Raw genomic sequence first — 72,089 nt, forward strand, 5'->3', positions numbered from 1 at the left:
TTTGTCTCCAGGTTCTGGAAGGAGTTCTGTCGACAGATCGGGGCTCTACGAGTCTGTCGTCAGGTTTTCACCTCAGACCAATGGGCAGTCCGAGCGGGCAAACCAGGTTCTGGAACAAGCTCTCCGCTGCCTGACGTCCCATAATCCGAGTTCTTGGAGCCAACAGTTATCCTGGATTGAATATACCCATAACTCCTTGCCAGTGGCGGCCACAGGTATGTCTCCATTCCAGTGCTCCATTGGTTTTCAACCTCCTATGTTCCCCTCACAGGAACCCGATGCTGCTGTTCCGTCTGCCTTAGCCTTCGTCCGCAGGTGTCGCCGCACCTGGAGGAGGGCTGAGGAAACCTTGGCTCGGGTTTCCAGACGAACCAAAAGCAGCGGCTGACCGTCACCGTATTCTGCTCCCCGCTACGTATGTGGTCAGAGAGTATGGCTGTCTACCAAGGACCTTCCTCTCTGGGTGGCTTCTCGCAAGTTAGCCCCCAGGTTCATGGGGCCATATCAGATCACCAAGGTATTGAGTCCGGTGGCGGTAAAGCTCAAGTTACCTCCCATACTTGGTCGGGTACACCCAGTCTTTCATGTTTCTCGGGTCAAGCCTGTGTTTCATTTTCGCCTTAACCCATCTGCTACTAACCCTCCCCTCCCCCTCCCCATCTAGTGGATGGTTCCCCAGCCTTCACTGTCAGGAGGTTGCTGGATGGGCCAGGGGGCGCTCCTGGGGAGGGGGGTAATGTCACGCCCCCGGGCTGATCTGTCTGTTTTTCCCCATAGTGTGTGTTGTTTACACTTACCATGTGCTTCTGTGTCACCGTGGTGCCCGTCTCCGCCCTCTTGTTTCATTATTATCTTGTTATTGGTCACCATCACCTGCTCTGCATTATGATAATCACTCCTTCTCTATTTAGTCTCCTCATGTGTGCTGTCTGTTGTCAGATCATCGAGTTGTTCTCGTCCATGTCCCAACTTTATCCACATCTCTTGTTTAGCCTACACAGAGATCGTGCCCGTTTTGTTTTCATCCTCTAGTTTTGTTTTTTTTCCCACTTCCTCCTGCTTTCAGGCAGCGCTACTCTCCAGCCTTCCGTGTTAGAGCTCACCGATCGCTGTCACTCCTCTTCTTCGCCGGCCACAGCGCGCCACCAGTTCCCCGCCTCAACAGCGCCCCCGCCTCCCTGTCAGTTTATCCGGGCATTGCATCAGAGGATTTCCAAGTGGAACTCGTCCAAGGAGGCCTTTTTGGATCTGCTCCAGACTGCCCTGTTCCTGGATACGTTTTTTGTTATTCTCGTTTTTAATTTTTTTTCTGTCCTTTTGGAATTAAGCCATCTAATAAACTGACCTTTATGAGCACCTGCAACTGAGTCCCAGTCTCGCCCCTTGACAGATGTAGTCAACTAATGTGAATTCTAACATTTTCACAGTGTTTAAACTCACATTTCCTCCCCGCTTCCAACCCCTTTGTGTGTTTGTGAGCCTATGCTTTCAAGACTAAAAGCTAATAAGACTAGAGAAATGCAGCAGTTCTCTGGGGGAATTTTAATGATTGGTCGGGGTGATATTCAGCCCTTCAAAAGATCCCACAGAATGATAGGTAAACTGCTCATCTATTGATCTACGATATCTGGTCCTATTCTGAGAAATGGAATGCCAAAACTATTTTATTGAAGAAATAGCATGGAAAGTGGTGATTTCTGTGAAAGAGTCTATGGGTACATGTGCGAGCACTGAGGGGACAAAAAATTGGAATTTGTCATTTATATCCTGTTTGACATATTTATTTTGCTGAGATATGCTGCAAAAGTCTTTGAAATAAATAGATTAAATAATAAATAGATAAGATTGATCAGGTGTACATATCGCGAAATGATACGTGGCCATAAACATGTAGGTTATAGTGGACCATAGGGGTGTGATCTCAAAAACTCCGACCTGGTGGCAAGGTCCAACAAAAATTCAAGTTCCTCTAACGAGAAGCTTGGTGCCCTTTTTTTTGTTTTACATTGCTTCCCCACCTTATTATGTATCTAACTCTCTCTCTCTCTGTTCATTGTAGATAGGTTGCTTTTTATTTAAAACATTAACCAATGACAATCAATACCATATTAAACAGAAGTAGGCTAACTACAGCTGCTTGCCAATCAATTCTGATTGTAAAGTACCTTGCCATGAATATAAAAGTTTATTACATAATTTTTTAGAAGTCGTTAAACCCATGTCAAGAAGTGGCACAAGTGGCACAACGGAATAAGGAGGGTGGATGATTAGTGAGGGATAACCGGTACATCTAACCGTCACAACAGATCGTGTGAACATATTACTGACCATTTGATAATTTAATTTATAGTCTATATTTTACTGATAACATAAACTATGTTAAATTAATTAATTTGAGGGATTTTTCATTTGCATAAAACGTGTTGTCTTTCATAACACCGTAGTGCACCTTCGTGTGAAGTGGAAAATCAATTCCTGAGCAATCGATGCCAACTAATTCAGCACCTTCATTTTGGACAGCGCCTTTGTAATGTAGAACGTAAGAGGCAGCATGTTTAGAAACTTCCTAAGGGACACTTCAGGGAACACACTTAGGAAAATAAACAACTTTGGTAAGATATATCTTTCGAGTCTTCCTAGTGCACTAAGAGTGAGTGTTATCAGGGAACCTTTTAACATACTCATTTTACTTATGCATTTATGTATTTATTATTTTAATTATTTTTGCAAGTTAACTTTCAATTTAATCTTTTTTTTTTAATGGTTTCTAGCAATCAACATAATTTGTAACTGACATGTCAGATGGGTGATAAGGTGAAGGGGTTGAAAAATATTATTTCTAAAATGGAGAGTGCTATTCTAGAGACATAAAAACAATAAAAAGTAAGAATAGGCAAAGAAAAATGGATACATGTTAATCCCTGTAACTTTTGCACTGTGAATGTTGTGTTATATATTGCTTGTCATTGTAAATGCTAATAAAAGTGTCTTAAATGATCACACAACAACTTGATGTGATATGCTTATTGTTATTTGAAAAGGGTTCTATATAGAACCTTTTAGAGGTCAGTTTTCTGCATAACAAAAGCATAGTAGACAAACAGTACAGACTATTATTACGATTAAAATCAACAGATTTATGTTCAATAAAGGGATAGTTCACCCAAAAATGAAAAAGGAGACCTCACGAGCAGGCTGTGTTTTGAGGAGAGGCTCATACAGTTCAGACAATTCAGTCATTGTTTAGTTTGATCATTTTGTGTCTTTACACATCAATGTATCGTCATGAGACACAGGGTTTATTATTATTTTGTGTGTGTGTGTGTGTGTGTGTTTTTGTTTGTTTTAGTTTATGTTTTAGCGTGATTTCCATCCACTTACATTATAAGACTGATAAACTGCAACAATTTGTTTTAAAAATGTCTGTTTGTGTTCTACTGAAGAAATAAAGTACACTCAAAAAAATATTTAGGCCTTATAAATAAGATTTATGTAATTTGATTGCATATAAATTTTCCATCCATTTGGATTACGTATTTTTAATTTAAACGTATTAATAAACTTAATGTGATAAATATATGTAAGTCCTATTTAAATAAAACAAGTAACAATTAGATTTATGTGATATTTTTCAATTAATCCAATTTATTTTAAATGAATAAGAAATGGGTTTATGTGTTTTTATGTAATAAACCTATTTTACTTAATATGCATCACATTTAAGTAATTTGTATTAATAAACCCAATGTATTTTAAAATCATATTTATAAATTTGTATTTACTTATTCATCACTATTTCCCCTCCCAATCACAATATACAACACAAAAAAGAACGTCCACAGGGTCACTTCATTTCACATTTTTATTTTAGAAATAACAAGCACAAAAGGCAGCAAAAAGAGGAGCTAGCAAGACAGTATGTGCTCACTTATACTGTGTTGTGTGCAACCTCAAAAAAAAAGTACTTTCATTCTTTACCTAACAAACCAAGGTTAATTGCACTACTTATTATTATTGCCACAATCATCCTATAACAAATAAATGCAAAGGATTTTAACAGACTGCAGGCATAGTACTTTTTCCTCAAGAACTGTGCTTAAAAAACTGCAAAACTTGAAGTAGACATAACAATCAGATCAAATCTGATTCAATGACAACACTTGTTAACATTACACAAACATTTTCACAAATCTGTGACATGCAATAATTTGGAAAAATAGGGTGGTGGTTCTAACGAGTAGAAAAAGTGCAAGTCAAGGGGAAAAATGTAAATATCAGCATATCTCTCAATGATTCACTGAAGCATCTTAATTTTCAGTCCCTGAACTTTTGGCGACAGCTTGGTTGTATCCAGTTCCATCAGGATTTTCTGAAATGCTTCAAATGTGCACTTGAGGTCCTTTGGATAGTTTAAGTTAAGGGCATAAATTAGTCCAACTTTGGTCCAGTGGCTGCGATGAAGGATTTTACACTGCATCAGACCCTGTCTGGCACAGAATGATGAGGAGTGCACACGACTTAGAATCTTTTCCCATTGTTCTTCTGGAATATTTTCTCCTATGTCTTCCTCCCACTGAGATTTAATAGATGCAAGTGAGCTTTCACGTAAGGAGCAGATTTCTTCATAAAAATGTGAGATCATACCCTTCATAACATGAATAGGTTTGAGGAAGGAGTCAATGGGAGTAACACTAGGGAGACTAGGAAACTGAGGGTGCGTGTCCCGAACAAAACTACGAACTTGCAAATATCTAAAAAAATTGTGTTTGGGCATTGCACAGTTTTCCCGTAATTGCTGGAAAGACAATAAAAATCCTTAAATGTTATAATACCTAATGCCGACCACTGAGAAAAAGTCCTATCCATTAATGATGGTAAGAAAGCAAAATTTGCTGCTATAGGTGCAGAAATAGAAGAGGGGTTGTATGCCTTTTTAATTAATATTCTTCTGACATTTGATTATTCTAGTTAACTCTATTTTTATATTAACTCATTCATTCGGGTGCTCATGTTGCTAACAAGGATACAACGTAATCTACTAGTCAATAATTACAGAGTAAGACAGAATAGAATCAAAATGTAACAATTTATTAACAGTCAGGTAGATATGTATTTTATATGTAATTACATATCCAATTGAAACACATCAAATCCTATCAATACAAAACATCAAATTCTCAAAGATGAATCTAAAAGTAAAATATGTATACCTGACCTTAGAAAATACATAGTATGAAGTGAAGAGACACACAACACACTACGGGCTTTCTGGCTACAGAAATCGCCCTGATCCTCTTGCTGCAATCATTTAAATACCTCAGACCAAGACAAACATCCACCGAGATGAAGACAGAAACTAACAATTGGAATTTGCATTACCTCAGGTCCCAAGCCTAGGTGGTTTTACAACTCAATGGGAACAGGGGGTAATTTACATGAGCCCCTTTCACACTGCACGTCGGACCCGCAATATTCCCGTAACATTGCCTGGTCGCCTTCTGTGTGAAAGCAACCACGTCCCGGAATTGATTACCGAATCGAACCCGGGTCGGGGACATAGTAACATTGCGGTAATCGATCCGGAACGAGCGCTGTGTGAACAAAAGCCAGATCTAATTCGGTATCGAAGTGATGACGCGCGTTATCGCGCGACTCTTTTACCGGCTGTTTTGAAGGAAGATCAACATTCGCGACGAAAACACATGTGCAAACTGTAATGAAGCAGAGATCAGTTAGTTCCTCACTTTCCGCGCTGACGCAGAGATCGTTTGCTTGCTTCAGTTAAAGTATAACGTGCCAAGCGTTGTCGACTCGCACATTACACGTCACGCGCTGATGTCACGTGTCGTTACGGGATCTTCAAGGGTTGTGTATATGAAAGCACGCACATATACCGGTTCATCACTGTCTGTGTGAAAGTGCCAAATCTAGCGACCAGGGAACAATTACAGGAACACTTTACCGCTGTATTTGCCGGAATGGCAGTGTGAAAGGGGCTATGGAGGGCCCTAGGAAAGGACACTCCCATCACAGTAATCAAGATATCTCCTGACTCTTCAGATCTGTATTATCTTCTAATCTACTTTTGTGAGAGTGAGACCATTGTACCAGTTGCACTGAGACATTTCCAATGATACTAGACATGAGTGTTAGTTCACTTGCATTGACATTTTCATGTAATCATTTTGAGCAGACTGAGTAGAAGGAAGAATGGGTGAAGGGATTTAAAATGAAACAAATGGCCAGAAGGGGAGGAGGTCTCCTGCTCCTCCACTCTGTGGGGTGTCTCGAAGATGCCTGTGTATGTTTGTATTGTCTGTTTCTCAGGAGATCAAAGTATCTCAGGTTCTTTCGTCCTTACACTGCACTTGTGATCGATATGATACATCTTCATTCAAAGCTACGAAATGTTGGCGGTCATATAAGTACGATTTAAACCATGCTAATGCACTTCCACTGATGCCAACAAAGTGTTCAAGTCTATGCAAAAGAATGCTGTGGTCAATTGTGTCAAATGCAGCACTAAGATCCAATAAAACTAATAGAGAGATACACCCACAATCAGATGATAAGAGCAGATCATTTGTAACTCTAAGGAGAGCAGTCTCAGTACTATGATACGGTCTAAATCCTTACTGGAAATCCTCACATATACCATTTTTCTCTAAGAAGGAATATAATTGTGAGGATACCACCTTTTCTAGTATCTTGGACAGAAAAGGGAGATTCAAGATTGGTCTATAATTAACAAGTTCTTTGGGGTCAAGTTGTGGTTTTTTTTATGAGAGGCTTAATAACAGCCAGTTTGAAGGTTTTGGGGACATATCCTAATGACAATGAGGAATTAATAATAGTCAGAAGAGGACCTATGACTTCTGGAAGCACCTCTTTTAGGAGCTTAGATGGTGAAGATGGAAGATGGTAAACAGAAGTGAAGCAAACAAAACATATCCTTTTCCAGTCACCATAAGATTCAAGAGAATGAGGAACATGTGTTTGGTGGCTTTAAGTTGCAAGCCATTTACATCATACATACAGTAGTGGAAACTTCTAGAAAGACAAACTTTGGGCATTCAGTGTCTTTGCTCCATCAGCTCAGATGTGGTTTTAGAAATCATTTCTATGAAATGTTACTACAACTTACAATTAAAACGTTGTGAAAGAGCTCTGCTTTTGCAACACAAACCATCTTTAATTGTGACAGAATTGTAAAGCAAGTAAATATGTTTTGAGTAAAAATAATTAAATAGAAAATAAAATATAATTGTGAATTTTATAGCATTTTAAGAATTAATAATTTCTAGAATGTTTTACTTTTTACTACATTATGCAAACTGTTCTAAATATCTGATATTCAATACAAGTGAATCTTACTTGATAGCACTTGTTATTGTTGAATACCATAAAAAATAATGTCCACTTGTCCCTTCATTTCGTAATAAAATAAAAATCTATGATACTGTAATACACTTCACGGGGGAGAGGGGAAAGGAGACGTGGAAAACACAGGAACTCAAGGAAGACGTTTACAACAGCCGACTAAGAAAATTGGAACAGGGAACACATATATACAGGACTTGATGACGGGGGGAAACAAAAGAAAGACTGACAGATACAGTGAAATGTACTCAGTGTACAATTACAATGAAAGTGAATGGGGCCAATCTATAAATGTTAATACACTCACTGTTTTACTAGTATTACTACAAGATGTGAACAACGTATTTTGACACTTTTTTACCTGAAAAAATAAAATAAAATAAAATAAAATAAATAAAACCTACTAACCTATTCTATATACTGTAGTTATATACAGCTTTCTAAAGTTTCCATGACAATGCCGTAAACGACTGCAAAAAATAGTTCACTTCATGGCTCAAATGGTACACAAGTTGTAACATAATAGCTAGAGCAGTTGCTTTATACAAAATTATGAGCTTCAGATTTTTGCTTCTAAACCCTACAAAAATTGGCACATTCACTTTCATTGTAAGTGCCACACTGTAACATTGATTTTTTTTTTCCAAAGGAAAACAAGGAACAATTTGTATAAAATAAACAATAAATAAATAAACAAATAAAATGCTGTTGATTTATCTAAATTTCTATAAACTATTCAGAGTTGATAAGAGGTTAAACAGTCATTTGGAGCCATTTCCATGTCATGCAGACATTTGGTCAGATAAATGTCTCCACCCCCTTTAAAGTATTTTTATGCAGTGTTTTAATCAGTGAGAACACATTGATTGTCTTCATGATGACCATCATTTCTCTGCTCCTGCTGGCCTCTCTGCTGCCACACCTGACCTTCACTGGTGAGACGGATTGACTAAATTGCATATTGATATATCTGATGAACAAGACAACTAACAGTGCTATCTCTTTCAGCTCATGTGGGTATAGTGAACGGCAGGTAAGCAAAACCCCACTCCAGACCTTATATGGTTTCTATTCAGATTTCTGGTCAACACGACTGCGGTGGATTCCTAATCTCTGATGAGTTTTTCTTGACTGCTGCACATTGCTGGGATGGGTAAGAGTTTTGTTTAGTCTAAACTGGCATTAACTCAACAATGTTAAAGCCATGTCTGACTGACAAAAGGACTGTGGTGCAACCATACAGTGTATCATTTTCATAAATGAATATCATAACTCAATAAATAAAGTTTTTTCAATACACTCTTTCAACAGATATGAGACTCCACATCAGAGTGGAGAACTGCATCCTGCATACAGGCTACAAACCTTTTTAGAATCACATCATGCTTTTGAAGGTAGCATCCTGTAATACATATAGCTGTTAAAAATAAAATCTGATCAGAAACACTAGCGATAAACCACACCAATAGACTCACACTATAAGAATGTAATTTATTGCAACTGCAGAAATTAGTAATTAAAGCAGTTTTAGGATGATTTTAGTTTAAAACGGCTGAAAATCATAAATACAACCTCCAGTAACATGACTTATTAACTTATCACGTTTGACCAATAGATGGCGATGATGTCAAATTGATGTGGTGTGTTCTGTGTAAGCTTACAATGGCACACACACAGTTTGGTGTCAATATTCCAAAGCATTGCAGAGATCATCATACCTAAATTACTTGCTATGATTTGTGAAACCAGTTTTGTCCTGCAACACAAAATCCATCCAGGTCGGGGATAGGTCTCTCACTGTCATTTGTGCTTACGTGCCAAATGACAGTGTAGAGAACTCGGCCTTCCTGGGGTCTCTGGGAGGAGTGCTGGAAAGTACTCAGACTGTGGACTCCTTCATTCTACTGGGGGACTTCAACGCTGATGTGGAAAGTGACAGTGACACCTGGAGGGGTGTGATTGGGAGGAATGGCCCCTCGAGCTAAATCCAAGTGGTGTTCTGTTATTGGACTTCTGTGCAAGTCACAGTTTGTCCATAACGAACACCATATTTAAGCATAAGGATTTCCATCAGTGCACGTTGCACCAGGACACCCTAGGCAGGAAGTCAACGATCGACTTTGTGGTCGTTTCCTCTGACCTCCAGCAGTATGTCTTGGACACTCGGGTAAAGAGAGGGGCGGAGCTGTCAACTGATCAAAACCTGGTGGTGAGTTGGATGCGATGGCGGACCCAGTGGACCAAAACATATTGTGAGAGACTGTTGGGAACGTTTGGCTGAGCCCACTGTCAGATTGACCAGATTCCGATGGAGGCTGGAGACATTGAGTCCAAGTGGACCTTGTTCTCCGCCTCCATTGTCAATGCGGCCACTCTGAGCTTTGGCCGTAAGGTCTCTGGTGTCTGTCGAGGCAGCAATCCCCGAACCCGGTGGTGGACACCGGAAGTAAGGGATGCTGTCAAGGTGAAGGCCAAGCCTTTTTTGTGGAGGCAAAAAAATCAGTTGGCCTCTAAGAGATTCGTTCAAACTGTACGGCGCCTCAGGAAGGGGAAGCAGTGCCCTGCCAACACTGTTTACAGCGTTGGTGGGCAACTGTTGACCTCAACTGGGGATATAGTTGGAAGGTGGAAGGAATACTTAGAGGATCTCCTCAACCCTATCGACATGCCTTCTGTTGAGAAAGCAGAGGCTGAGGGCTAAGAGGTGGACTTGTTCATTTCCCAAGCTGAAGTCACTGTGGTAGTTAAGAAGCTTCTTAGTGGCAAGGTACCAGGGGTGGATGAGATCCTGAGTACCTCATGTTGTGAGGCTGTCTTGGCTGACATGTCTCTGCAGCATCGCGTGACGGTCGGGTTGGAGGGTCATGGGAGTTTGCCCAACCAATCCATATGTGTTTTGTGGATCTGGAGAAGGCATTCATTGGGGGGTGCTCCGGGAGTATGGGGTACAGGGCCCTCTGTTAAGGGCTGTCCGGTCCCTGTATGACTGAAGCAGGAGCTTAGTTTGCATTGACGGCTGTAAGTCAGACTTGTTCCTGGTGCATTTTGGACCCTTTATCACCGATCCTGTTCATTACTTTTATGGACAGGATTTCTAATGCAGCCAGGGGCCGGAGGGTGTCCGGTTTGGGGATGTGATTTCATCTCTGCTTTTTGCAGATGATGTTGTCATGTTGGCTTTATCAGGCCAGGAACTTCAGGATGCACTGGGACGGTTTACAGCCGAGTGTGAAGCAACTGGGATGAGAATTAGCACCTCCAAGTCTGAGGCCATGGTTCTGAGCCGGAAAAGGGTGACATGTCCCCTTCAAGTTGGTGGAGAGCTCCTGCCTCAACTGGAGGAGTTCAAGTATCTTGGAGTCTTGTTCATGAGTGAGGGAAGGATGGAGCGGGAGATTGATTAGTAGATAGGTGCAGCTCCTGCATTGATGCGGTTGATGTACCTGTCTGTCGTGGTAAAGAAGGAGCTGACCTGCAAGGTGAAGCTTTCGATTTACCAGTCAATCTACGTTCCTACTCTCACCTATGGTCATGAGCTGTGGGTCATGACTGAAAGGACAATATCCAGGCGGCCAAAATGAGCTTTCTCCACAGGGTGGCTGGGTGCTCTCTTAGAGATAGGGTGAGGAGCTCTGCCACTCGGGAGGAGCTCAGAGTAGGACTATTGGTTATCAAAAAATGCTTTTTGAACTAGACGTGGGGTAATGTGTCCAAAACCAAGCATGACCACTTTTATGACCACTTCAGTTATAATTAATTACCTCAGACAAATGCAGAGCTGTTGTGCAGGAGAGATGGCTTCATGGCAGAAGCTCTGTTTACTGAAGGGTTTACTGTTCACAGAAGCAGAGCGTGAAGTGTCAGTTTAATGTTAAAGAGAGCGACGTTAGATGAAGCTGCAAATCATTTAATATCAGTCGACTTTTAATAATACATTTTATGATAGAAATGTTAAATGATTTATATTTATATCAAGTGATGAAAATGTTTTTCAAATATGGCCAATTTGAGAAAGAGGGAGAGAGATGTGTAAATTGTATGCATTTCTCTCTGAAAACAATGATTTTGCCCCCTTGATGTTGAGAAATATAATGTAGTGATTCAGTATCGATCAAGCAGCAACCTCTCGCTGTGTCTCGTGAAGCCAACAAGGAAGTGACTAAAACTGCAATTCATAGACTGGTCGCTTGAGACTGGCTGCAAAAGGGAGTCAGTTCCATAGACTCCCCATGTTAAAACACCCAGCTTTACAGCAAAAAAAAAAAAAAAAAACATGTTTACAGCCTGGTTTAAAAAAAAATTCAGACTATATAGCTAATTTTACCCTTCATGACTACTGTGAGGGGGTGATTTTTTTTTTTATATCTCATTCGTTTAAATTGTATTAAGCCTTAAAGTTCTGCATAATGAAGGGTGTGGCCACTACAGTGTCAGGTGGATTGCCGCTGCTTTCACCGCCAGCGCGCTAGGTCGACATGGCTTCAGCAACCAGCCCCTGCATTTTTGCCCATTTTTTATTACCCTGGAGTGATGTGCGGTGACAGACTGCCAAGATGGCAATGGCCTGCTCCATTCACTTTTGGCTTCAAAAACACTCTTCGGAAACCATTGGGTGATGTCAAGGACACTATGTCCTTGTTTTTATACAGTCTATGGTGTCGATTAATAAAAGTTGCATGGCCGCACTGACAAGTTTATGAGCTTCTGAATGTTACTTTTTGCACAGCGCAATCTCAGATCTCTGTGTGTGAGTGGCATGTGTGTTTGTGTGTGTGTGTGTGTGTGTGTGTGTATTGGCCTTGTCACACACACATATATGGCAAACTGTTTATCTGTTATCCAATTTTTTTTGAAAAGTGTAAAGAAATATTCATGAAAAAATATTCAGATACTATTTGCATCAAATATATATATATATATATATATATTTGTAACATTAAAAAATGTGTATGTACCATTTAAATACAATATCGTACAACATTTGGTTTATGAGTCCAACTCTCTAACCATTATTGTAGTATAATGTAGATTATTCCTCACAGCAGATTTTATTTAATGTACATCACTTTCAAAAATATAAACTTTAAGCCTGTCTGTTCATTTTTTTTTTTAAGTCTGTTTAGCAGAAAACACATCAGGCTCACCTAATAATCCTATCCAAATATTTCCCATGAAAGTACAAATGATCAACCAAACTGTACAAATGACCCATCTACAACCCGAATTTCAGAAAAGTTGGGACGTTTTGAAAAATGCAATAAAATCATGAATCTGTGATTTGTTCATTCTCTTTCATTTTTATTTAATTTACAAGTACAAAGAAAATATTTCTGAATTTTGCACTGACCAAATTAAATGTATTTCATAAATATGAGCAAATTTTGATTCTGATGGCTGCAACACACTCCAAAAAAGTTGGGACATTCAGAGCAACACGCATGCATGCTTATCTTACATCTTGTATATTGTGGTTTCACATAATAGTTGATGCAGATGACAAGAAGTAACACAAATAATATCTTCTTACTATCAGTGTTACTTGATACCACAAGCTGAGAAAAAAAAGTCTTATAGGCAGCTTTAAAGTGCGGTTATGTAAGTTTTTGACTCTATTAAAAAAAAAAAAAAAAACATCATAATATGTTTGCAAATATTTATGTAAGAAACATGATAATTCAACATACTTGCTTATCTGAAAACAATGTTACAGTCAGTTATTCTCCTTTGAAAATGTGCGTTCCGGGTCAGAATGTAGGTCTCCGATTTGGTTTGTGAAACCCACCCACTGTCAGTTTACCCAACTATATTTTGGTACACATTTTGGTTGCCAGTTAATAGGAAACACAGGATAATTCATGTCATTCATTGTCAAGTGTTCTCCTTTATGTCGGTGTGGTCAATCTGGCAACCAGCATGTGCGTCAAGTCTGAGGAGCAGGGTGGAAAAAGAACATCTCCAATATTTTGAATTTGGACCACAATATCTAGTTCAATAGTACCTTTAATGTCTCCAACCATCCTTATATTAATACAGTGTTTTGCCAGAGAGAGCTAACTGATTGTCTTCATGATGACCAGGGCCGCTGCTGGCCAAATGTGTGCCCTAAGGAGGATTGTATTGTTGTGCCCCCCTTCCTCAAATATGATGATGGGGGAAAAAAAAACACCTAGTATAGGGGTGAAAATAGAACTTTAATAAAATAAAAAAGTAAATGAATAAATTGTATTATTTACAAATTACAATTGTAGCTCTCGACATTTACCTATGGCTGTAACTTTATTATGACTCTAATTTATTTATAGTCTCAAGCCTAAGGAAATCATGCAAAAGGAAATTAAGCAGTTTTACTATGATAAAACCATGGTTTATTTTTGTAAGGGTTGTGATATGCACATTTCTTTGTTGAAGAAATTATAAAGGCTGTGTCATCTATAGCAACAACAACATCAAAAAATGATTAAGGATGATTTGTGGTGTTATTGTTAAAACCATGGGTAATTTTGTAAGGGAACCTAAAAAAAAAAAAAAAAAAAACTTTCACAGGAATGTGCCTGAAAGTGATAAACGGACCTTGTTTTTACCTAATTGATTTATAATTTATTTTAATATATATTAAAAATGTATGAGGTGTGCATTGTAGCTGACACCTAAATTAACACATTACAGTTGTTTTTATGACTGCAAGTCTTTCTCCTCAAGTGCTATTGAGCTTCAAATTTGCGTTTGAGCCCATGTGAAAAAAGTTGCATAATTTACATATGATTTAAAGTTTATTTTAATAAATATCAAACATTCAATTCAATTGTGCATTATCGCTGTCACCTAGATGAACAATTACAGTTGTTTTTATGACTGTAAGTCATTCTCCTCAAATGCTGCTGACGTTAGAAAAGTGTATACTAATATCACATGTAACTTTAGAGACGGTCCCTAAATTTGAGACTTTCGAACGTCCAACGTCAAGCCAACTTTGTGCCTGTTTTTTTGTTTGTTTTTTTTGACTATCTTTAGCTTTCTTTTCTCTGCGCCGGATTTCTGATGTCATTTACCCGGGCATAGATGTTCATCCATCAATTATGAACATTCAGCCGAAAACATGAGGTGCGAGCGGTCGCGAGCGCGGATGGGAGAATGGCGGGGATGGTGCCCCCTCTGGGAGTTGGTGCCCTCTGCGTGTAGGGAGCGACGGCCCTGATGATGACCATTACCTCTCCGCTCCTGCTGGCCTCTCTAATGCCACACCTGACCTTCACTGCTATAACATTGTGTCACGGCCCCTCCTCTGCATTGCAGGGTGGTTCCCATAGACAGTAAAAGAAATGGACACAGCGACCCCATTGGAACTCAATTGAGACAAATGAAGCCCAGTTTTAGCGTTTTTTAGCACTTCCGTTTCTGACGCGCAGACTCAAACGAAGCTTGACGACGTCAGCAACCTGTCTGCCAGATGTAAATCTTCTAAGTGGCTGTGCGTGTAAACTGCCATCGTTAATCTTGCAGAGACGGCGCGCTTGAGCGGGGAGTTCTTTGTCGTGAGTGAGCAGGAGTAAGTATTCTGATTAATTATTTTGTATAGTATTTTAAAATGTAACGCCAGTACTCCATATTAAGTTAATTGCCTGCGAGCTTCTCCACCTGTCTGTACGGTAATGCGACAGAGAGACGAGTGGTTATGACGCAATCGTTAGCCTATTTTTTACAAAAACTGTTTATATGGGGCCATAATGTAACATAGAAGGTAATGGAGCCCTTTATACATTTTCGTGTATCTTTAGAAATAAATAATGGACAAACAGAGTCTTTAAACGCCTCAGATGTAAAGTTATTCGCTGTCAAAGTGACGCCAAAATGAATGGGAGTCAATGGGAATGCTAACCAAGTGAAGTTCTGCTAAAAGATGGCAGCCCCCACCCGACTTCAACTTCCGGTCGAGTTCCTTGCCCCTTGGTGGTTCCTCCTGCAGGCAGAGGTAGGTCGTTAGTGCTGCCATTATATGAAAAATAATTATGTTCACAAAATAAAGAGAATTAACAAATAACATTCTTGATTTTATGGTATTTCATAAAACACCCCAACTTTTCTGGAATTGGGGTTGTGGATTATGCTTTGGCAGAAAGCGACACGTGTCAGTCACAACTGAAGGTGCCACAACATACTGCAAAATGTTCTGCAATTTTTAGCGGCATATGCCACAATCCAAGCTCAGTCAATAGCGTAATGTTGATCACAACATCATTATTTTCCACTTGTTACAAAAAGAAAATTTGGGGCCTATTTGTAAAGGTTAAAAAACGTGCTGTTTCAATATAACTACAAGACAAATGAATAAAAAAATCAATTTCAATATTCTGACATCCAGAGCAACACACATGCATGCTTACACTTACATCTTGTTAATTGTGGTTTCACAAAATAGTTGATGATGATGAAAAGAAGTAACACAAATTATATCTTCTCACTATCAGTGTTACTTGACACTTCAAGCTGAGAAAAAAAAAAAATTACAGGTCTCCACCCATCCTTATATTCATTAAGTGTTTTGGGAACAGAAGCTTATTGATTGTTTGATTGTGTTCATGATGACCATCATCTCTCTGCTCCTGCTGGCCTCTCTGCTGCCACACCTGACCTTCACTGGTGAGACTCATTATATAACAGCATATTATACTAACTGGTATGCACTGAATAAGCTGATTAATAGTTCTCTCTCTTTCTCAGCTCGTGTGAATGTGGGTATAGTGAACGGCAAAGAAGCAAAACCCCACTCCAGACCTTACATGGTTTCTATTCAATCGAATGGGACACATGTCTGTGGTGGATCCCTCATTTCTGATCACTGGGTCTTGACTGCTGCACATTGTTGGAAAAGGTGAGGGGTTTTTGTCTAGTTACAATCATTTTGACTGGCTTCGTAACTGCAGTGCATTGTATGATAAAACTGAGCATCATGACTTTCTCTTTCAACAGAAATCAGACTCTGACGGTTGTGGTTGGTGCTCATGACTTAAAGAAAATTAAGAATTCAGATCATATTGGAGTGGAGTCCTACATCCAACATAAAAGCTATAGTGTTGATTTTCATTTCAATGACATCATGCTTTTGAAGGTAACAACCTGTGATACATTTAGTTGTTCTCAACTTCACAAATGGCAGTTTAATCAACTGCAGTTCAGGCTTATAAAAGATAATTAAATTAAATATGTTTGTTAATAATGGTTGTTTTTGAATTACAGTTACAGGGAAAAGTCAACATTAACAACAACTATGTTAAATCGATTTCATTACCAAAGAACGGAGAAGATGTTAAGGCAAACACTCTCTGTAGTGTTGCGGGCTGGGGACAACTGAAGATTAAAGGCCAAAAGAGCCATCGTCTAATGGAGGCAAACGTGACTATAATGAATAAAAGTGAATGTCAAGAGAGCTGGCAAATGGAGTTCTCAGACAAACAGATGATGTGCGCACATGGCCATGGTGGATCCTGCCGTGTATGTACTAAAGATGATTCACACACTTCTTACATGAATTTATGAACTGAGTTTCAACTGATACAATGTATGTCATTGACTATTTCTCTTTTCTTAACAGTATGATTCTGGGGGTCCTTTGGTTTGTGGACACACTGCAATTGGTGTCACATCTTTTGGAGATAGTTTACTCTGCAATTCACCTGAGAAACCTAATGTGTATATTAAGATTTCACCATTTATTCCATGGATAAACGACCAAATTAAAATGTGAAGTGAGTTAAGTTCTTGATTTTTTCTGCATGACCTCTTTCAATAAAATTATCACTTGGCAATCATAAAACATGAAGTGTCTTCATTGTCACACACACACACACACACACACAATATTTCATGGGGGGGGGGGGTCAGTGTCAGTGTCATTGATTGGATGAATGCAGCACACGATCAGTTTATTGGTGGGACTGGATTTTCTGGACTTGTTTTCTACTGTTTTTGTTAGCGAGGGAGTTAGTATATTTGTTGTATTTTTATTCTCTTTTGGTAGCTAGTTAGTAGATAGTTAGTTTCCCTTTTTTATCAGGTAGATACATTTGTTGTTTTGGCTCCCTCCCTCTCAAAGACTTTGAAACCTCCTGCATTTGTAAATGAGAGTTAAATTGTTCTTGATTTAAGTTCTATAGTGGGTTTTCTTATTGCATTTTTGGGGATGAGTGTTGATCCTCACTACACACATATAAATTAGGGGTCTAATGATACACCAATGGCATGTTTCGGTTTAGTTTAAGATTTTGGAGCCACGATTCGGTTCGGTCGTTTTGCTGTGGTGGCAGGGTTCATGTCATTTTACCAGCAATCCTAAGGAACAATAGATTCACTTAATTATAACAACAAAAATAACTTTTCTTTTTCTTATTAACTTTGGCTTCACATTTTTAATGCAGTCAGCATACCTGAGTAAACTAAAATTAAATATATTCTAAGTAAAATATATATAAGTATCTTTCATCATTTGATATGGAGACGTTTGATATGATAATCATTACAGCGTGCAGGAGTGCCTGACTCCACTGGAAATAACTTTCCAAACAGTTCAGAGATACCTTTTTTTGCTGGAGGATCATCACTGCAGGACATTTAACTGCTCCTCTGAGACCAATTTTCACGTCATAGTTCAGACGCGGGCCAGGCCTACCAGCTATTTTAGACTTATCCTTACTTTTACATTTTAGACATCCATTAATATGTGATGAAACAAAATTGCCACGCTGGTGGAAACAACGCGAGACCGCGCTACTGTGACTGTGAAGAGTGACTTGACAGTGTTTAGTGTACTGCAGTAGCAGCGCAGCTGAACAGTTCGGCGTTCAAATACACGCAATAGGCTCAAGCTTGCCACAAAGCACCGGCAAAAGTCATTACCATAAATGTGACAGTGGTAAATAGTATGGAGATATTTGAATTATTTACTAATAATCTAGTTTTTCTGAGTCTGTGTCACAAGGATGAAGTTTCCTATCTCACGATTTCCTCATTAGACATGCTGAGAAGATTTTCACAGATTATTATTAAAATGAGAGTTTTTGTTTTAGATTTGTTTTATTTCGTCAAGTAGTAATTTACAGCTTTCTATAGATGTATTTATAATATGAGGTTGTGCCAAAATTATGTCCACATGCTGTCTGTCTATGCTATGTGTCGTCTCAATTTACTCCTGTCATCTGTCTTTGTCGTTTGACTGTGTCATTTTTTCATTTTGTCATTACTGTGCATCGTTTCCCTCTGCTGTTACTATGTGCCGTCTTCCATGTTTATGCTATGCGTCATTGCTACAGTAGGTGGCCAGCCTTTCTGTCGCTTACCGCCGCGCATACCGCCGGCGGCAGTGCCGCGGTGGTAACTGTAATTCAGTCGCGTGTTCAAATCATTCGCGAAACTACCGCCAGGTGGCGCAAAGGGACAGATTGCGAAATGAATGTAATTGTAAAATGAGATAAAAGAAGAAAGTAAAACAACAATAACATTATGATATAACATTGTAACATTTAAAAAAAACTGTTTTTTTTTAAATGTTGGATTTTTAAAATCTTAGACTACAGTCTACTAAACAAAAATTAAAAGAAGACCTTAACACAAAGGATCATATGCATGCTATTTTTATTAAACAGTAAATAAATATAAGGCCTATATATATATATATATATATATATATATAGGCCTTATATTTATTTACTGTTTAATAAAAACAGTATGTCTTCTTTTAATTTTTATATATATATATATATATATATATATATATATATATATATATATATATATATATATATATATATATATAAGCTAAATGTTTTAATTTCATTTTCATTTTGATTCATTCTTGGTTTAAAAAAATCTTCAGGTTCCATATGCAGAGCGAAATGGGAACGGTCCAGCATTTAGCAATAATTAGTATTAGTTATTATTCTTGATTTTTCAAACTACCAGCATTTTTTAATTATGCCTTATGTGTGACCAAAAATTAAGTATTTGTTTCAGCTGATCGTGCTGGTGCCTCGCACACATAATGGAAACAGAAGTTGTTCACCAGACAATCCGCGTGAGCACTTTGACATATTGTTAATTATGATTTTTTTTTTCATCAATACTGAAACGTACACAGCCTATTTACCTCATGAATAATAGCCTAGTTAAGCTTCAAATGGGCAACATCACAAATATGGAAACGTTTGATTTCTCCCGATTGAGCCTATAGCCTATTTTTTTCCTCTCACAAACTTAAAAAAAAAAAAAAAATGCAGCAAACGAAAATAGGTGATTGATCCGTTAAAATGAAACCTATACACGACTCATATATTTTTTTTCCTCTGGCAATCTTTATTTTTTAGAAAACATTCAGCAAATGAAAATAGGCGATTAATCCGTTAAAATGTGTTACTCTTGGTTAACAGTACTAATTATAATTATTTTACTTCAGAACAGAGCCTGGAACTAATCTAGGTTATCCATGTTTTTTTTGTTTTTGTTTTTTTCATTGCATCTGAAAACGACTTTGTTCATTACATTCACTTCACGCGATCTGGCGCAGATCAGCCTCCCGCAAAGCTCAGCTGTGGACGATTTAAAAATGTTTGATATAAAGCAGTGGTTCTCAACCTGCAGCCCGTCAAGAATTCTAATGCGGTCTGCACAACATGCTGAAAAAAAAAAAAGAAAAAAAAAAAAACCTTTATCAGTTTGTAAAATTGTATTGTTTACATCAATTTAAAAAAAATATGCAACTAATGAAATATAGGCTATATCCTAATGTTTTTACGTGATTTTTTTCTTTTTCATATATTATTTTTCAGACATGAGCACTGGCATAAGCATTTAACGAACACATACAAGCGCGCACTTTGGCAGAATTCAATTCAAATAGTCATCAACAGCCATTAGGTAAATTGCCTGTAAGGTAAAATTGCGCATCAGAATGGACAAATTTGTTTTTTAAGGGAGAAAAAAAAGAAATTCAAAAAATGCCAGCGAATGAAAATGTACAAAATGTCAATAGTCGCAGTATCAGTATTGAAGGAGAAGTGCTGGATTTTCGTTTTATTTATTTATTTATTTTATTTTTATTTTTTGCCCTGCAACTCACTTGAAGAAGTTCAGATAAATGGAAAAATATCTCAAGAGAGAACCTCATATTATTAAATTCAAAAGTGCTTTTCCATATTTGGGTCAAAATAGGCTACATTTGTGAACGCACATTTTCTGAAATGTTGAGCGTCAGGTCATGCAAGCCTGCATCTTAAACCCTCTGTCAAACTTTCTGCATCCGCTATATCCGCTAGGTAGGCGTGATTGGAGAGTGTGTGCAGAGGCTCTATCAGACGACCACGCTGGACAGGTGCGCGTGGTCAGTTGGCTTCAAAAGCAAAATTGCACATGTGCAGCCAGGCAGAGTGAAAAAGCTCATTGCTACTCGAACCTGTGCAATCCGTCAATTAAAGAATATTAAGACAGTCAGATGTGCAATTCTGGGCAATTAGAGCTGGCCATCAGCCTGCACATTCAGAAGTATAAATTGAAGAAGTCTGCGTCCGCGCTGGCCGTGTCTGCGTCTGGATTGCTCATGCGGAAAGTATAACACAGGCGTTACAATCGCAACTTCTTTGTGCTACTCCTTTCAAACTGAATCTCACAAAATTGGTCAGCTCCCGACAGCATCAGGTGTTTTATTTATGGGGAGTAGAATTGTTTATTTCAATGAATGTAATAGATTATATATCATAATAGTTAGGCTATAATATTATAAATCAGGTTGGTTTGTATTGCTGACGTAATATGTAAATTATATGCGTAGACTTGCACTTAGACCATAGTGCGGCTCGCTGGAAAAAAAGGTTGAGAACCACTGATTTAAAGGTTGCTGTCCCATTTTATACAGGAATTGGTAATTTTAAAAAAAAATCGAATTATATTGTTAGTTCTAACTATATTGTTAACACAAGTTCATTTAGAACTTTTTTTTTTTACTTATAAACTCCTTGAGAATTGAAAGTTAGTTTAATATTATTTAAATTCAAGTTTTAAAAAAGGTTTTAATTGCTTAAATTATTTTTAATAATGAATATTATGTTATCATGTTTATTCATGTAAAAAATACGTGTTTATTCTTTAGGAAAACAAGGGAAAAAATAAGGGACAATCCGAATATTTGTTTTGCTTTACCTATTTATGTAAGCTACAATTATTCAAATAATAATAATAATAATAATAAAATAATGTAATTAAAAATACTTTAGAGCATAACAACTGAAGGTTTATGAAACATGGTTTATGAAACAAGCCAATTTTTTTAAACAACGGAACTTAAAGTTGTGAACTAAAATATTATTTCAACCATACAGCATGTGAATAAATAAAATGCATAATTTTCATAACATTTCATTATTAATAAAATGCATAACGTTTCTGGTGTTTGGATTTGTACTTCAATATAATGAGCTCCAAGTTTAAGATTAGTCCTAGACTTCTCTCTCTCTTTAACAGCATTAGCTCAATGATATACGTCTTCCTTCCGTTAGACTTTCCCTGCCTTGCTAAATGTTGGGCTCATGACATGATCAATAAATTCGCCTCAATCTGATTCAGTAAAGTCAAACCGCAGACAGTGAAGCCTCGGAGACCCGCGCGCTGTGAGGCGGGAACAGAGGACTCCCCTTGGTCTTAAAGCCTTCCGCGAACATCCACGATCACAAATAACAATGATTGTCGTAAAATAATGATTAATTATTAATTGATGATTTGTTATTATCATTATGGTCTTGTGAAAATAATAATATGGGCTGCTAGAAAATTATGAAGTGTAGTGCAGGCATGTTTCAGCCCAGTAACACACCGTGTTCTTCAGAGCCAAAACACATACCGAATTCTGTTCAGCTGGAGGGGGTTGGGTTTTGGATAGTTATTCATGGCTTGTGGGATCGAGATAAAGGTGTGAATTGCTCTTTCATGGACAATGTCTTATGAGGCTTTCACTTGCTGAACCGGTTTATATAGGACTGTTGTTTTGGTTATATTCACAGTGCTGGCTCTCTCCGACGAGAGAAATACAATACATTCACACATTACACTATTCCTTTTCATTCATTTCAAGCTTTCTGTAGCTATATTTTTAATGTACCTATGTGAGACACCACGATATTATGTTAATTAAAAAATTATACATTCATTATCACGAAAAATTAAAGTGATGAGACTGTGCCTTCCTGTCATTAATGCACATTAATAATTTTTGCACAAACACTTGAATATGAGCTTCTTATCACGAGTAAAATTCATGCCAACAGCCAACATATTTAGCTTGATCAGAAGGTTGACTGAAAGAGTCGAGCGGGATGTTAAGAGTTAGTCTGTTTCTTTTACTGATTATTTTCGGGTTAAAGCATGATTTAAACAGATTCACACTCAATCGCTTTCGCAATAATGCATTCAAACAAATGTAATCTTACAGTGCTACATTATCAGCATGCTATCTGATTTTGAAATCTTGAAGTTAATCGATCTGTTTAGATAAAATAACTGACAAAGATGTTATTTTCATCACAAACAAAATTTCCACAGCAGAAAGCAGCAATTAAAGATTAGTTTGGCATGTGATAGGCCTATAGGGAAAAAAATTACACATAGCTTAAGCCACTTTGAAACTCTCCCGTTATTTTTTAAAATTTGTATTATTATTTTATATGCTATGTTATGAACATAACATTTCAAACATACTGAAATACTTTATTCACGCAGTGAAGGCGGAGCGTGTTTCTGGTATCAATAGCCGCATTTCGGGCCAGTGCGAGCCAGGGCTTAAAGCGGGCGGGCGGGGCTCATAACCTCGGGCCAGTAGCACCGAGGCCAGAATAGCGCAGGGTTTCCACAGTGGAGCCTGAAGCTCAGCTGCGCGACACTAAAACACGCCCTTTACACGCCTCTTAGAACAAGGTCATGCAACCTCATTATTTCACCAACAAAGAGAAGTTATCAGAAAAAGTAACTGGAACATGCGCGATCACAAAACGAAGATGATAAAAGCAGCCGTTTGTTTGCATGCTTTGTTATATTCACATTCAAAAGCATAGATGTAGAATAAGTGATACATTGATCATAAGCTATTGATTTAATTTGTTCAGGACTCAAAATTAATCACACATAAATACACTTATTTTTCTTATTTGCCTCAGCGAGGCAAAACTGACGTCTATTTGCGAAAATGTGCTTTGATGCGCTTGTTTTATAACTTGTGGTTAAAGCGCCACTCAGCGGTCAAAGGCTGCAAATGCACTTTACACCGCCGCCGCGGCTGTAAGAGTGGCGTTAAAAGCGGCGTTTTGGATGTCTAGTTAGTGTATGCATCGTTTCCCTCTGTCGTTACCATGTGTCAACATGGAAGATGACACGGTGTACATTTTAGGACATCCTCAGACCTCAGTCATTAAATGAAAAGGCGTCATGCCTCAGACTGAAAAGCTTCAGGTCTCAGGAAAAACGACGTCAGGTGTCAGGGCTGCATCTGAAAACTGAAAATGCTGCCTTTGGAGGAAGCATTCCAAGGTAGGAAGACATCAAGGCACGTCCGAAATTAACATCAGCTTCATTTCCTGTCTCCTGAGATGACTTCATGTGGTCAGTTTTTGAAGGCTCATAGATGTATCCTTCGCTGCCTTTGATATCCCACAATCCTCTGCGTTCCATTCTGTGACCGTTAAGCCAAAAAATAAAGATGGCTTCTGAAAGTTGCGGTTGGTGGTCAGTTTGTGTCTAAATGAATGTTTCTGAACAATGTTTTCCACTTTTTATGTCATTTCAAACACGAAGTTAATATTGCAGTAATTAAATATCCACTTAGTTATTGTCAGGATAGTACACGGAGACAGAGGTAAGTGAATTCAACACAGTCTTTATTTAGATCAGGGTTTGTGAGAGGTAAGTAAGTGTAATCTTAGTGTGGGTTCTGTGGGGTTCATGTCCGTGGAAGCCAGGTGAATTCGCTTCTGTGAAAGCTAGGTGAGTTCGTTACGTGTCGAGACGTCAAAGCCACACAATACATGAATATCAATACTTGTCTCTTCTCTTTTCAGTAGGAGCTCAATGGTCAAAGAATCACATGGGCACTCAGGAGATATCGAGGTATGTAGGAGAGTTCAGATCACGGATAGTGCCAAGAGCGTTCTGGAGACAGGAGAAAAAAGACATGCAGGTTAAATTCTCAAATGTAAGTATACGTTACTGCTGGTGTTTTCGTGAAGACGAGGTGAGTTGGAGACAAGATCGTGAGGTCAATTCCTGTTGGAGACTTGACCCGGAACTGAGGTATTGAGACTTCTTTTATACGGTGTCTTGATGAGATCGTTAATCTGGAACAGGTATGGGTGCTTAACCGGGCAGGATCCTAAGAGTTATAACCAAAGCTCTCTATATTTTGCTGTAGATCATTAAACCATTACTCCGCCGAAGAATGTTCGAAATCCGTTTCATGAGGTGCCTTCGGGCAAAAACGCTGCCTGCAAAGTCATTGCCTGATTAGACAGTAAGGCAGCAAGTTTTCGGATGCAGCCCAGGTCTCATACAATAGGCATCAGACAAAACGGACTCAGGTGGAGTATCGCGTTGCCCCACCCCATGTGACGTCACACGCACGCCGTTCAGAGGAAGTGGTATCTAGTGGTTGATTGATGGCAAAAGGAGGTAAGCAGTGTCTGATATATTATATTTTAACAGTTTTATTCAAATGTTACACAAATTAAGTTTAATAGGGAAGAGAACATGCATTTCGATAGTCATGTATGTATGAAACGACGCATAGTAATGACGAATAGCATAGACATGGAACAGTGACATATATGAAATTGTATTTTGGGTGAGCCATTAAAAAAGTGAGTGGGCCCAGAGCCGGATTATCCATAAGGGCACTTGGGCCAGTGCCCAGGGTCACCAACCATTCACAACAACTAGGGGGGCATCCACTGATCTATAATATAGAACTGGATTGCTCATGACGTCATTAAAGTGAAGCCGCCGCACCGCCATATTGGTAATCCCTAGTGTGCGACAAAGTTCCATTGAATTAATAGGAATTTGTATGATTTTAATGAGAAAACATCACCTAACAAGTCAGTGTTTATACATATGAAGTATCACTTTACATTATTACAATGCTAACACCCTAGGCATGCAAACGGTTATTTTTTAAATGTCGGGAATTTCCCCTACTTATTAAAAAGCTACGTTAATTACAGTAGCGAGCATCATGAACATGATAAACATCAGACGGACACGACCTCAACACATATAACAAACTACAAAGTGTTTGTTCTGAAATCTGAATTTATTCAGAGAAATAACTGACTATATACAGTATGGATTTAAGAAATAAATACAAAGCTTTATTTCCCAGATAGTAATTTTTTTTTTCATTATAGAGAAATATTAACAACATAATTGTATAATTCAATGTAATATATTAAAATCCATTTCTGATACTAATACGTTTGTTTAATAATTCCTGAATAACTTTGTTCATAAAGAAATAAGCCATTTTTTGATCAGTTACCTGTGTCGTCAGTGCGCAGCAGACACACCCACCAACACGATTTAAATATATCGCTTATCCTGTCCCAAAAGACCGTAAACACTGAAGATAAAATCTGAAGTAAACATTACTTTATTACACATAACATAAAAACGAGTCCCGTTTGACTGATCAGCTTCTAATCGAGTTATTTTAGGACAGGGGTTTGAATGTAACTCAATGGTGCTCTCTGCTGGTTGGGATTAGTAAGATGGCGGATCGAACACTTCCGGTGGCTTCACTACCTGTTGGCAGTTTAGAACGCGATGAGCGATCAGGCGGCAAGGAACTCGACCGGAAGTTGAAGTTGGGTGGGGGCAGAACTTCACTTGCGTTAGCATTCCCATTGACTCCCATTCATTTTGGCGTCACTTTGACAGCGAATAACTTTACATTTGAGGCGTTTAAAGACTCCATTTGTCCATTATTTATTTCTAAAGATACACGACAATGCATAAAGGGCTCCATTACCTTCTATGTTACATTATGGCCCCGTATAAACAGTTTTTGTAAAAAGTAGGCTAACGATTGCGTCATAACCACTCGACTCTCTGTCGCATTACCGTACAGACATGTGGAGAAGCTCGCAGGCAATTAACTTAATATGGAGTACTGGCGTTACATTTTAAAATACTATACAAAATAATTAATCAGAATACTTACTCCTGCTCACTCATGACAAAGAACTCCCCGCTCAAGCTCGCCGTCTCTGCAAGATTAATGATGGCAGTTTGCACTCACAGCCACTTAGAAGATTTACATCTGTCAGACAGGTTGCTGACGTCGTCAAGCTTCATTTGAGTCTGCGCGTCAGAAACGGAAGTGCTAAAAAACGCTAAAAATGGGCTTCACTTGTCTCAATTGAGTTCCAATGGGGTCGCTGTGTCCATTTCCTTTACTGTCTATGTGAGCGATCCAGTTATATATATAGATCAGTGGGGGCATCACATGACACAAGCTTTAAAAGTATTTTTCGTAAATTGTTTTATTATTAACTTGAGTTTCTTAAAAGACCATACATAACTCGTTTATGAACACTAACTTAACAACAACAACAATAACAACAACAACAATAATAATAATAATAATAATAATAATAATAATAATAATAATAATAAATAATAAATAAATAAAGATTACATGACCACTACCAGTCCCCCCCTTCCTTCCCCAATCTGTCAGAGTTGAGGTGGCTTTTGAGATATGGTGCCCAGGGGCACCACACTGTCTTAATACTATAGTTTTTCCTAGATATATCTCTCATGTCTCTCCATTGAGTATTCACTGAGGTGTTCATTTTAATGACGTGTTTTTAAATGAAGATCAGCGCAGACAAAGGCTTCAGACAGCACACCTTGTTTGTTATCTTTAGTGCACAAAGTTTTGTTGTTATTATGTCTGTATAAAAAAAAAGTATACCCTTTACAGATTCGATTGATGTATTGCTCTTATCTGTACGATCAAAACTGAAAGTGTAATTTAAATTCTTTACGGGTTTATCAGGAGAAAATTACTCATAACACGTACATGCGTTAATCGACTCGAATCTGAAGAACTGGGCTGGGTGGACTCGACAGATGAAGGCAGTGGCGTGTCTTCATCCTCAACTCTTTTATTTTTATTTTTATAAAACATTATAGAAACGGGTTTAGCCCATATACAATTTCCATTCCTGTACTCCACTGGAAAACCAACATTTTTCCACACAAGAGAATTAAATGTGTCCGTGGGATCTGCAATCTCAGGAGCAGCCATCCTGCGTATGCAGTAGTAACCATAGACAGGAAAAGAAATGGACACAGCGACCCCATTGGATTCAACCGAGACAAGAGAAATCAATTAACTTCCTGAGGGTCGGGCATACTGCACTGCGCAGACTCAAACTGAGCTTGATGACGTAGATGTCACGTTAGCAACCTGTCTGACTATTGTAAGTCTTCTAATAGCTGTGCCAAGAGAAATCGGAATCACCCAGAGAATCTTGCGATGAGGCGGGCGTGAACAGGAGTAAATTTTTGTAAGTATTTTGATTAAGTATCTTCCTTGACTTCATGCCTCCACATCCCCCCGATAGCCTCATAGACAGTAAAAGATTGCCTGCGAGCTTCTCCTCCTGTCCATATGGTCATTTCTCTACTCTGCGACAGAGAGTCACAAGTTATGACGCAATCGTTAGCCTATTTTTACAAAAAACTGCTTCTACAGGGCCAAAACGTAAGATACAAGGTATTTTAGCCTTAATACATTTTTGTGTTTCTTTAGAAATAATTAATGGACAAATGGAGTCTTTAAACGCTTCAGATGTAAAGTTATTCGCTGTCAAAGTGACGCCAAAATGAATGGGAGTCAATGGAATGCTAACAGCAGGTGGGGGTCCGCTAGCCAATGGCGGCGCCCAGGGTTGCTTTAATAAAATATGAAACCCAGCCCCCCTGGTAGTAACCGAGTGGGATGCTCACTCCCAAGTCACGAGACATGACATGCACTTGGAAAACAGTAACTTTGGAATATAACATTTAGAACAGCATTTAAAAAGGTCTTGTTAGTCGTTACCAATACAATTTATTCAAATGTATGGAAATAAAATTGATTAAATTAATAGTTTAGTTAGTAAGACATAAGTGACATTAACTTCAACAATGGGCAACAGGAGGCGTGAGAGTACCGCGGTACGCCACGAGAGTTCCACGATTCGTTTTGTGGGTAGTGTATCTTTCGGTTCGGTTTGTAATATCGTTACACCCCTAATATATATATATATATATATATATATATGTGTGTGTGTGTGTGTGTGTGTGTACATATACATATATATATGTATATATATATATATATATATATATATATATATATATATATATATGTATATGTATACACACACACACACACACACACACATTCACCTAAAGGATTATTAGGAACACCCTGTTTGACCCCCTTTCACCTTCAGAACTGCCTTAATTCTACATGGCATTGATTCAACAAGGTGCTGAAAACATTCTTTAGAAATGTTGACCCATATTGATAGGTTAGCATCTTGCAGTTAATGGAGATTTGTGGTATGCACATCCAGGGCACGAAGCTCCCGTTCCACCACATCCCAAAAATGCTCTACTGGGTTGAGATCTGGTGACTGTGGGGGCCATTTTAGTACAGTGAACTCATTGTCATGTTCAAGGAACCAATTTTAAATGATTCGAGCTTTGTGACATGGTGCATTATCCTGCTGGAAGTAGCCATCAGAGGATGGGTACATGGTGGTCATAAAGGGATGGACGTGTTCAGAAACAATGCTCAGGTAGGCCGTGGCATTTAAACGATGCCCAATTGGCTCTAAGGGGCCTAAAGTGTGCCAAGAAAACATTCCCCACACCATTACACCACCACCACCAGCCTGCACACTGGTAACAAGGCATGATGGATCCATGTTCTCATTCTGTTTCCGCCAAATTCTGACTCTACCACCTGAATGTCTCAACAGAAATCCAGACTCATCAGACCAGTCACGGTGCGTACTGGATTACGGATCCTTGGACAAAAGAACAAAAGGTGAGACTGATACTGAGAATCATGCAAACATGGGCAAAGAAAAAACAATCTACTCACGACCACAGACAGAAAAGCAGAGACATATAAGGGAGTGGGGGAACGAGCGACAGATGGGGAAGAATCAGCTTGTGATCTGCACAACCCCGCCACGATCAGCGCTGATTGCCCAGACCACGAGCTACTGAACAGACAGGACAACACAGACCGCAGGGGAAGCTGAGACGGCCCCCTGCACCGTGACAAGACCAGGCAACATTTTTCCAGTCTTCAACTGTCCAATTTTTGTGAGCTCGTGTAAGTTGTAGCCTCTTTTTCCTATTTGTAGTGGAGATGAGTAGTAACCGGTGGGGTCTTCTGCTGTTGTAGCCCATCTGCCTCAAGGTTGTGCGTATTGTGGCTTCACAAATGCTTTGCTGCATACCTCGGTTGTAACAAGTGGTTATTTCAGTCAAAGTTGCTCTTTGTGGCGAGGTGGGCGTGGGAAGCCAAAAATACTGCAGCGGGAGAAAGAATGTGGGGACGAGCGGTAATAAGGAGGTCAAATGATTAATGATTAACACCTGTTTGTAATTCCAGTGATTGGGGAGAGAGGATTTATAAGCGCCGAGCAGACCGGCGAGGGGGAACTGGATCTTTGAGAGAGCAGAGCTGAGCAGTGTGTGTTTGTGCGGATATAGATGTTCAAAGGCAGAGAGCCGAGCCGCAGTTTACTTTTGTTTATCCTGTTTTATTTTGATTTAATAAAGAGCATTTTTCGCCACCCCTGTCTTCCTTGTCCATTATCTAACGAACTGTTTTACACTCTTCTATCAGCTTGAATCAGTCGGGCTATTCTACTCTGACCTCTAGCATCAACAAGGCATTTTTGCCCACAGGACTGCCGCATACTGGATGTTTTTCCCTTTTCACACCATTCTTTGTTAACCCTAGAAATGGTTGTGTGATACTCAGATTGTGTTTGTGAAATACTCAGACTGGCCCGTCTGGCACGAACCACTATGTCACCCTCAAAATTGCTTAAATCACCTTTCTTTCCCATTCTGACATTCAGTTTGGAGTTCAGGAGATTGTCTTGACCAGGACAACACCCCTAAATGGATTGAAGCAACTGCAAAATGTGATTGGTTGATTAGATAATTGCATTAATGATAAATTGAACAGGTGTTCCTAATAATCCTTTAGGTGAGTGTATATATACACACACACACACACACACACACACACACACACACACACAGCATCACAGCTTTTGAACCCAAAATTAATTGTTTACCCTACTTAAATAGTGAGGTGTGTGAAACAAGAAAACCCAGGATTTCATTTCCACAGGGTTTAGAATTGCCCAGAGTGAACATTTTTAAATAAATAAATGAGGGAGTAAATAAATAAATATGAAAAGAGTAGTTCATCTCCTGACTTAATAATGTCTCCTTGAGAGATGCAAAAATCTGAAATCTGAAGTCAAATTATGAAATAATTTATAAATGAATATAATTTTTACATGTTTGATGCTCATAAAAAGCCAATTTTGATGTACTTCACGTTTTCTCATCCCCTTCTATTTTATCTGTGAGTTTTAAGGTGCAAAACACATTTTCATCATTCGTTTTCATGCTCATGATACATGCTTAATTCTTGTTGGTCAAAACCTCTGTGGCTTAAATTTAAGACGAGGATTATCAAGAACGAGGCTTGCTCATGACACAAGATTTTTTAGCAGCTCAATGTCTCCACCCACCTTCAGACTATATGTATACAGTGTTTTGTTGTAAGAGCTCACAGATTGTCTTCATGATGACCATCATCTCTCTGCTCCTGCTGGCCTCTCTGCTGCCACACCTGACCTTCACTGGTGAGACTGACCGAAGTACTGAATTGATTAATCTGCTAAAAATTAGAACTAAACAGCACTCTCTTGTTCTCAGCTGATGTGGATGTGGGTATAGTAAATGGCAGGGAAGCAAAACCCCACTCCAGACCTTACATGGTTTCCATTCAATTGAATGAGCGACACATCTGTGGTGGATTCCTCATTTCTGATCAGTGGGTCTTGACTGCTGCACATTGCTGGAAAGGGTGCTAGTTTTGATTACTGTCAACTGAAACATTAAGTTAAAATCAGTTCTCACAGACAAAATTCCTGCAGTGCAGCATACAAGGTCTCATATGTAATAAATGAGCATCATGACTTCATGAATACATTTTTCAAATAGATTCTTTCAACAGAAATGTGATTTTGACGGTTGTTGTTGGTGCTCATGACTTAAGCAACAGTATGAGTTTGAACCACAGCAGTGTAAAGAACTACATCCCGCATCCAGACTACAAACCTAAAAATGACATCATGCTTTTGATGGTAACCAGCTGTGCTCATATTTCTTGTTCAGACAATATCTGGTCAGGAAACAAATTTTAAATAACATTCAGTATGGCTTTTAGAATGTTGAAATGAAAAAAAAACAAAAAACTATATATATATATATATATATATATATATATATATATATATATATATATATTTATTTATTTATTTATTTATTTTTTTTTTTTAAATACTAGGGATTTACTTTCTAACTTATGGAAAATAACAAGTGCCTCTTTCATAAATGGGAAATTACTTGTTGTTGTTGTTATATATAACCAAAAACCAAAAGTGCATGACATAAACTTTAAGAGGCAAATTAAAACATTTTAATTCACCTTGGCTTAATTCTGTTCTAACCACAAGAACAGCAGTAAAATCAGCCTTAAAAAAGATTATGTTTATTATTAATGGTTGTGGTTTTGATTTACAGCTATATAAAAAAGTCAGACTAAACAACAATGTTGGACTGATATCATTGCCAAAGGACAGCAAAAACGTCAATGTGGATACTCTCTGTAGTGTTGCGGGCTGGGGAAGACTGTGGATTAATGGCTCACCGAGCAATCATCTAATGGAGGCAAACGTGACTATACTGAATCACAAAAAGTGTAAACGTAAATGGGGATCCAGCTACTCGGCCTTGAAGATGATCTGTGTATATGGTGGTGGTGGATCCTGCAAAGTATGTACAAAAACAAAATGATTCACAGACTTTATGATAATGTATGAACTGATTTTACTAGTGATGTGCTGATCTGCTGAATTAAATAAAAGTGCTTTTTAGCTAAATTTTTTTAAAAATAAAATAAAGTCAGACAGATCAAAATAAAATTAAATAAGACAAAATAAGCCCAGAAAACCCTGCAGGATTTAATAAATAAAATAAATAAATAATAAAAATAAAGAAGAAGAAGTCTAATTAGTTGACCTTAAAAATTATTTCCTTTAAAAGTAGTTTTACTTTTACTTTTTAGTTTAGTTTTAATATATTCAGTTTAAGTGAAATATACTGGATGTCTGTGTATTCAAAATGCTCAATTTTAAGTTGTCAGGTGACTAATGTAAGGTTTTCAGAAACTTCTCAGTTGTATCAAACATGCAAACCACATTAAAAAGACCAAGTAAGTGTTTCTCCAGTTGAGTAAGTGCTACAATTATCAAGTTCACATGCATGTGCTGACATAACCAGAGAGACCACCACCGAATCAACAACTGCAATTATAACTGCTTTGTAAATAAAGTAGTGAGTGGTCTTAATGTTTCTAGACCAATCTTCAACCAAACCACAGGCTCTGCTCTCCATCACAATGCTAACACCCTCAAGATGTGCCGATAACAGAGACCCTTTTAAAACCAAACATAACAACATAAAAAAATTAACAGCTGACTCTCTACATTAACCTTAAGCAAAAACATATAAAACAACTCAACATTCACTCCTAGAGTCTGAAGCAAAGCATTCTGGGAACTAGAACTTGATAGAATTGTATGCAAATCAAAAAGTTTTCAGTAACAAAAGCATAGTACACAAATAGTACACACTATTATCGTTATTAAAATAGTACTACATTATTATGATTATAATCAATAAATTGTGTGTGTAAAAAGTTTGAGTTAGGACGTAAATACCGAGATCCAGCCAAGTACAAGACGACTCTTCTCAGACATTTCAATACCTGACAAACAGTTTGGTGCTATCCAACATCCATCATGTTCAGTTGATTAAAACAAGCACCGTCCAATGCCAACAGATGTTACACACATATCAGACAAAACAAAACAAACGTGTCTGTTACTCTGATTCACACTTCAAGTGTGAATCAGCCTTAAGAGATCTAACCACATAGACACGGTGATTCAGTTCTTCTAACCTCTTGATCTCTCACATCTAAGTTTACAAGAAACAATAGGCATGGATTACATCATACATGGGGGAGAATATTCTACTCTCATTAAGACCATGAGTATAAGGCCTATCTATTCCACTTCAGTGCAAAATGAAAGCCACATCAAGGTGTGATAAAGGAAGTATGATCTCTATTGGGTAGCTAAACCAGCCCATTTTTCATTAAATACCACCATCAACACTGAGATCTTCAGCGCCCTTACCAAAAAGTAGTATACTTCAAGTTTATTTTATTAAGTATACTTAAGTAAAATTCAAGTATGTTTTAAGTATACTTTATGTAGCAAGTATACACTCTGATAGCAGACGTACATCTTGGAGATGTCTATTTGACGTGTGCATTTACATCTGCAAGACATATTTTTTAGAGTGTTTGCTCATCTGCAATACGTCTATAAGACGTTTCCTTTTAGATGTCAAATAGAAGTCTATTAGATGTCTTTAAGATGTTTATGATTTAGAATGTATGCAAAACTTTTAGATGTTTTAAGACAGCAAATGCTTTCCAGATCAAAAGATCTTTAACAGACATCTTGCAGACGTACGTGTGCTATCTGGGTCAGTGTTCTAGTATACTTGTATGTATACTGTTTCGAAACTCCTTGGGACTAAATTGGCCAATTTAGTTTACCTCTTTGTTTGTAGTTTGTACTGCAATTATAATAAAAGTGAACTTATAGTTATACTAATAGTTTACTAATTAAACACTTTGTACACTAAGTATAGTGTCAGTAAACTATAGTTTAGTAATTTTATATTGCAAGTATACTCATACGTTTTCTTTTAAGTGAACTTTGATTAATACTTTAGTATAGTATTATGTCCCTATTTAGGTTTAAATTTGTATATATTTTGTTATAGGAATATTTGAACATACAAAACATCCAAAGAAATAACAAGGTTTTTTATACCTAAATATATATATATTTTAACTTTAATGTGGCTAATTTTCATAAAAAAAATAAATTTTGAACAAAAATCTGAAACAAGAATATGAATTAGATTCAGAATGATAATCAACATGTAGATGGAGTCGATCAACACCCCAAAGCTTGAATGTAATTATTGCCTCATCATCGGAAGACTTTTTATTTCATAATGTTACAGTTTTGATACTGTTTCATGTAGGACAGTCGTGTTATTCTGCGTTCCAGGCAGGGTTTTGAGCTTGTAAGTCACGGCTTCAAACAATGATAAATGACTTTTTAACATTCCAGGCAAATCACGCCAAACTTCGTGAGCGCAAGGAATTGTAGCTAGATTATTAATTTTATTGCAACGTTATATTGTCCTAAAATAATTTATTCAACATTTACGACTTGAATAAACACTGCATCCATAACCAATATTATCGGTAGGGGCTGCCATAGTTGTTTCGCGGGTGATGTGATGTCAGAACTCAGAACTGGGAGTACATCGATCTAGTATGAGTTCACGAGTGGGAAGTCACAGGTTTTACTGCCGTTCCAGTGCACTTTCAAGGGTATAAGGTTGGAAAAACACTGTTACGGGTATCTTTTTCTTCTTCACTTGTGTTATTTTTGGAAATTCTGTATAGAAGATGTGTACTAGCGCCCTCTACCATATAACAATACAAACACAGATTCTAGGAGCACAAATATGGCTAAAATATATTTAGACTTTTTTTTTTTTTTTTTTTTTTTTTTTTAAGTTTAAGTTTAAGTATACTTAAATGTCTGTAATAATAAAACCTTCATATTCATCTGGTAGAAGGAGGCGGGAATCGGCGGACAATCAAATGAAATTTTAATAATTCAAAATAAACACAAAACAGCGCATCAGCCCCTCACGGACGAATGATGCGCACAAATAAAAACCAAAACATAAAATAAAGCCCAGGCCTGGTCCTCTCTCGTCCTTCACTGTCGTCGCTCCAGTTTTATATCCTTCCATCTCCTCCGTGGGACTCGAGACCGGTGGGTCGAACAGGTGTCGCTCATCTCCAATCACTCCACCGGCCTCGCTCCTCGTTCCCACGGCCCTCTGCCCCGCCCCACTCGTCACAATGTCATTTTAAGTATATTTCTGAGGAGTACATAAGCCCATTCTGAAAAGTACATCAAAAGTAAACTAAAAGTATACTTTTCTATTTTAAGTTTAAAATAAGTATACTAGTAGCACACTGGAATAAACCTTTTTTTTTCCTAAGGGTACTCCAGAGAAACCTTCCAAGAACAGCATCATGATCATCTCCGTGCTTTTGCAAGTCACCCTGCAACAATATCTGACTGTTCCAGGTAGACAGATAATGGGAATGAACTAACTTCTATTGCATTATGTATTTTACATTTATTATTTTTATTCTTACATTTATCTATTCTTTTTTATTTTGTATATATATATATTTTTTTTTTTTTGAGAAGGGGGCTTGTTATGCAGCGCATTATAAAGATTTCACTGTGAGTCAAAGAGAGACCCATAATGCTGCAAAAGGGTCTTCACTTTGTAAATGACACATGCTATAATAGCACGCAAACAAATGGGTCCACGACTCCAAGCCAGAGTTAACAAGCTAAAGTTGAACTTTGAGCATGAGCTAAAGCTTGTGGCTTTGCAACAGATGCATCATTGCAAAGAATGTAAATGCATTAACATGGTTTCAAAAGCATATTGTTTTAAGTCAAGCCTAAAATGCTTAAGTACAGTCTTCATTTACCAGTAAAACATGAATGCATGTTTTATTCCTCATCTTGACAGAGGAGAGAAGCTGACAGCTGTGGTTGGAGCTCATGATTACACTCATGGTTCTCGCCAGATGGATGTGAAGTTCTACCACATCCACCCTGGGTATGAGTCTAAAAGTCTGCTAAATGACATCATGCTACTTCAGGTAAATGACTCGCTAGGTTTTGCAGAGCAAACTGCAATAAAACAATTGTTTTCTTATCTGTATGCTAAACACAATTGAGGAACAGAAAAGAATCATGAATGTCTTACTCCCTTGGGCTTTGTTCACATTGCACACAATGCTAATTTAGGTTCACATCTGATAATAAGGACTTACAGGTCAGATCATTTTGCAAGTGATGTAATACTTTAATTCAATCAGTGCTGTCAGTATCTGGTGTACACTGTCTCCAACACTAACAAAGTGATTCAAAACATACTTGAAACCAGATTTGGCTGTTCAGACTGAACACACTGTGGATTTAAATTTGAATTGGATTTCACAACACATATGTGACTTGGATTGATTTAATGACTTGCTATAGTTACATAAAAAGGTCAATAAGAGAAAGAAAATCAACGGGATCTCCATACCAATGAAAAATAAGGACATCAAGACCAAAGTGAATGCAATTTTGAAGGATGGGGGAAGCAACCACCAAAGGTGCAGCAAGTACTAAGCTTATGGAGGTGGATGTCACCAACATTAATGCAAAATAATGTAAGAAGCACTGGGACAAAGACTTCTCCATCTCACGTATGGTGTGTGCAGGTGGCCATGGAGGATTTTGCCAGGTACAAAGCAACAGATCATAAATAGTGTGACAGTTTTATTTCATTCATGGCCTGTAACTTTCATAACTTTTCTCAGGGGGATTCTGGAGGACCCTTGGTGTGCAATAATGTCGCAGTTGGTGTTGTTTCATTCACCGAGGTAAACAACTGTGACTTACCCAAACGACCAAATGTCTACACCAAGATTTCCACATTTCACATTTCTAAGTTGAATAAAACGTTTTATTTAAACTATGTAGTCTGTTGATCATATGCGTGGTTTCATTATGAATTTATTGAAAAGATTAAGACTGATTTGTCAGATGTGACACTTTTCTGTGGAAAGATGGTTTTGTCCCTTCTCTGCAGCCTTGGTTTCCTGTGGGGGCTGAGCTCATTGCATGTGGTCAGAGACCCTCAGTCTGGTTTGCAGAGACATCTTAAAAAGAATGTATGCATATGCAAGGTTATGAGATTCATCACAGCCTCTCTTCATATGCCATTGGTCAGGCAGCTCTGTCCAAACTCACACCATTGGTTGAATCACTGTTGCTATGCCCAATCGGTCAGGGTTTCAAAGCAAGTGAGCAATGTTTTAAAAAAACAAAACAAAAGTGTGTGTACCTTCCAGGTAATCCACCTAAACATGTACCATTTATAGATATTAATGGAAAATTCACCCAATAAATGTCATTTACTGACCCTCGTGACTTTATCCTTCTGTGGAAATTGTCTATACAATGGACGATGGGGGCAGTCGTGGCCTAATGTTTAGAGAGCCGGACTTGTAACGCGAAGGTTTCGGGTCACTTGGACTGCACTGACTTTCATTGTATAAAAACAACAACAACAACAACACAGTTTTCAACAATACCCCTTTTTTGTTCCAAAGAAGAAATAAAATGATACAAGTTTGGAACTACTTGAGGTTTAGTAAAAGATGACAGTTTTATTCATTTTAGGGTGAATTACCAGGAAACCATATTTTAACATAATAAAGTTCACATTTTACATTTAATGAACAGAAGAAACATCCAGGAAATGTTGTGGTTTTCTCTGAAGGGAGGCCTGCTCTTTTACTTTGAGTAGTATAAATGTCAGTGACACATTTTCAATGTTCCAGTTGCACAATGACACACTTCACTGCGATTCTGCTCGCCACAGCCGTGACCACACTGCTCATCACAGGTAGCTTCTTTCATTAGCAATCCTTAATCTTTACACATCTTTACCATTATGCCATTAAAGAGGCTATTGTTTGAGTTTATAGTTAATTCTGTCTTGTTTTTCTTTAAAGTTGTGGTTGGAGTTGACATAATTAATGGGAAAAAAAAAGTTTACAAAGAATCCTTGCAATACATGGTCTCAGTGCAGAGCAAATAATAATAATAATAATAATAATAATAATAATAATAAACACCTTGAATGTGGAAGATTTCTGATATCTCCTCAATATGTTTTTACAGCTGCACACTGCCCAAGGTACTTTTTTTTTTTTTTGGAGCCATATTCATCACTGAAATAAATATCTATGCTTTTGTTTCACCAAAGGAAAAAAAAAATATGACTTAGGAATGAGTAAATAATGATTGATGATTGAACAGTTCAGGAAAAAGCAACACCTGTTTGGTTGTGATTACATTTTCTTAAGAACAAGACCAAACGTGCACATTTAATAACTACGTATTTGCATTTTCAGAGTTCTAGGAAAGCAGTTTTGGATATAAAGATGACGACTGTGGAAATCCCATATCTACATTACAGCGTTGAAAGCAATACACAGTGCTTGGTTGCTGGATGGGGTTTGAATAAACAGCGCAATGGTGTCAATTACCTTTTGGCCTTGAATCTATCAAGTGACATCCACAACTGAAAGAAAGCATGGAAGTAAAAAAACAAAACAAAAAAAAGAGCATCACAAAACTTCCACCAAACATCACTTGTGCTGGAGGACATAAACAGAATGGAGGAGTGTGCTTGGTAATGAACGTACATAAACTATAAGAGGTTTTGAGACTATGGAGAAAGATAAAGTGTGACAACTAGCTCCAGTCTCATCTTCATATAAACAGATTTTTTTTTTTTTTTTTTTTTTTTTTTTTTTTGATTAGGGACATTCCATTTTTCTACTATTAAACCTCATCTTCTTGCAGGGTGATTCTGGAGGTCTGCTGGTGTGCAATTCAATGGCAATCTTTTATTGAAGGAAAGCAAAACATATTTGGAGAAAAGTAGCAAGTTCTGCATTTTGCGTCATCACTGAATGTCAGGATGTGTCTTGTGGTAGAGAGCTGTATAAATGACTGGTGGTCGTAACAGCAGCGCGTTATGAAGATGAGTGCGGCGTATGGCCTGTTGCTGTCAGTTGCACTGACGAGCTTTATACTGACTGGTTAGTAAAATCATGCTTAACTGATTATAAAATGATAACTGAATTGATTTCTTGTTATCTCAAACATGCATCTTTATTTGCTTAGGCACATTTGGAGCTGATATCATCAATGGCAAAAAAGCCAAGAAGAACTCCATGCTGTACATGGCATCAGTGCAGATTAATGGAAAACACAAATGTGGAGGATTCCTGATCAACCCGAGCTATGTGCTCACAGCCGCACACTGCGATAAAAGGTAAAGCTAAATATTAACCTTGAATATGTTTGGTGTTCAACTAAATGGTTTACTAATGTGCAATTATGTTCATGCTATGAATAAAGTGGTAACATGACTGTGATCCTGGGCACCCACAACATCAGTCCACAAGGAGCAAATCTGAAAAGATATCCAGTGCAAAATAGACATAAGCACCCATCCTACGAAACTCCCAAAACTGGGAATGACATCATGCTTCTGAAGGTACAATGTTCATCCATAAATGTAGATATATTATAAAAATATAACAATATTATTATTATAAAATATAAATGTATAATTACATTTGTTTAGAATGTAATAATAATACATGCATTTAGATTTTAATTATAAAATAAGTTATTATATTAAACAAACCATTAATGGTTAACACAAAGACCACATTTTTCATTTGTGAAATTTTAGTTGTCCAAGAAGCTGAAAACCGGCAAAGGTGTGAAAACCATCAAAATACCGAGCAAAGCCAAACCCCTGAAGTCAAAGACCAAGTGCCAGGTTGCAGGATGGGGTCAAACTGAAAAGGAAAATGTGGTGAACGATCTGCTGGTGACAGATGTGTCACCTATCAACTCCTCCACCTGCCAGACAATGTGGAAAAAATTGAAGGTGAATCTTCCCCAAAACATCCTGTGTGCTGGGGGTTACGAGACCAAAAGTGGCGCTTGTCAGGTATGTCTAAAGCAATATTTTGGAGTTCCTATTCTGTACGTCTATATTCTTCTAAACTCAATGAAACGTGTCTGGAATCAATCTCAAATGGATTGTCATTGCAGGGTGATTCGGGTGGACCGTTGGTGTGCAGTGGGACAGCAGTTGGAATTGTTTCTTTCAACATGGGACGCTGTGACTACCCAAATGTTCCCAATGTTTACACTGAAATTTCTAAATTCAGACACTGGATCAATGAGGTGATCAAAGGAGGTGCTTGATGCTATGAAAATGCATTGTTTTGTTGTGCAGTATGTCAAGCTCAGCTTTTAAGATGTCTTGTAAATGCTAGCTTTCAAACCTTTCAATAAAATGAAAAAAAGAGCAGCAAAACACAATAAGCAATGACTCTGCATGTTTTCTTTCTAAAGCGCCACTTCAGAGAGAGCGAAACTAGTTAGGGGGCTGTTCAATTCTCAACCACTGCTAAAGTTCACCACCACATCCTAAGTTACACAAGAAAATATACATAGCACTGGGGAAAGACACTTACATGCTTTAAAAAGAATAAATTTATATTTTAAGCTTAATTTAAAAAGGCCTTGAGACACAAGCAATTTGTTTGGGGGGAGAAATACATTTCTTCAGAAAGAGCATCTGCCATCACATTACTTACTCTACAATAAAAGTTCTCATCGTGGTTGATGATTTTCTATATCAATCGATCTTTAAGATCCACAACCTACTTTTCAAATGAATCATAGAGATTGTGATCTTTTATGTCCTATAATCGTGTCCTGTTTATTTCCGAATATAAATATATATGTGCAGCTTTCAGTTGGCAATACTTTTATTAAGACCACACAATGAAGAATCATAGGTGAATGTGAAAGTAAGGTGTTTATTCTTCCTGTGTGTGAGGTCCGATATGGAACAGCGGAAATGGGACATGCAAACTATATTTTAGGCAGGTAAAAATATCTTAAAATATGTATTTTTGTCATCACAAGTCAGTTATGTCTTTGTGAATGTAAACAGTAGGGAGAAAATAAGAGAGGTGTCAGTATATTAGACAGGCGCATTTGCTTTTAAAGTGACAGTACACAGTTGTCGTCTATATCATTCATGTTAATCAAACAACAAAAAAAAGAGAAAAATTTTTAATGCTCTTGATTGTATATTATACATTTCATTCATACAGTGTCTTTTTTTTTTTTTTTACTATTTCCTTGCCCTCAGTAACCTTGAGAACTTTTTACTTGTAGCAGTTATGCTAGTGGGGCATACTAATTTTTCCTGCTCAGTAACTTGCAAAACTGTCTGCAAAACCAACAAGAGATGCACAAAACCCAATATGTTTTCAAGCACATACATGTTCTTTAATCAACATGTTCTGTTAAGTGAGGCCGTGAGCCCACTGCAAAACTATCAAAATGAGTGAAGACATGCAAAAAAAGTGTTGGGGTATCTTGACATGAAAGCAGCATTTCTCTGTGGTAAAGCTGAAAAGTGTTACTAAGTAATGCTTTCATGTGGTTAGAATCAACTGAAGTGTAATCTAGTATTAACAAGCTTTATACATATAGTAGTGGTTAGCAAACACTTTAACGCAGGACTTTATCACTCAAAATATTTTACATGATTTATTTTACATTAGAAAGAGCTACATGGGATTCTAAACTATACAAAACTCGGGTGCAGTCCTTTTGTGCCTATATTAAAAGGGTGAATTTTGGATGGATCAAGGGGAAGATCAATGACAAAACAGAACATTTCCAGAAAGAGATTTATCAGATAAATATCAATATACATATAGAACACGCTCACTGTATATTGATCTTCGAATTATTTTTGATTTATCTCAATGCTTTACCAGTGTATTTTTCTGTTACCAAATGGAAAGGTTACGAATGTAACCATGGCTCCCTGAGTAGGGAACAAGCCACTGCGTCCTCTTGGGGTTGCTATGGGTAACGCCTCGTCATGACCCATGTCTGAAGTATACAATGAAAAACACCAACAAGTTGGCAGGCGACAGCTGCTGACATCACTACCAGCACGGCTATAGATAAATAGGTGCCGACAGAACACATCATTCACTTCTTCATCTGAAGCATGGCAGGAAGCTAGACGACGAAGTGTCTCATCCTGCCTACATTCATAACCTGAGATGTTCCCTTTCAAGGGAACTTCGAACTGCGTCCTCTAGGGTTCGCTATGGGGAACAGTATACCCACTCCACCATGCTGAGGGGAGTGCAGGCCAGAATCATGGCGAGTTCCATGGGAGTTGACCCTGGGACGTTAGACGGCTGTCCATGACATTATCCCTTACGGCCAAAGGTCTAGGCTACATACCCAACTTACCTGTAAGGGTAGAGATCAAGGCTTGGAATCAAGATAGATTCCTTTAAAAGGAATACGACAAAAAGCCTATAGCATTTTATAATAAGTCTTGCCTGTCACACAGAGGCTACCGTTCTTGCATAAGCTTGCTGAAGAAACGGTCTCAACAAATCCCTAGTAGCAACACCCTGTTTAGGTAGGTATCCAAGGATACATGGGTGGAGTGGCACCCAAGATAAATGGGGCTTTTACCAACTCAACACATGAAGCAACTGCCCAAAGCCTTCACCATATAGGATTTTAGAAAGAACGCAGAGTACTAGCATAAAAACTTCGTGCCGATTTAGAAAGTGCGCAAAGACTTCACGTGCACACTTACCATAACATGAATTTTAGATACTGTTCCAGGGGGGCTCTCATGGCTCATAGAAGGAATGGTGTATCCTAAAAACAATATGTTTGAGAGTTATCAACTCGATCTATGGTAGTAATGCTGGAGTGGCAAGCAGTAAATATCCAGCTGAGGGGAGGGGCAAACACCCAGCTCTCAAATGAGGGGGAGCTACCACATATTCCAAGCCGGAACAGCTAACAACAATTTACATAGTTGAGAGAGCACAACCCAACTCTCACAACAGAGAGGGCTCAACCTGCAACATGTTCCATGTTGGACAGGCCAGCAGTAGGCTACCTAGCTGAGGGAGCAAAACCCCAACTCTCAACAAGAGAGGGGGCTCAACCTACAGCCTGATCATGAGAATGAGAAGGTTTAGCATACTGCAAGCTAGCCAAAAACTTAGCACATCAGAGAGGCCTAGTTTACTTGATGCTGCTGGATCCCAGGTGCTCTGGGAAAAACAGAGAGCTCAACTCTCATGTGAGAGAACTCAGAATACAGAAAGGTAAAGGGGAGCGCTGCTAAACTGCCACGAGAACAGCCCATGGACCAAGGAATTTGACTCCTCACAAGGGGAGAGAACTCAGGCGCTTAAAAAAAAGTGAAAAGTGAAAGTGACGTGACATACAGCCAAGTATGGTGACCCATACTCAGAATTTGTGCTCTGCATTTAACCCATCCAAAGTGCACGCAATAGCCCTTCATGTTGAGGGATTTTTTATTAATAAAAATAACACTGGTTGAGTGGAGCCCGATGTACCATGGTCTAACCAACTTGAAGAAACAGAACAAAGCTGAGTGTGTAACCCTTACCAAACCAGATTCCAGAAAGTGCGCAGAGTCTTGCATGCACACTTACCACCTTAGTGAATTTTAGAAAGTGTGCTACCATGCACACTTACCACCATGTGGATTTCAGAAAGTACACAGAGCTTAGTGTGTGAACTTATAGCTACCCAAGCATCACAGAGGTGCTGAACTGAACGGGAGAGGTAGCCTGAGACAGCTTTACACAAGAAGATTCTCGGAAATGCAACCTATACTTCCTGCTCAATGCATAAGCACGAAGGAATATCTAGATGATCAGGAGGCCCCTCAGGGCAATGTGGCCAGACATCCAGGAAATTATTGCAAGAAGGCTCCCATGGAAGCCTATGACCTGACTGCATGTTCCAGGAAGAATGAAGCCAGATTCAGGGCTATCATACCAGCTGTACATAATATCGATGAGTGAGGAAGCACTGCAAGTCAAGCACCTGGTTCTGAATTCACTCGGGAGGAACACTGCAAAGAATCTCACAGGTAAATACATGTTTTTATGTAACAGCAGCAACATCTGCTGACGGCCACCATGTTGCTTTGTCACGGGAACATGCAAGCTGAAGATAATGAGGAAATTGTTGCTCCCTCTGCCAAGTGGATTCCAAACGACTACATAATGGGACACACTGCCCTACTCACTCCAAACTAGTCTCTACTCCAAGGTGATAGGGATGATGACTTCCATTTGGAATATAACCATGAACCGTATGGTAAACGATATACATACCGTTATACCCCTAGTACATTTGGGTATTTTTTATCTCGAAACATGCCCAAACATGCACAAACGATAACCAATGAAACTTCACATTTGTTGCTAATAACAACCATGGCTATGAAAGGGGTATAAATCAATCCTGGGACGTGTTTGCGTTCACACAGAATATTCTGGCAATTTTCCAGGTCCAACGTGCAGTGTGAAAGGGGCTTGTCTTTCTGTCTGTCTTGCATTTTCGCCATGTTTGTAGTTTTTACAAACACTTTCATGAGTGTTTGTAGTTCTGCAGTCCACTCGTCCATCCATGTGCTGTTTCAAATTTATTTTCGAATTTTAATACGTTTATTCTCAATATTTTATTTTGACAATTTATCACTCTAAGTTTAATGAGTTCTTTAAACTCATCTTTAAACAACTTTTTCCTCATACTTTAATTATTTTATTTCTCAACAATTTATTTAGCCATTTTTTTGAAAATAAAGAGTTCCCTTTCGATACTTCACTCATACTGCGTATGGGGAAAAGCTCCTTTTTTCCTCGATACTGAAGCCTTTTTTCAATAACGCAGTGCAACTGCACTGCCATTGGTTTAATCTGTAAACTTTTTTAAACCAATGACAGCGCTGCGTAGCTGCGCGAGCCTGTGGCGATGCAGCGCGCCAAAGCCCGCCAGAATGGGCGGGGCGAATGGCTATATAAGCAGGCAATCGCCAGAGGAAATCAGATCTTACTCCTTCAGCGACGACTTCACTTCGTTGGATCTCTGCTGAACGCCTTCGCCTGGAACGAGCTCTCGCCGTCGAAGAGGCACCGCAGCGGACCAGCTGAGACCGCCGACCGCCTGCAGCGCCGGCGTACTCGCAGACAGCCGCTCTCAGCGCCGATCTCGGGCCGCCCGCTTCCCGCTTCCGGCCGCTTCTCAGCGATCTCCTGCCGCCATCCGGCGATCCTAAAAGAGCTTTTTCCAGCGGTTTTCACCGCTCTAAAAGAGCGTTTCTAACGCCGTTTTAACGGCGACGGCCATGCCGCGCCACAGCTGTGGCACATGCAGAGCCCCTCTGCATGAGGACGACGGCCATGGTGAGTGTGTTTTCTGCCTGGGTAAACCCCATGCTGAGGCTGCACTCACTGAGACTTCATGCTGCTTTTGTGAAAGCATGAGTCTCGCCTCTCTGCGCTCGCGGATTGCTTTCTTTAATGAAAGTAATCCCGCCCCTCGCGCCCTCCCGTCTTTTTCCTCCCGCGAGCCGGCCAGGAAAAGACAGCGGGGAAGAGGGGCCCAGCGCCCGGATTTGGGTGAGCTCACGCCGGCTCAGCGCCCGCGTGCCTCACCCTCTCCAATGAGAGAGCCGTCCCCTGTCCTCTTCTCACGCCCAGAGCAGCGTCCCTCGGCTGAAGCGAGCGACCTCGTCTCTTTTGGCGGATCGGAGGACGAGCCGCTTGACGACTCCATGTCACTCGCGGCTTCTGAAACGGAGGACTGGGCCGGCGATTCTGACCCCGCCCACCTGCCGTCACTGGAGCCAATCGACGCCAGAGCTGGGATGGATGCCGAGCTTCTCCGCATCCTCTCCAAGGCCGTTGAGGAACTCCATTTGGAGTGGGCCCCCCCTGAAGAGCCGACACGCAGCAGGCTGGACGAGTGGTACCTGCCAGGACGCCGCCAGGCCCCCCGCCAGCGACCTGCCCCATTCTTCCCTGAGGTTCATGACGAGCTGACAAAGTCGTGGCGCGCCCCCTACTCGGCCCGCCTACGCACTTCCTCTGCAGCTCTCAGCTCAGTAGATGGCTCTCAGGAGAAGGGCTATGAGCAATTGCCGCCCCTGGATGAGGCCGTGGCTGCTCACCTCTGTCCCCCCGCGGCTGTGGGGTGGGAAAAATAAGAGAGCCCTTCCTTCCAAGCCATGCAGGACGACCTCTGCCATGGCTGGCAGGGCCTACACTTCTGCGGGCCAAGCCGCTTCATCTCTGCACACCATGGCCATATTGCAGGTGTTCCAGGCAAAGCTTCTCCGTTCCCTGGATGAGTCTAGCTGTAGTGAACCTGCTTTCCGTGACCTCCGCAGCGCCACTGATTTGGCTCTGCGCGCCACGAAAGCCACGGCCCAGGCCATCGGACGATCCATGGCCAACCTGGTTGTGCTGGAGCGCCACCTCTGGCTCAACCTAACAGAGATTAAGGAGAGCGACAAAGTGGCCTTTCTCGATGCCCCAGTCTCTCCATGCGGCCTCTTCGGACCAGCGGTAGAAGGGTTTACAGAACGCTTCACTGCAGCACAGAAGTCGTCCCAAGCCATGCGACACTTCCTGCCCAAGCGCTCCACCTCTGCCCCGAGTCGCCCCAGGACTGCGCCGACTCAGCACCAGAGCAAACCTGCCCCTTCTACCCCCCAGGCGGCACCCCCTAAGGAGCAGCACCCAGCTCGCCCCACTAGGCGCGCTAAACCGCCTAGACGTCAGGGCCCCCGGCAAAGGATTGTGCTGGACCCGACGCCCTCTAAATCCTCCTGATCGTTGGGGAAGAAAGAGGAAGGGGCAAAGTCCCGCTGCGGCCGGACCACCCCAGAAGCTCTCTCGCCTGTCTGCTGTGCGACCTGGGCCCACTGTTGTTGCGTCCACGCAAAGCGCCGTTGTTATGGCGAACACAATAAATATTTCACATTTTCAAAAAGAGAGCACTTTTCCTCTTCCACACTCGTCGGTGTTCAGGCCCCTGATCAGCGGTCTGCCATCCGACACTATCCAGCCCCTTGTCACGCGGGCCGAGGCCTGGCAGGCCATCCCCGGAGTGTCCAAGTGGGTGTTGGGGATAATAAAACACGGATACTCACTGCAGTTCGCCCGAAGACCCCCGCGTTTTCGCGGAGTGATTCCCACCTCGGTAGAGCCGGACGATGCTCAGGTCCTCCGCACCGAAGTGATGACGCTGTTAAGGAAGGGAGCCATAGAGATAGTTCCTCCCTCAGACAGCGGGTCGGGGTTCTACAGCCGTTATTTCCTTGTCCCCAAGAAAGATGGCGGTCTCAGACCCATCTTAGACCTCAGACATCTGAACCTTTCTCTCATGAAACGGAAGTTCAAGATGTTGACACTGAAGCAGATCCTCACGCAGATTTGCCCCGAGGACTGGTTCTTCTCGCTGGACCTGAAAGATGCTTACTTTCACATCCAGATAGCCCCCCATCACAGACGATTCTTGAGGTTCGCGTTCGAGGGTGTGGCTTACCAATATACAGTCCTTCCCTTTGGGCTGTCTCTAGCTCCCCGCACTTTCACGAAGTGCATGAACGAGGCGCTCTCCCCTCTGAGACAGATGGGAATTCGCATTCTGAACTATCTCGACGACTGGCTCATTCTAGCCCAGTCACGAACCGAGCTAGACCACAACAGATCCATGCTCCTGAGCCACTTACAGTGCCTAGGACTCAGGGTCAATTTCGCCAAGAGCTCACTGCTCCCCAGCCAACGTATTACGTTCCTGGGAGCAGTTTTCGACTCCGTCAATATGAGGGCGGTCATATCACCAGAGCGCGCTCTTGTACTTCAGCAGCTCGCGGCCTCTGTCAAGAACAAAGCCTGTTTCCCTCTGAAGTTCTTTCAGAGGATGCTAGGGCTGATGGCTTCCGCCTCCCCAGTTTTACAGCTCGGCCTCCTACGAATGCGGCCCTTGCAGTACTGGCTGAAACTCCGGGTCCCACCTCATGCTTGGCGGCACGGCCGCTTTCGCATCAGGGTCAACCAGGCCTGTCTAGCAGCCCTGGAGCCTTGGATGAACCCTGTTTGGTTCAGTCGTGGAGTACCCCTACAGGCGGTTTCCAGAAGGACGGTACTCTCAACAGATGCGTCCAACCTGGGTTGGGGTGCTCTGTGCGAGGGCAGACCAGCCTTCGGCTCGTGGTCGCACGAAGAAAGCCATCTTCATATCAACTGCCTCGAGATGCTGGCAGTGGAACGAGCCCTTCAATCCTTTCAGGCAATCTTGGAAGGGCGCCACATCCTAGTCCAGTCGGACAGCATGACAGTGGTGTCCTACATAAATCACCAAGGCGGCCTTTCGTCCAGCCGCCTCTGCGCACTGGCAAAGCACCTCTTGGAATGGGCATTACCCAGGTTGCGATCGCTCAAGGCGACACACATACCTGGCAAGACGAATCTGGGAGCAGACATGCTTTCACGGAGCAATGTCCCCTCGGACGAGTGGATGCTCCATCCCCAGACAGTTCTCAAAATCTGGGAGATTTTCGGGAAGGCAGAGGTCGACCTCTTCGCCTCAGAAAGCAACTCTCATTGCCCAACTTATTTTTCAAAGGAAACAGATGCACTGGCCCACAACTGGCCCAGCCTCCTTCTTTATGCTTTCCCCCCGATTGCTCTGATCCCTCAGGTCATCAGACGAGTCAGGGAAGACAGACACAGAGTCCTCCTAGTGGCCCCACTCTGGAGGACCCAAGTTTGGTCCTCGGAGCTTTTCAGGCTTTCCATGAAAGCCCCATGGCCGATCCCCCTGAGGCGGGACCTCCTCTCTCAGGCGAACAGGACAATCTGGCATCCACAGCCAGAACTCTGGGCTCTGCATGTATGGTCCCTCGATGGGAGCCTCTGAGCCTCCCCGGGGACGTACTACACACCATTGCTCAGGCAAGAGCCCCGTCTACAAGACGCCTCTATGCCCAAAAATGGTCAGTCTTTGTTGACTGGTGCTTAGCACAAAACAAAGACCCTGTTGAGTGTGATGTATCTCCGATACTGTCATTTCTCCAGGAGCGTCTAGAAAAGGGTCTCACCCCTTCCACACTCAAAGTGTACGTAGCAGCCATTGCAGCATTTCATGCTCCTATTGCTGGCCAATCAGTGGGTCGACACAGCCTCATTGTGCATTTCCTGAGAGGTGCTAGGCGGTTGAAGCCCCCACGCCCTCTTACCGTTCCCACTTGGGACCTTCACACGGTCCTTGGAGCACTCAAAGGACCTCCCTTTGAACCGCTGCGGTCAGCTGACCTTCGGCCCCTAACGCTCAAAACCGCTCTGCTACTTGCTCTAGCATCGGTCAAGCGTGTTGGCGATTTGCAGGCCCTCTCGGTGAGCCCTGCATGCCTTGAGTTTGGGCCCAATGACTCTAAGGTCATTTTAAAACCCAGGCATGGCTACGTACCTAAAGTGCTCTCGACGCCATTCAGAGCACAGGTAATTTCCCTCTCAGCTCTGCCTCCGTTGTCAGGTGAGCGGGAGCTGGATTTACTCTGCCCAGTGAGGGCTTTGAGAATTTACATTGAGCGGTCTCAGCCGTTCAGGCAATCTGACCAGCTTTTTGTCTGCTTTGGTGACCGCACCAAAGGGTCTTCGGTCTCAAAGCAACGCCTCTCGCGTTGGATAGTTGAAGCTATCGCTCTATGTTACTCCTCTATGGGCCTTGAGTGCCCCATAGGAGTTAGAGCCCACTCTACTAGAGGGATGGCCTCTTCATGGGCCTGGTCTAGTGGTGTCTCTATCAAGGATATCTGTGAGGCGGCCGGCTGGTCCTCGCCGTCCACTTTTGTCAGGTTCTATAACTTGGAAATCCCGACCTTGCATGCTCGGGTTCTTTCGGTTTGATACGACAGCCTCTAGCAGACTCTGTCATCATACCACCTCCAGGGAGCTAGCTCCCTCTCAGCAGTGTAGCGTCAAGGGTTCGATGGCTCCGGCCCTCTCACTTATCCTCTGGACCCCAGGGTGTTCAAGTTAAGTCTTGTCGTTCCCTACCGTGGCACGGCGCGGTTGAATTCGTTCCCCATACGCAGTATGAGTGAAGTATCGAAAGGGAACGTACTCGGTTACGAACGTAACCTCGGTTCCCTGAGATACGGAACGAGTACTGCGTTATATGCCGTGCCACGAGGCTGCGGGTTCAGTGTCGTCGCTTCAGTCGTATGACCTGATTTCCTCTGGCGATTGCCTGCTTATATAGCCATTCGCCCCGCCCATTCTGGCGGGCTTTGGCGCGCTGCATCGCCACAGGCTCGCGCAGCTACGCAGCGCTGTCATTGGTTTAAAAAAGTTTACAGATTAAACCAATGGCAGTGCAGTTGCACTGCGTTATTGAAAAAAGGCTTCAGTATCGAGGAAAAAAGGAGCTTTTCCCCATACGCAGTACTCGTTCCGTATCTCAGGGAACCGAGGTTACGTTCGTAACCGAGTACGTTTTATATCTTTCATTATAATGACTATTAATATGGTTTTATTTATTAATTTGTATTATTGCTTGGCCCTAATCCTCCTCTGTAGCCTACTCGATAGCCTGGATTCCTATTGAATATGTAATTTTAGGTTTACAGTGTCTAGATCTTCTTTTTGGAATTTTTCCATTAGTTTATGAAATGTCAGAGATTACATATCTTAAAGGTTAGGTACATTTTTTTTTTTTTTTGCCAAATGCTTGTTTGTTTGTTTGTTTTTTTCCAGTAAATTTCTTAATGTATGAATATTTGTATATTTATATTACCATTAACTTCAACAACTGAGACATTAACTGTAAATGTTTCACAAACATCTGATAAATAGGAAGTAAAATGTGCATTGACCTGCTTAATTTAACTAGAACTAAACCAAACCATCTGTGGCCAGAAAATGAGACCACAAGCATTAACAAGATGCTTGGGGGGTGGGTGAACACAAACTTTGTGTAATAAAGTGTGTCTTTGCGTGCTCTGTAGAACAGTCTTTTTTGCTGTCCTAAGTTATTATAACTGTGACATTAATTGTCTTCCTCCTGTAAACCATTAGAGCCTTGATGCATGTGCAGTAGTTTGGTTCACTTAACAAGCAATGAAAACACTGATTAAACCCTTTTCAATACAGATATGTGAAGCGTTTTTTTTTAATTTTTCAAAACTATCTTTAAAATACAGCATCCTGAAAAAGGAAACACACACCACCTGTGTTATGTTAGTTTATCATTGATATATAATTATATATTTATGGTTACAAATTGTAAAGTATCCCTAGTAGACCTACTTGCTTTTCGACCAAACTTTCTGGCCTGAAAATAAAACCACAAGAATTAACAAGAACAAAATTTACTCATCATTGTGCCGCTTGTAACCACAAACTGAAGAAAAGAAAAAAGACTTACTGGCAGCTTAATGACTCCACCCATCCTTATATTTATACAGTGTTTTGTCAGTGAGAGCTCACTGATTGTCTTCATGATGACCATCATCTCTCTGCTCCTGCTGGCCTCTCTGCTGCCACACCTGACCTTCACTGGTGAGACTCATAAGAAAACAGCATATTATGATGAATTTGAAGAATATTTCATTGGTATGTGCTGATTAAGCTGACTGACAGCAGTAACTCTCTCAGCTCATGTAAATGTGGGTATAGTGAATGGCACAGAAGCAGAACCCCACTCCAGACCTTACATGGTTTCTCTTCAGATAAATGGACATCATAACTGCTGTGGATTTCTCATTTCTAATGAGTTTGTCTTGACTGCTGCACATTGTCAAAAGTAAGAGTTTTGTTGCGCCTAAAATGCAATACTGATTGATTACTGATACTGATTGTTTATAATCGAGTTTTTAGATACATTTTACAGTGGCATATGGTTTACAAAGTCATCAAATCAGTATACTTAATATGCTCTTAATATAGCACATAAAACTTTGAGAAATGGTCATTAATGCTTTCTTTAAACAGAAATAAGGCACTGACAGCCGTGGTTGGTGCACATGACCTTAAAAATAAGACTGAGGGGTCTATCCGAATCAAAGTGAAGTCCTACCACCAGCATCCAGACTATAGCAGATATACAAACCTGAATGACATTATGCTTTTGAGGGTAAAGAAGGAAATATTCTCAAGGAGCCACAAAAAAAGCTGCTTAAACAGAGGAAATATAATAATCAATGGTTTAATTTTATATAGGGTGATATATTTTTAATTTTTATTTGTATTTTTTTTTTCATTACAGCTACAGGAAAATATCAGCCGAAGCCACAATGTTAAACCGATATCATTAATGAATAATAAAAAAGACATAAAATCAGGTACTGTCTGTAGTGTTGCTGGCTGGGGAAAACTGAAGCCTAAAGGCTCAGCGAGTGATCGTCTAATGGAGGCAAAAGTGAAGATAATGAAAAACACACAATGTAAAAATAAATGGAAAGGAAGAGAGAAGTATTCAGTCTCAAAGATGATGTGTGTATTTGGCTATGGCGGATCCTGCAAAGTATGTAGAAAACATATTTCACAGACTCTGTTATTTATGAACAGGTTCCACTGAGTTTAAACTGATATATGTTTTAAGTCATGTGTTGATCTGTGTTTTTTAACAGGGGGATTCAGGAGGTCCTTTGGTTTGTGGAGACACTGCAGTTGGTGTCACTTCCTTTGGTGATGCAAATGTCTGTAATTCACCTGAGCATCCTACTGTGTATACTAAGATTTCAGCATATCTCAAATGGATTCACAAAATAATAAAAACTAATTAAATCCCCCTTGAATATATTATTTCAATAAAAGTATCACATGGTAAGCATCAATCACCTGAAGTGTCCTCATTGTCACAATAATGATAATAATAATAATAATAATAATAATAATATTTTTTAGATTTATTCATATAGTGCCTTTCTAAAACCCAAGGTCACTTTACAAGACACTTTACAAGGAAAAGAAACAGATAAACATTAATACCCGATGTCAGAACAAAGAACTGAGAATAATATACAGGGACCACTTACAATGTTAGATTAGAGATACATGAAAATGAAGATAAACATCCACAACAGGGGACAAATTACAGACTGAGAACTGAGTAATATTCTGAGAATAATGAGAGATGAATCATTGAGTATGATTACAGTATTAGATGACGATATAGATATGGCTCATATCTTGTTTACTTGATTAGGTAAAGAGTGAGATCCTCAAAACCAATTAGATAAACTAACACATTAAAAAGAGTTTTATGTGTTACATATAAAACATATAAAAAACTGAGTTTTAAAGCGTATTTTTTATTCTTCTCGCATTTATTGGTCATTAAATGCTTTGGTGTAGAACTGAACTAGAATTTGTTTCTTATGCATCACACCTCAGTCTTCTGTTGCTAATTCCAATGCATCATTTCAGAACTATAATGGTTGGTAGAGCCACTCTCATGCAGTTAAATGAGAGCAAGAGAGACAGTGTGTGTGTGTGTGAGAGAGAGAAACTTAAGCATGTTTGAATGATCTGAATTTGCATGGATTGACAGTATTACTAATGGTGAAGACATATGTTTAACTACTTCAGAAACAGCAATGTTACCACTTCTCTTCTGAGAAGGCCTATTCTTATGAGCTATAGAAGAGCATTTTTCATTCTGTGCATTTTGTCACCCATGTTGTTCCTACTTGCCATAGGCTATGTGGAAGACAACAAAGTGGATGTGAATTTATATCATGGACCGAGCAAACAAAGCTTGCTGATCTAGATTTTGCTGATGATATAATACTACTAGCAGAGTCATGGTAGAAGCTACAGGAACTTACCACCTGGTTAGAAAGATCAGGCTGTGGATCAATATAAAAAAAAAAAAGCGATGAAAATGAGTGGGGAAGATGAAAATCTACTGATTCTAATCACCCTTGGTAACCACTTACTCATAGAAACAGACCGGTTCACATACTTGGACACAGGAAGGTGATGCAGAGCAAGATGTAACCCAATGCATAGGCAAAGCAGCCAATGTGTTCCATAGGATGCGTAACATCTGGATGTCACCCAGCAAGGTGCTGTATGTAAGTTTTTGACTCTGATAAAGCATAAAAATACTACAATATGTTTGCAGATGTTTAAACCCATTTAAGCCCCCCAACAACTATAGTTGTCACAGTTTATAGTTGTCATTTTCACACGTGGCACCACTGCTTGGTAAGTATGTTCAACAGCTTGCAAGGCTCAAACTGCTCGCGATAGCTATCCCTCGCTCAGGAACTATCAGATGGCGAATCTATCTCCATAGGAAGCATTAAAATCAGGATTTCGCAGGATTCCCACGGAGTATCTCACCAGAATTCAAGTCGTTAGCTTAAGCAAATTTGCAGCATTTTTGTCAAGCAATGGACTGAATCGATATGAGCGAGCACATGAAATAGATACTTCGCCCGCGATTCATCGCCAAAGTTGTACTAATACGACCGAATCACAACTTTACACGAGATCTGCTCCCTGCTGGAAGAAGCTAGATATTCAAAAAGAATCAAAGCATCCATGAACAACTGGCATTTTCACCTTTAGATCATTTCTGGACGTCTTCACGAAGCTAAGCCAAGTTCTTTCATTTTATTGCCTAGTGCAATTTCAGCGAACATGCTTCAGATATTGCTATTGTACAAAGCTAATTGTTCAGTTATGTTGCGAGGCTTACTATCATATTACTACACCGGTAACACTACCAATTAAATATACCCATGAGCCTCGTTAATCTGTGGTAAAGGCTGTCGATATTAATGGCTACTGCTTCAGGCTCATCTATTGGGGATGCTTTCATCTAACTTATCTGACTACTCCAACACACTGAGTTTAAATCAGTGATCTGCTGTTGCTCAAACTAGTGTATCAATAAAGTGCTTGATACTGAATGAACAGATTGTAAATTTTGCTCGTATCAATGTTAAAACATTATCCGACAAGGGCTAATGCCATTGCATATATTAGAGTTCTGACCATATTCTGACCACTCCGGTCCAAATGTGCCGCCTGTTGGCAATTTGATGATTTTGTCTAGAACAATGAAATTGCTAATGCACCTCAAAATCCAAACCATTTACAAAAAAGGGTGTCCGTGGGGTATCTGTGTGTGTGGTTAACCAAGTTAGGAGTATGTATGCAAAATGGTAATTTACCCAGTTGTAAAGTGCAAGAAATTTAAATGTCTTTGGAGTGCTAGGATTTTAATTGAAGGCGTAAGAACCCTGGTGTACCATTTTCTGAACAACAGTGGGTGACGAGGACTAGCAATCCTCTAAAAACCAGCTGCTGCAGTTTCTCCAGAGTGACTGCAGGAGCGCTGATGACGACACAGCTGTTCACGATTGGCCAGATTCACCACATGGCAATGATCACGTGTGTTTTGGGGTTTATGAGACCTATATTTGGGGGTTATAAACATTTTCAGTTCCAATAATGGCCACAAATCTGTGTTTTAGAACGGTCAAAGCATTTTATTGTAGTCGCAATGTTGTATTGAGTCACGTTCATCATACGACACAGACATCTGTGATAAGTATGCGAGCACTGCGTGAGTGCCATTAACAGGAGCACAGTGACATGTCTGTTTTCTCCTCAAGAACTGATTTTGAACAGGCTTCTGAGGCAAAGTAATGGTCTACAGCATGATCTACAGCTAAATATAGAAGTGTTGGTTATAACCAGTGGATATTTCGTACAAACGTAGATTTAATAAATAAATAAAATATTATGACACTGACAGTAAGGAGAAGGAGGAGAATGAGGAGGAGGATGAGAAGAATGAGGAGGAGAATGAGAAGAATGAGGAGGAATAGGAGAAGAATGAAAAGGAGGATGAGAAGAAAGAGGAGTAGGAGGAGAAAAATGAGAAGGAGGATGAGAAGAAGGAGATGAATAATGAGAAGGAGATGGAGAAGATGGAGAAGAAGGAGAAGTTGAATGAGAAGGAGAATGAAAAGTAGATGAGAAATAAACCCTCAAAAAAGCAAAAGGGACTGCTGTTTTCTCCAGTTGGAGAGACCACCCTTCCTGCTATAACTCAGGGGACTGCTATTCTATCCCTCAAGCAAGGGGCAAACAGCCCTCAAAAAAGGAAAAGGGACTGCTGTTTTCTTCAGCTGGAGAGAACACCCTTGCTGCAATGTGAAAAAAGGAGGCTGCTGTCTTCTCCTGCTAGGGAGAACCCCTTTGCCATGATACCTGTAGGGGACCACCGTTGTATCCCTCAAGCGAGGGACAAACACCCCTCAGAAATAAAGGGACTGCTGTTCTGTCCAGCTGAAGAAAACACCCTTTGCTGCTATAGCTTAAATCAAGAAGGGACTTGCTATTTTCTTTCTCACGTTTAGAGGAGAGAATACCACTCTCCTGGCATAGGCTGCATTAAGGACATCTCAATAACATTATCTTTCTATTTTGCAGGAATGGAACATGGACAATTTTGGGGGGTCTTCACGCTACCCTCCTACCGCTCATACAAAGCTCAGGGACATGCTGCTTGTTCTTGCGGTTCTCCCAATGGAGAGAATACCCTTCACTGCTATTACCAGCTAGTTTGATTAAAGAGAGGTCCGCTATTCTCTGCCCCATTAGAGGGGAGAATACCTCTTCGCTAGCCAGTAGGCTATATTAAGGATCTCAATAACACTTCTAACGTCTTTTCTCTTTGCAGGAATGGAACAAGGTTGGTTTGGGGGATTCTTGTTAAGGCAGTAATACCTCTAATTACGTTTTGGGGGTTAATGTTAAAGCTCTTGTATGTTGAATTATTCTGGGAGCAAGAACCTTCATAAGGAACCATACCGCTAAAGATAAATTGTGTTAAACTCAAGTAAACTTGCCAAAGTGGTTCCTGTCTGAAATCGAGCGCAGCATTAGATCAGTCAGGCCACGGAGGCATAGGCTGTGACCAGCTAATGCAGTCAGCTGTCAAATCGCTCCAATCACTATCACTCCTATATACAGAATGTGGACCACTGCTCTGTAAGTATGCTCAACGGCTTTCAACCCTCCCTCCTTTCCCATTATAAGCATGAGCATATTATTGTGCACCTTCTGGTTGTTGTCTTCTTTGTTTCAGATCACTAAGGATTTAAAATCTTAGCTGGCATGGACCTCACTGCTGAGAGACACTCATCTTCATAACCAGGCTATAAGATAGATGTCCCACTGCCACATCTACATGATTATCACTGTTTGCTTTAAGACATTACTAAGAGAATTGTCATGTATTTCTAAGCTGATGGTTCCGGGGGTTAATTTTAAAGCTCTTGTATGTTCAATTATTCTGGGAGCAAGAAGCCCCATAAGGAACCATACCGCCAAAGATAAATTATGTTCAATAACCTCAAGTAAACTTGCCAAAGTGGTTCCTGTCTGAACTTTTGTAAGTGTTTTTCTAGATGTTATGCATGTTTTATTTCTCAGTGATGTAAGGTCCAGGCACTCGGCCCAAGGAAGGTACCCGGTGCTGGATTAAAGTTTCCTTCGTGTTCGGTCTTTCAGCACACAGAGTTATTCATTTTAGGTTAAACTCAAATCTGACTCCATTTTATTATTTAATCTCCCATGTACACTTAGCTAGAGTAATATTACAATAAAATGAGGTTAGGCTTACCCTATTTAGGTTGGTCGAACAACGTCCAGTTGACCTAAATGGAAATTCACTATAAGCCCTTACAATCTAAATACAGTTGAACTAATACCAGGAGCTAGCCGGATCTCTAAAGATACAGTTAGTGTGCCCTATGCTCCATCTCAAATGAATTTTAGTCCATTACAACCTGACACAGGAAATGCGGCAACAAGGATACAGCGTCATCTACTAGAGTCAATAATTACAAAGTAAAACTTAATAAAATCAAATTTAACTATTTATCACCAGTGTTACGATGAGAGTCAGAGACGTTCGGATCCAATTGCAGATCTTTATTAACAGAAAGGTCTCAAAGGCAGTAATCAGGAACGGTGTCAGGTTTGTCAGGGAAATCCAAAATCGAAAACAGAAACAAGCAGAAGTCGGAGCAGGTGGCAGACAATCAAAGGCGGTAACACTATCCAAAATCAGACACAGGAAGAACAAACATAGGAAAACCGCTCAGAAATGCTAAACGGGGCTAAACACCATTTGCCAAGACTGAGAGTGATAGTGCTGCTTATGTAGCCCCTTTCACACTGCACGTCGGACCCGGCATATTGCCAGAACATTGCTGGGTCACCTTCTGTGTGAAAGCATACACGTCCTGGGATTTATTCCGGCACTGAACACGGGTCGGGGACCTAGTAACATTGCCGGGTTCAACCCGTGACGAGCGCTGTGTGAACAAAAGCCAGATCTAATGCTGTGTTGAAGTGATGATGCGCGTTATCATGCGACTCTTTTATCGGCTGTTTTGAAGGAAGATCAACGTTCGCGACAAAAAATATGTGCAAACTGTAATGAAGAAGAGATCAGTTAGTTCCTCACTTTCCACGCTGACGCTGAGATTGTTCGCTTGCTTCAGTAAAAGTATAACGTGCCTAACGTTTTCGACTCGCACATTACACGTCATGCCCTGATGTCACATGTTGTTACGGGATCTTTACGGGTTGTATGTGAAAGCATGCACATATCCCGGGTAAATACTGGCAGTGTGAAAGTGTAAAATCTAGCGACCCGGGAACAATTGCCGGAACACTTTACCCGTGTATATGCTGGAATGGCAGTGTGAAAGGGGCTTAAGTGTGTGTGAATGAGGTGCAGGTGTGGCAAGGTGATTTGTGATGAAGGTACTAGTGTCAAAGTGATGATATGGTGACATCTGGTGGTTGATGGAAACAAAAATGATAGAGTCCTGAGTGGAGTGCCCTCTATTGGAGCTTATGGGCACTCCAGCTAAAGATCGTGACAGTCAGTCAGGTAAATATGTATTATGCCAATTACATAGGCAATTTAGAGATATCAATATAAATACAAGACATCAAATTCTCAAAGATGAATCTAAGAGTGAAAGATGCATACCTGAACTTTCAGCAAAATATACAGTATGAAGTGTGTGCATACGCTTCATACCGTGGGCTTAGTCTGGTTACAGAAGGCCCTGATCCTTTTGCTGCAATCCTATAAATACCTCAGACCAAGACAAACATCCCCTGAGATGAAGACAGGAACTAACAATTGGAATTTGCATTAACTCAGGTCCCCAGAAGGTAATTTACATGGAGGACTCCCATTACATTAATCAAAATATATCGTATCTCTTAGGATCTTGTAAGGTTGAGACCACTGTACCAGTTGCAGACATTTCAAATGATACCAGACATGAGTGTTGACATTTTCATGTAATCATTTTGAGCAGATTGAGCAGAAGGAAGCATGGGTGAAGGGATTTAAAATGAAACAAGTGGCCAGAAGGGAAGGAGGTCTCCTGCACCTCCACTCTGTGGGGTGTGTCGAAGATGCCTGTGTATGTTTGTATTGTCTTTTTCTCAAATCAAAGTATCTCATGTTCTTTCATCCTTTCAATGTCATGCAAGAAAACAACCAAATAAAAGATTTCAAGAAAAAAATTAAGGTATTCACTTCCTTCCCGTCACATGAGGCTGTCGACTTCCTACCCCTACTTCCAGGAGTGCAGAAGGCAACCCCCTCCCCGAAAGAAATTTAATATTCATGTTACTAATAAGTATATTTTGTTGACACACACACACACACACACGCACGCACGCACGCACGCACGCACGCGCACCCACGCACGCACGCACGCACGCACGCACGCACACACACACACACACACACACACACACACACAAACACACACACACACACATAAATATAGGTATATATATACAGTATTTATATATATATATATATATATATATATATATAGGTGCATCTCAATAAATTAGAATGTTGTGGAAAAGTTAATTTATTTCAGTAATTTAACTTAAATTGTGAAACGCGTTAATTCAAATAAATTCAATGATTTTGGCTCACATTTAACAAAAACCCACTAATTCACTATATCAACAAATTACAATACTTTATAAGACCAAAAAAAAAAAAAATATATATATATATATATATATATATATATATAAAAAATAGTGAATTGTTGGACTTTTGGAAAACATATTAATTTACTGTACATGTACTCAATGCTTGGAAGGGGCTCCCAGCATGGAAAGAACCTATATGAGGGTTTATGCGCATATGTGAAACCTATATGCAGTTTATATGCACATATATAAGTCAAAGTCTTTCATTTCTCTTTGAGTTTCTGTTTTGGGGTGCTTTTGATTTGCATTCTGGTATTGTGGGGAAGTTGTGGCGTAGTGGTTAGAGAGTTTGACTCCTAACCCTAGGGTTGTGGGTTTGAGTCTTGGGCTGGCAATACCACGACTTAGGTGCCCTTGAGCAAGGCACTGAACCCCAAAATGCCCCCGGGCACCGCAGCATAAATGGCTGCCCACTGCTCTGAGTGTGTGTTCACGGTGTGTGTGTGTGCACTTTGGATGGGATAAATGCAGAGCACGAATTCTGAGTATGGGTTACGCGGCTGATTTTCACTTCACTTTACGATTGTGTAATCAGTTTATTGCACCGTTAATAGATGATTTTGAGCGGTTGGTAGAGGTGAAAGCGCATGACTCTCTATAACTGCTCACTCGACCACAGAGAACGTAAATATCACTTATCCAAACCTCTTAAAGAGACCTTGACATTGTTATATATTATCAGTATATGATTTTTTCTAATTTAACTTAGATATTATATAACTGATTCCCGTTTATAGCAAATCTTTCGTGTATTTGTTTGATGCATAATAGGGTTCTTCAACTTATTTCTTTCAGAGTAGCAACAGTTTATCTTTACAGATAACGTGGTATTCAATTAGTAGTTGATGATTACTCTTGTCTATCTTTTGTTAATTAAATCTATTTCATTGCATTTGTGTCTTCCTTGTGTTGATGAAACAGAAGAGGTTCTACAAGTTAGAGATCCCACCAATCTTTCTCATGTGATATACTCATAACCACACCTTAAGTGACACATGATCCAAATATTATCACGTCATTAGTTATGCGAGTACCCATCACGACAAAACAAAAATCACTACACAGGAATACGTTTTTTAATATATAGATAATATAAGGAATAAAATATAACACTAAGAATGAAAATATCTGCATGTTCAACAATCCGTAAATAAACAAACAAACAGGCATGGGGGTAGCCTACACATGATAATTATTTTAAAAAAGAATATATTTTAAAAAGAATATCATTAATTTCATGAATATCGAGGACTTTGCTCAGGGTTAATCCATTTGACCTAATCAATATGTGCCTATTCATAATATATAACCACAAATTGCACGCAACTATGTTTATGAACATTTATAAAACTACTCTTACCTTCACTGCTTAAGTAAGTTAAAGTTAAACCAAAAATGGAAATAGTGTCATCGTGTCATCTTCAAGTTGCAAACCTATAAGTTTATTTCTTCTGTTGAGCAAAAACATGATAGTTTGCTGAATGTTGGTAAACAAACTGTTAAATGCATAATTTTTTTTAAGATATAATTTCTATTTATTTTTATGTATTTATTCTCAATACCCTGTTTGGGCAACTTAATGGCTAAACTTTATTCTGCTCTATGTTCATCCATTTTAAGACTAATGGATTTTTTGTATTTAAAATTTAAGATTACAAGATAGATACAGCCTTTTGGTGGGGGTTGCATTGAATGTTCTTTGACTTTTATGCATGATAAATATGTTTATGAATAAAGATTGATTTGTTTAAAGCAGTTATTTTGAGTTAAGATGCCAAATGCTCTCCTCCAATTCAAATTTGACACTGAAGGGGTGAACATATTTGCCCACCAGCAATTATAGTTGCCACACATTTATGCAACACAAGATTTACAATAAAAAAACAAACAAACAAAAAAAAAACCTGGGGAAGATAAATGCAGAACATATTCACACTATTAGCATGACTATATGCATGAAACCATTCAGAAACATTTGGGCACAAATGGGTTAAAAAACATGCTAAGTTAAAATACTTTTTTTTTTCTGAAAAACAATGCTACAGTCAGTTATTCTCCTTTGAAAATGTGCATTCCAGAATGTTGATCTCTGTTTTGGTCTGTGTAACAGGCCAAATAAGAACTGGCGAAGTACATTCAAACAGATGTAAATATGTAGTCAATTAATGTGAATTATAACATTTGCACAATGTTTAAATTTACTCCCCGCTCCCAAGCCCTTTGTGTGATTGTGAGCCTATGCTTTTCAAGATAGAAAAGCTAATCAGACTAGAAAAATGCAGCAACATGTCGGTGGTGGATTCCTCATTTCTGATGGGTTTGTGTTGACTGGTGCACATTGCAGGAACACATGAGGGTTTTTTAGTTACAATCATTTTGGCTGGCATGGTAACTGCAGTGCATTGTATGATAAAACTGAGCATCATGACTTTCTCTTTCAACAGAAATGAGAATCTGACGGTTGTGGTTGGTGCTCATGTCTTAAGGGAAATTAAGTATTCAGATCATATCGGAGTGAAGTCCTACATCCAACATCCAAGCAATATGGCAATTCTTTCTTGGAATGACATCATGGTTTTGAAGGTAACAGTCTGTGATACATTTAGTTGTTCTCAACTTCACAAATGGCAGTACAATCCATTGCAGTACAGTCTTATAAAATATAATTAAATTAAATATGTTTGTTAATAATGGTTGTTTTGAATTACAGCTACAGGAAAAAGTCAGCATTAACAACAATGTGGAATGGATTTCATTACCAAAGAACGGAGAAGATGTTGAGGCAAACACTCTCTGTAGTGTTGCGGGCTGGGGAAGACTGAAGACTGAAGGCCCAAAGAGCGATCGTCTAATGGAGGCAAACATGCATTTAGTTAATAAAACAGAATGCAGTGTCAGTGTCATTGATTGGATGGATGCAGCATGTGATCAGTTTATATAATACTATTGTTAATCCTCATATTGCATATTGCTGCTAACAAGTTTCTCCTTAAAGGAAAACCGTTTTTCCATATTCCACTATGTTTTCCCTTCAACTTATTCGAGTTGATACGTACCTTTCCCATCTCAAAGCGTGCACTTAACAACTGTAGCGCGCGGTGCCACTTTGCTAGTGTTTAGCTAAGTACTATTCATTCCTTGGGATCCAAACAGGGATTAATTTAGAAGCCACCAAACACTTCCATGTTTTCCCCATTTAAAGATGTTTACATGAGTTGTTACAGAAGTATGGTGACACTAAATAAAATGTGGTGATTTTCTAAGCGGATAAAAAGATAACTATAATGTAAGCACTTCGCAGCACTTCGACCTCGGCGCAGTAATATCATCACTCCTTAAAACTCCTCACGTTAGTTGTATTGACGGAAGTTAGAGGGAGAGGGGGAATGTTCAGGAGTGATGATATCACTTTGCCGAGGTCGAAATTATGTGAAGTGCTCTTCAGCCATACATTATAATAATCATTTGAATCCGCTTAGAAAATTGGAATGAATGGTGCACGCTCTGAGATGGGATAGGTAAGTATCAACTCGTCTAAGTTGAGGGAAGAATATAGTGGAATATGGAAAGACGATGGCGTTTTCCTTTAAACCCCTTTACGTGCAAACATCGCCCAGACGGCCCCGGGGGTCATTAAGCCAATTTCACAAGAATGGGAAATTATGTCACCACTGGTAATGTTAGTTCCATTACAGGTATGCTGTTTTTACATTAGTATGGTCTTAGTATGATCTTTTCTCAAATATCACTTCTTACCTTTTCTTTTTTTGACTGTTTTACAAGTTGCTGTTTGTTATGTCCCAGAACGTTTTTTTTTTTTTGTCCTCTTTCTCTCTCTCTCACTTCCTGTACTTGTGAGTAATATGCAATGGCCTCCATCTGTCACCAATGACTGGTTAACTCTGATCAGAGGATAAGAGGGAACAGCAGAAATTACAGCAGCATTTTCCCCACTGAACAGTGTGATTGTGTCACTTCCTCCCCTAGAAGGGCTCATTTGTTGTTCATGAACTATACTTTGTTGATTGGGTTCTCTTTAGGGAGATTGTGTTAGTCCTCCTGCCACCTCTACAAGAAGAAATCCTGTTTTCAGTTTGTACAGTACAATGCAATGCAAGTTATTTACGTGATTTGTATTGCTAATTTGGGATGGAGTTATTGGTGGGACTGGACTTTCTGGACTTGTTTTCTCCTGTTTATGTTAGTGAGGGAGTTAGTATATTTGTTGTATTATTATTATTTTTGTTTTTGGTAGCTATTTAGTTTCCCTTTTTATCAGGTAGATAGGTAACATTTGTTGTTTTGGCGTGAGCTCCCTCTCTCAGACTTTGAACCCTCCTGTTGTAAATGAAAGTTATATTATACTTGATTTAAAGGGATAGTTCATTTTCAAATTTAATTTTGGTATGTTTTAGCCTACCGCAAGGGCATCCAAGATGTAGGTGTCTTTGTTTCCGCAGTAGTTTCCATTTTGATATTTTTAGTTCAAACCATTCTTGTCTGTGACTCATATGATGCATGTCTATGTTCACCACCTCAGAGAGCATGCACTGAGAAGTCCAAATTAAACAATTCCCTATCGTAAGTACACATTGATGACCTAAGATAAGAAACGAGCGGTTTGTGTGAGAAAACGAACAGTATTTATATCGTTTTAACCTCTTACCTCTCTCTCTCTCTCTCTCTCTCTCTCTCTCTCTCTCTCTCTCTCTCTCTCTCTCTCTCTCTATATATATATATATATATATATATATATATATCTGCACAGTGGCATGCAAAAGTTTGGGCACCCCTTGCAGAAAATGTGAATAGTTTTAACAAAATAAGAGAGATCATACTAAATGACTGTTATTTTTTATTTAGTACTGTCCTGAGTAAGATATTTTACATTAAAAATGTTTGCATATAGGCCACATGACAAAACAAATTGCTCAAATTATTAATAAATTATTAAAATAACCCCATTCAAAAGTTTGGGAACCCTTAGTTCTTAATACTATGTGCTGTTACCTGGATGATCCACGACTGTCTTTCTGTTTTGTGATGGTTGTGCATGAGTCCCTTGTTTGTTTTGTTATAAATAGATATAAATAGATAAGCCGCAGGTGCATCAACAGGTCCTTTGTCTTCAGATCATTCTGTGCATCAGGAAGATTATTTTCTTCAGCTACAGATCTTTCATAGGATGAGCCAACGAAACAGTAAGTGTTGTGTTCCTCAATGCTCTTGTCCTATGTATGAGCTGGTATGATTACTTTTTTGTTTGTTTGGGGAAGAACATGCGGTTCTGGCTTTAGAGACGGGCGAGTGCGAGCATTGTGAACTGCTCTCAGTGAAGATGCTTCGTGCTCGTCTGAGCTATTTTCAGACCGCACCCACCTTTTCATTGATAGGTTTCTCACCTCTATGATGAGCTGTCAAAGTCATGGAGCAATCTGTATACTTCCCGCATCTTTAGGCCCTCGACATTGACTTTTTCAACTATTGTGAAATTATGCTTAGGGCTGAAGAGGCGCTTGCGAGCTATCTCTCACCGGAATCTTCTTCCTCGGTTTAGAAACCTACTCTCCCCACTAAACCTTGTAAATTAACATCATCGTGGGTAAAGCTTACCAAGCTGCAGGTCAGGTTGGTGCTGCGCTGCACACTATGGCAGTGTTACAGTCATACCAGGCTGACCTGTTGAAGGCAATTTCCAGCGAGTGTTTCTCTCAGTTACCGCCTGGAAACTAGCAAAATAGCTACCTCTACAGAGGTCTCTAGAGCAGCTAGTACGGTCGTCCCCTGCCGGTCTGCCGATTCAGGGAACCGAGCTAGTGGCTCTAGGCACACAAGGCCTCAGACATTTACATCTAACATCCCATTAAAAGAAGGAAGTGTTAAAATTGGTACCACTCTCAGAGAGTCTGGCAGCGTGGAACATCTGCTGGGTTTTTCTACGTGGATATTGAGCACAGTACAGATAGGATACAGGATCCAATTTATTCATCTTCTCCACGTTTCAATGGTGTGAGCTCCACTTCCATGGAACCAGAGCTGATGCAGGTACTGTCTCGAGAGCTACAGACTCTTCTGGGCAAAGAGGCCATAGAACATGTTCCTCGTCAAAGGATAGAGTCGGGCTATTACAGCAGATACTTCCTGGTTCCCAAGAAGGGTGGGGGAGTGCGCCCAATCTTGGATCTTCAAGGCTAAAACTGTACAGTCAAAGCGCTCAAGGGACATATTATCTCTCCGCGATGGCTCACCATTGGTGATTCCGGAGAGGAGGGACCTTCTGTCTCAGGCAGGTCGCACGATATTCCATCCCAGGCCCAACCTGTGGAATCTTCATGTTTGGCCCCTGAAGGGTAGCAACTGAGGAACACAGGGCTTCTGCCGGATGTTATTGATACCATTCTTAGTGCTAGGGCTTCCTCCACCAGAAAGAGATATGCCAGTAAATGGGGTGTATTTGACAGGTGATGTGTGGTACACAATGAAAACCCAGTCAACTACATGGCTTATGAGGCACGCGGTCAAGCTTCGCCAATAGGTTTTAGAGCTCACTCCACAAGGTGGGTTGCCTCCTCTAGTGCTTTAGCAAGGGGTGCCCCCTTACAACAGGTTTGTGATGCGGCAGGTTAGTGCTCTCCACACACATTAATAATATTTTATAGTTTGGATGTCCATGCAACCCTGGGCTCTCATGTCCTTGAGTCAACTTCACAAGCAAATGTCTGAGGCCTTCTTGTGGTTTGGTATTGGGGTCCAGACATTTTTCAAGCACGGCGGCGTGGATATTCTCACTCCCAATGCGCTGAGCAGCGCAGCATCGACTGAAGCTTTCGAAAGGGAACGTTCCCGGTTATTTGACTGTAACCTTGTTCCCTGAGAAAGCAGAACGAGATGCTGTGCTGCGTTGCCATACTGAATATGTCCCAGGAGTGCTCTTCAGACAAAATGTCCTGTTGATGCACCTGTGGCTTGTCTATTTATAGCCCCGTGTTGCGGGCACGCCCCGATGACATCATCAGCCGAGGCTATATTACCACCGGGTCAATTCTATCGACGTGTTACACACATTATTCACAGCTGGTCATGAATAAGACGTTTCCCAATGCACTGAGCAACGCAGCATCTTGTTCCGCTTTCTCAGGGAACAAGGTTACAGTAACATAACCGGGAATGTTTTCCAGCATCTTTGAATATTTGAACCCTTTCCAGTAGTGACTGGATGATTTGAGATACTTGTTTTTTGTTTTTTTTTGCTGTTGTTTTTTACAATGAGGACAATTGAGGCACTCAAACACAACTATTAAAGAAGGTTCAGCAATTCACTGATGCTACAGAAGGAAACAAGATGCATTAAGACCTGGTGGGTGTAAACTTTTGGAATTTGAAGATCAAGGTAAATTGTACTTAATTTGTGTTCCGGGAAACATACAAGTATCTTCTGTTGCTTATGAAGGACAGAACTTTAAAGAAAAAATATATTTCAACAAAAATCTTCATCGTTTCACCCCCCAACTGAAAAAATACTAGGGACTTACTTTCTAACTTAATGGAAAGTAACAAGTACCTCTTTCATGAATGGGAAATTACCTGTTGTTGTTATATATAACCATCAAAAATCTAAAGTGCATGACCTTAAGAGGCAAATTAAAACATTTTAATTAAAAAAAAAATTTACAGCAGTAATATCAGCTTGTAAAAAACTACTGGTGATCCAAAAACCGATGCAACCGGTTCTTGACTCGAGAACGAGTCAGTCTTTTGTTTGTTATCTGGCTCGGTTCGGTGTTCATCTTCAGTTCTCCCTTCACAGCAGTTCAGTCAGTGTACTGTTTGAGTGCATGCATTACTCCGGGATATTGGTTTGTTTGAACTCAGAGGGAGTGTCAGCCACATGAAAAAAGTTAACAGCTTAAGTCATTTGTGGATTAATGCATATTGGAGACAGGAACCTTTTAAAACGATTCAGTTCGATTTGGTGAACTGGTTCAAAAAGACACGGTTACATCGAATGATTCGTTCGCGAACCGGATATCACAAACTGTTTTGTTTTGAACTCTCTCACAACAGACACGGGCAGGGACGGACTGGGACTAAAAAACGGCCCTGGACTTTGTCTAGGCCCGGCCCAAAGCAATCGGCGCGCGTAAACTCGACAGCAACAACAACAATAACGCCTGGCATGAGTGTCACAAGACTTTAATTGTGGCTCATGATACTATACCATCCAAATTATAGCAATAGCACTGATGTTGACTAGATGTTGAGCTTGAGTGGGTGTCTTTCTCTGCTCTTGGTCTAAGCTCAACCTGAATAAACAACGATGGAATGGATTTTTTTTTTTTTAAACAGGTTTTATTCCAAGATGGCAAAGAATAGTTTATATAATATGCTGTTATAACATTATATTTTACAATATATTCTATGCTGTCTTAAAATGAATTTGTTACTTAATAATCTTAATTTATGCAGTAATTAATTAATTAATTTTACTGCACAGGTAATAATACCACATCTAAATGAAAATACACCATTACAAATGTAACTTCTGTATTCAAAATCTTCAAAATTTGTAAGCATTAACTGTAATGTTACCAACATTACCAACAAGTAAAAGCACAACATATTTCTTAATATTAGCTACTGCATGTGACATTTACAGCTAAAATGTTGAAGTTTAGCTGTTTTAACTACTGTAATCATTAAAAATGATTCTAACATCATCCCTAGCAAGCACCTCTCTTTCTCCTCTCATGTTCCATACTTGGATCTGGATCTGCCTGTGGAACCAGCTCATCTTTCTGTCCCTCATCATCATCACTGATGGCATGTTGTTGTCTGGCTCACTTCACTGCTGCTAATATTTAACTGCGAGGTGCTGCTTCTAGAGAATATTGCTATATATTTCAGTTAGTTTGGGAAATTTAGCAGCTTTAGTATCTAAATTCCGCTTTTTTTTTCTCTCGCCTTCTCAGCCCCACCCTTTTCTTTCCGTTTTATTTTACCCGCGGCCACGTTATGCATATTGTTTGTTTGTTTCTATGCTTCTTCTATCTAACGTTAACGTCTTTGCTGTTCATTTCTTCCTACTCTTCCACTTCTTATTCTTCTTGGCGGCCACGGCCAGTGCAGCTGGCCTCCAACTTAAAGGTGTATTACTGCCACCTACAGTACTGGAGTGTAAAACAGATTAGCGTGGGGAAAAAAACAGGTGATGACTGCGTGCGTGGCGGGTGGTGGGCCGGCCCCGCCGGCCATCCTGGAGTACCGGCCGTTCTGTGATTCTCCAGATCACACAGATGGCTAGTCCGCCCCTGGACACGGGAGAGAAGACAATGATGAATAAAGTCATAGTTTTTGCTATTTTTGGAGCAAAATGTATTTTAGATGATTCAAAAACTTCTAACTGACCCTCTGATGTCAAATGGACTACTTTGATGATGTTTTTCTTACCTTTCTGGACATGAACAGTATATCATACACACAGTTTTTAATAGAGGGACTGAGAGCTCTCGGACTAAATCTAAAATATCTTAAAATGTGTTCCAAAGATGAACGGAGGTCTTACTGGTTTGGAACGACATGAGGGTGAGTTATTAATGACATAATTTAGATTTTTGGGTTAACTATCCCTTTAAAGATGATCTGGGTATATGGCAGTGGTGGATCCTGCAGAGTATGTAGAAAAACAAAACAATTCACAGACTTTATGATAATGTATGAACTGATTTTACTAGTGATGTGCTGATCTGTGTTTCTTAACAGGGAGATTCAGGAGGTCCTTTGGTTTGTGGAGACACTGCAGTTGGTGTCACATCTTTTGGTGACTCTAAACTCTGTAATTCATGTAAGAAACATAATGTGTTATACTAAGATTTTTTAAGCATATGTTCCATGGATCCAAATCATAAGAAATGTTAAGTAACTTCATGGAAAACAAGTAAGATTTTTATTATTTTTTATTATTGGAATTTTTTATGAATCTTCTTTCCAATAAATCTATCACATGGGAACAATCAATCAGTCATAGTGTCCTCATTGTCACAACAGATAACTATAGTATTACGTGTGAAATGTCCTAAGTCATTTCAAATTAGTTCACTTTTTCCATCTTAGTAATACACTCAATTCCAGTCAACACCAAAAGGAAAGGAATCAATAAAAGGTATCATAAATTACTGTTTTTAAATTAAAGTTATTTTTTAACTCAAAAGTTTAAAATAAAATAAAGTCAGAACATATCAAAATAAAATAAAATAAAACAATAAGCCCTGAAAAACCTCCAGGATTTAATTTGTAAAATAATTAAATAAATAAATAATAAAAATAAAGAAGGCGGCGGCTAATTAGTTGACTAATTATTTCCTTTGAAAGTAGTTTTACTTTACTTTTTTTGTTTAGTTTTAACATATTCAGTTTAGGTGAAATATACTGGATGTCTGTGTATTCAAAATGCTCAACTTTAAGTTGTCAGGTGACTAATGTAAGGTTTTCGGAAACTTCTCAGTTGTATCAAACATGCGAACACCCTTAAACAGACCAAGTAAGTGTTTCTCCAGTTGAGTAAGTGTTACAATTATCAAGTTCACATGCATGTGTTAACATAACCAGAGAGACCACCACCGTATCAACAACTGCAATTATAACTGCTTTTTAAATAAAGTAGTGAGTAGTCTTAATGTGTCTAGACCAATCTTCGACCAAACCACAGGCTCTGCTCTCCATCACAATGCTAACAGCTCACTCTCTACATTAACCTTAAGCAAAAACATATAAACAACTCAACATTCACTCCTAGAGTCTGAAGCAAAGCATTCTGGGGAACTAGAACTTGATAGAATTGTATACAAATCAAATAGTTTTCTGAGTAACAAAAGCATAGTACACAAATAGTACAAGCTATTTTTTATTAAAAATAGTACTACATTATTACAGTTATAATCAATAAATTGTTGTACATTAAGTAAAGTAAACTAAAAAGTGTGATTTAGGATGTAAATACTGAGATCCAGCCAAGTGCAGGACGTCTCTTCTCAGACATTTTCAAGCCAAACAAACAGTTTGGTGCAATCTAACATCCATCATGTTCAGTTGATTAAAACAAGCACTGACCAATGCCAACAGATGTTACCACGTATCAGAAAAGCACATAAAACGTGTCTGTTACTCTTTTTTAGTGTCACTAAGTGAAGTGTGATCAGCCTTAAGAGATCTAACCAAATAGACACATTGATTCAGTTTTTCTAACCTCTTGATCTCTCACATCTAAGTTTACAAGAAACAATAGGCATGGATTTACGTCATACATGGGGAAGAAAACTCTACACCATTAAGACCACGAGCATAAGATCTATCTTTTCACTTCAGTGCAAAATGAAAGCCACATCAAGGTGTGATAAAGGAAGTATGATCTCTATTGGGTAGCTAAACCAGCCCATTTTGCATTAAAATACCACCATCAACACTGAGATCTTCAGCACTCCAGAGAAACCTTCCAAGAACAGCATCATGATCAATCTCCGTGCTT

General features: G+C 39.7%; 3 protein-coding genes across 3 annotated transcripts; all 3 read left to right on the top strand.

Moving 5' to 3' along the window:
• The first annotated feature begins 15,835 nt into the window (after positions 1-15,835).
• Positions 15,836-17,176, top strand: LOC113074241 (complement factor D-like). Its single transcript, XM_026247000.1, has 5 exons — positions 15,836-16,017; positions 16,099-16,249; positions 16,348-16,486; positions 16,615-16,869; positions 16,970-17,176. The coding sequence occupies exons 1-5, from the start codon at positions 15,957-15,959 to the stop codon at positions 17,120-17,122; spliced, it is 759 nt and encodes a 252-aa protein (XP_026102785.1). The 5' UTR covers positions 15,836-15,956; the 3' UTR covers positions 17,123-17,176.
• A 14,103-nt stretch (positions 17,177-31,279) lies between these two features.
• Positions 31,280-39,440, top strand: LOC113074239 (mast cell protease 1A-like). The gene is made up of 7 exons (XM_026246999.1): positions 31,280-31,355; positions 31,429-31,579; positions 31,730-31,859; positions 32,299-32,550; positions 37,334-37,476; positions 38,703-38,718; positions 39,390-39,440. Exons 1-7 carry the CDS (start codon positions 31,295-31,297, stop codon positions 39,438-39,440), a joined length of 804 nt encoding a protein of 267 aa, XP_026102784.1. The 5' UTR covers positions 31,280-31,294.
• Positions 39,441-39,570: 130 nt separating this feature from the next.
• On the top strand, positions 39,571-40,920 carry LOC113074242 (kallikrein-7-like). Its single transcript, XM_026247001.1, has 5 exons — positions 39,571-39,628; positions 39,714-39,864; positions 39,951-40,089; positions 40,291-40,554; positions 40,659-40,920. Exons 1-5 carry the CDS (start codon positions 39,571-39,573, stop codon positions 40,812-40,814), a joined length of 768 nt encoding a protein of 255 aa, XP_026102786.1. The 3' UTR covers positions 40,815-40,920.
• Positions 40,921-72,089: the final 31,169 nt, after the last annotated feature.

The sequence above is a fragment of the Carassius auratus genome, unplaced genomic scaffold, assembly GCF_003368295.1.
Source record: "Carassius auratus strain Wakin unplaced genomic scaffold, ASM336829v1 scaf_tig00014135, whole genome shotgun sequence".
In the NCBI taxonomy this organism is placed as follows: Eukaryota; Metazoa; Chordata; class Actinopteri; order Cypriniformes; family Cyprinidae; genus Carassius; species Carassius auratus.

What these genes read in the sequence shown, in the direction of transcription:
- LOC113074241 (XM_026247000.1), top strand. Translation starts at nt 15,957, where the DNA reads ATGATGACCATCATCTCTCTGCTCCTGCTGGCCTCTCTGCTGCCACAC. An exon ending in GCTGCACATTGTTGGAAAAG is followed by an intron (nt 16,250 to 16,347) that starts GTGAGGGGTTTT and finishes CTCTTTCAACAG; the next exon opens with AAATCAGACTCTGACGGTTG. An exon ending in ATGACATCATGCTTTTGAAG is followed by an intron (nt 16,487 to 16,614) that starts GTAACAACCTGT and finishes TTTGAATTACAG; the next exon opens with TTACAGGGAAAAGTCAACAT.
- LOC113074239 (XM_026246999.1), top strand. Translation starts at nt 31,295, where the DNA reads ATGATGACCATCATCTCTCTGCTCCTGCTGGCCTCTCTGCTGCCACAC. An exon ending in GCCACACCTGACCTTCACTG is followed by an intron (nt 31,356 to 31,428) that starts GTGAGACTGACC and finishes TCTTGTTCTCAG; the next exon opens with CTGATGTGGATGTGGGTATA. An exon ending in GCTGCACATTGCTGGAAAGG is followed by an intron (nt 31,580 to 31,729) that starts GTGCTAGTTTTG and finishes TTCTTTCAACAG; the next exon opens with AAATGTGATTTTGACGGTTG.
- LOC113074242 (XM_026247001.1), top strand. Translation starts at nt 39,571, where the DNA reads ATGAGTGCGGCGTATGGCCTGTTGCTGTCAGTTGCACTGACGAGCTTT. An exon ending in GACGAGCTTTATACTGACTG is followed by an intron (nt 39,629 to 39,713) that starts GTTAGTAAAATC and finishes TTATTTGCTTAG; the next exon opens with GCACATTTGGAGCTGATATC. An exon ending in GCCGCACACTGCGATAAAAG is followed by an intron (nt 39,865 to 39,950) that starts GTAAAGCTAAAT and finishes CTATGAATAAAG; the next exon opens with TGGTAACATGACTGTGATCC.